The 63,587-nt window shown below is 43.7% G+C and overlaps 2 protein-coding genes across 3 annotated transcripts; both read right to left on the reverse strand.

Annotated features, from left to right (window-relative positions):
- Positions 1–28,428: 28,428 nt before the first annotated feature.
- ZNF202 (zinc finger protein 202) lies at positions 28,429–44,253 on the reverse strand. Of its 2 annotated transcripts, XM_034666007.1 has the most exons (8): positions 44,141–44,253; positions 42,711–42,827; positions 34,194–34,698; positions 33,290–33,500; positions 32,823–32,911; positions 31,813–31,942; positions 31,163–31,282; positions 28,429–30,624 (listed from the first exon to the last, which is right to left on the reverse strand). In XM_034666007.1, exons 3-8 carry the CDS (start codon positions 34,593–34,595, stop codon positions 29,633–29,635), a joined length of 1,944 nt encoding a protein of 647 aa, XP_034521898.1. In that variant the 5' UTR covers positions 34,596–34,698; positions 42,711–42,827; positions 44,141–44,253; the 3' UTR covers positions 28,429–29,632. The 2 variants fall into 2 exon arrangements, with proteins under 2 accessions (XP_034521898.1, XP_034521899.1); XM_034666008.1 differs by lacking the exon at positions 42,711–42,827 and having other exon boundaries at positions 44,141–44,247.
- A 6,937-nt stretch (positions 44,254–51,190) lies between these two features.
- LOC109488528 (olfactory receptor 6X1) lies at positions 51,191–52,159 on the reverse strand. The gene has a single exon (XM_019793394.1). It carries the CDS (start codon positions 52,127–52,129, stop codon positions 51,191–51,193), a length of 939 nt encoding a protein of 312 aa, XP_019648953.1. The 5' UTR covers positions 52,130–52,159.
- Positions 52,160–63,587: the final 11,428 nt, after the last annotated feature.

Genomic DNA, 63,587 nt, shown 5'->3' on the forward strand with positions numbered 1-63,587 from the left:
CTGGGAATTGATAGGGCGGGCAGTTCCTGTGCCTACACTGTGGAAGGTTCTTTACAGGGGCCCGAATTAAAACACTTCTAGGTAACTAACGCATTTAATACAACTAAAATCATGGCAGAGCAATTTCCAACAACAGGAATACTAGCACACTGCGTCACTATCGCACTTAACTGTCCACAACCCTCCCGTATACCTTTATCCTCATGTGTTTGCCCTAATCTCTCTGATTTCATCCTAACTCAGAGATGGACACTTCACCCCCATTTTACAGATGAAGGAACCGAAGCTTAGAAGGTTTTAAATGACTCTCTCATTGCTAGTGCCTATTTGATTGGACTTAAAACCTGTGTGTGTGTGTGTAATTGTGGTAAAAAGCACATAACATAAAATTCACCATCTTTAACAATTTCAAGTGTTCAGTTCAATAGTTTCAAGTATATTCACATTGTTGTACAGTCATCTCCAAAACTTCTTCATCTTGCAAAACAGAAACTCTGTATCCACTAAACAAAAACTCCCNCAACTTAACAATTTTAAGTGTTCAGTTCAATAGTTTCAAGTATATTCACATCGTTGTACAGTCATCTCCAAAACTTCTTCATCTTGCAAAACAGAAACTCTGTATCCACTAAACAAAAACTCCCCATTTTCTCCTCCCACCTCCCCTGGACACCACCACTCTGCTTCCTGTTTCTATGAATTTGACTCCTTCAGGTAGTGGAATCGTTTGCTTTTTGTGACTGGCTTGTTTCACTTAGCCTAACGTCCTCCAGGTTCATCCATGGTATAGCCTGTGACGAGATTTCCTTCTAAGGGTGAATAATATCTCATCATATGCATAGAAACAGACGAACGTTCTGTTACTCCATCATTCAGCCATCGGCGGACGTTTGGGTTGTTTCTACCTCTCGGATATCGTGAATAATGCTGCTACGAACATGGGTGTTCAAATATCTCTTTAAGATTCTGCTTTCAATTATTTTGTATGTATTATACCCAGAAGTGGAATTGCTGGTAGTTCTATTTTTGATTTTTTGAGCAACCCCCACACTGTTTATTATAATAGTTGCACCATCGAACAGTCCCACCGAGAGTGCGTGAGGGTTTCAGTTCCTCTGCATCCTTACCAACACTTAGTATTTTCTGTATTTTTTAAAGATTTATTTATTTATTTATTTTAGAGAAACAGAAGGAGAGAGCAGGGGGAGGGGCAGAGGGAGAGGGAGAGGGAGAGAGAATCCCAAGCAGACTGCACTGAGCGGGAAGCCCAACGTGGTTCTCAGTCTCAACAACCCTGAGATCATGACCTGAGTCAAAACCAAGAGTTGGGGGGCGCCTGGGTGGCACAGCGGTTAAGCGTCTGCCTTCGGCTCAGGGCGTGATCCCGGCGTTATGGGATCGAGCCCCGCATCAGGCTCCTCCGCTATGAGCCTGCTTCTTCCTCTCCCACTCCCCCTGCTTGTGTTCCCTCTCTCACTGGCTGTCTCTATCTCTGTTGAATAAATAAATAAAATCTTTTAAAAAAAAAAACAAAAAAACAAAAAAACAAAAAAAAAAAACCAAGAGTTGGACGCTTAACCAACTGAGCCCCCCAGGTGCCCCTCTTTTCTGTATTTTTGATAGTAGCCATCCACATGGGAGTGAGATGATTGCAACCTTGTCTTTTAACTGCAAGTCCAGTGCAGCTCCTACCACAACAAGAAACTACATCACATCACACCAACCATAGCTGCCTAAGAAAACACAGGAGAAGCCATCACAGAAATCTGTGGTCATGCATCCAATGAACCCTCAGCTCCTGATCAAGATAGTTCGTATAGTAACCGAGAGCACCTGCGGTACAATGCTGCTATGGACTGAATTGTGTCCCACCCTCTTACCCCCCATTCTGCACTGAAGCCCTAATGTGGTGAGGGGTTTAGAGATGCAGCCTTTGGGAGGGAATAGGTTTAGACAAAGTCATAAAGGTGGGGCTCTCATGGTGAGATTACTGGCCTTATACAAGAGACACCAGAGCTTGCTGGCTTACATGCTCTCTCTCCTTTGCAATGATGGTCAAGTGAGCACACAGAGAGAAGTGTCCATCTGTAACCCAAGATGAGACCTCTCCCCAGAAATCAACCATGTTGGCATCTTGATCTTGGACTTCTAGGCTCCAGCACTGGGAGAAAATAAATGTCTGTGGTTTAAGCCGCCCGGTGTATGGTATTTTGTCATGGCTGCCGGAGCAGACCGAGATGAGTCCCTTACCTGTTGCCGTCCTCCTCAAACTCACCCAGAGTCCTCCTCTACCGGTCGATGGTGAATGGAGCCCGTTCTTTAGTCACAAAGCTGCTGAGTTCCAAAATCTTATTGAACAACAGAGGCTCAGGAAAAAATGTTGTCATCAATAATAAATTATCTTAGATGAATTAAAGCAGGATGGAGTAAACAAGTCCTAATGTATCTGTATACATTGTATACAAGTCTTTAGGATGGGGTTTGGAAATAAAGGTGTCTGAGAATTTTAGAGGTGAATGTGGGTGGTGTTGTCTAGACATAGAGAGCCTGAACATCTCAGACATCGCCACCCGATGACTCTCTGGTCCCTCTTTCCTACCCCTTTGCCAGAACGGATTCTGTGATAGCTTCCAAGATGGGAAGGATATTTTAGACTGGCTTCATCATACTATTAAAGTCCTTGAATTTCGCACTGGCGCACATTCCTGGCAGAAAAGAATTCTGCGTCTGTCCCACATGGAAAAAGGGAAAAGGGCACCGAACAGCCGGCTGCTCCCTGGTCACCGCTGGAAGCTTTCCTCATTTAGACGAGCAAAACAGGGAGGAAATATCTTGTTTCACTGGCTCGTATTGATTTCTTGGTCATGCCTGATACCTGCCTGTGGACAGACTTAATGGCTGCAGATAAATGAGGCTTGTTCCACTCGCAGAAGGGAGGCTGGAAAAAAATTGTCAGAAAATGTATGGTTTGTGTGGGTCTCAACAAAAAAAGCAAATGCGGCTTTCAGGCTGCAATTTACTGTGGCCCTGCCAGGCGAGGCACTGGGGAGAATTTAAATTATGGTTAGTGGACTTCTGATTTGTGGATGAAAGGCTTAGGATATGTCTAGCAAGGCGTAGAAACGAGATTTCACTACTGTCCTCACATGGAGAGGGCTGGAGGTGAAGGGACGCTTTGCAGAGCCACTCTGCCACCCTGGCCTTTTAGGTGAGCTCCCTCTGGGCCCCTGCTGGGCGCCCTTTAATACTGGGAAACTGGGCTTGGTGCAGATGTCAGGCAGGCATGGTTTGGACTGTATCCTGATCACGATTCTTCACTCTCTTCCTAATGCTAGGCCTTTAGTGCATAATAAATGTTTGTGCCACTTAATCTTCACTCGGTATGCACTACTGTGCATTTCTTTTTCTATATTCTGTCTGCCAATGAAACTGCAAGGCTTTTGCACGCAGGGACCGGGCTCATGCACTCTGTACCCCTGGGATTCTCCCCTGCGGTATCATATGCCTGAGTAGGGCTGCTTACGAATGCCTGAGACCACGGGAATGACAGAGCAGGTGAGCACGGAAGTGACGTTAGACCCCTCCTAGGAATGGGGAAGGGACCGAGGAGGAAGGCTGGAAGACTTGGCCGGAGGTGAAGGAGCAGGTGCTGAGTGGTATGTGGAGCCCAGCACCTGATTAACAGACAGCGTACATGATGGGAGCCACTGAGTAAATAAAGCCCTTTCATCAGGAGGGCCCAACACGAATAATGGGTAAGTGTTCCTTGGACAGACAGAACACAGCGATAGAGAAACTAAGAGGAAGCCAGACTCAGGGACTCAAGCAGACGAAAGGCAGAAGCAGAGCATTTTCTCATCAGGTGCTAGGAGCCTATCTACCAGGTGGGTATCAAAGAGAGAGCTCCAATCCTTGAGGCTCGAAGGATGAATTTATAAGAACGAGGCGGAGTCCTGGGTTCAGAAAGCCTAGCAGTAGAGTATCTGCTGGGTGTTTGAGCTCCGAAGGAAAGCCCTGAGTTTGCATCCTGTCATTGGCTATGTTACATGAGGGCATTTACTAAACTTCCTGGTGTCTCAGTCTCCTCTTCTGACATTTGGGGACAATAATGGCACACACCTCATAAGGCCACGGACATGAAATGGCATAATCCGTATGAAATGAAAAGGACAGTACCTGGCAGATGGTAGCATTAAATGCACATTGGGTGCTATTATTTTTTATTACAATTTTTGTCACTCTTATAAGACTGAACCATATGAAAGTGCTGAAAATGGACTGGTTTTGACTTAGAAAAATGGACTATTTCTTATAGTAAAGGTAATATAAGGTCACACAGACAGGTCATCAGAATAAGAGTGATGGTATTGTCTACCGTTTACTCCATGATGCTATTTCAATTAACAGCAGTACAAGGCACATGGGATTAGATCCATTTGGCAGGAGAGGTCTGGTCCCTGCCCAGCCGGAAGCTTCTCCCTACAGCAGGCCGGTAGACGAGACAACTGACAGGGAAGAGGATCGCATCAGGTAAGGCACTAACATATACTTAGTTACAGACAGAAAGAGGGAGAAATACATGTAATGGGACTGTTGGAGTTCCAGGTAAATTCCTGTTTGAAATGCGAGAGGTTAATTTTCATGGTAATAATAATTTTGATAATGTACTCACAGACTATATTTATTGAGGGTTTACTTTGTTCCAGACATTTCTATAAGTGTTTTACAGGTATCACTTCACAATCTCACAATAACCCTAGGAGAGAGTTAATCCTACTAGCCCTGCTTGACAGATGAGGAAACTGAGTCACAGAGTCATGAGGAAACTAGTAAGGGGCAGCTAAAGACTTGAGCCCTGGTGCGGAATGATACCTTTATTTGAAGGGCTCAACAGAAGGGATGATATTTCCAAGAATGTTTGAAGGAGAAGGAACAAAGAGATGAGGGGGGCAGACAGCCACGTGGCCTTTGATCTAAGAGAGCTGGGGGTTTTGCCTTCATTTTTAACGTACGGAAACTTTGGCAATATGGCGTCACCAACAGCCTACAGAAAGGCTGCAGGGATAGGAAAGGAATGAGAGGCTCTGCCAAGGCCTGGCCTGGGAAGCATGTCAGCTGCAGGGCTTTAGCTGCCACACGAGCACGGGGATCCTCGGAGTGACCTTGTGGTTCCCCTCCCCTCCCCTCCAGGAAATGTCTCCTCTGCAACAGGCCAGTGGGCCTTCTAGCTGGGAGGGATGGGGAGCTGGGAGTGTGGGGTCAGAAGGAAGGAAGATTAGAGAATGGGGACGGGGACAAGGCAGCAGAGAGCCCGGCAGGCCTGGTGGACTGGCGAGGCTGCGGCCGAGTCCATCGGCTCTAGCGCCTGGGCTTGCTGTGTGGTTTGAGGCCCGGGAGTCAGGGGGCAGGCGGGCTCACGAATCACCCAGGCTGTTGGAAACACTCAGAAGCTCTGGTAAGAGGGTGAGACCAATGGCTGAGATCTGGGTACCAGCTCTGGCTTTGTTACGAACCGGCTGTGTGTTGCATGACTTTGGGCAAATCAACCCCTTTCTGCAGGCCCATTTCCCTTTTTGTAAAATGCAAGGTTTTGTTCACTTATTTGTTTTAATAACTGCAAAATCTCCTGGAACCACACCCTTCTGTGATTCTCTGGCTTCCACAGAGCAGGCTCACCACACTCCAGGGCCAATGGTGTCAGGGGACCTCCGTGTCCTAGCCATTCCCATCTTCCTCCCCCTTACCCTCCATGCCTTCCTACCCGCTGACTACCAGTCACGGACACCCACTGCTGGGCCATACCATCCTACCCTCACATAGGCCCCAAGAGAGAGGCACGATTTTGATTTTGATTTTATGGATGAGGGAAACCGAGGCTCAGTACGTCACTTCCCCAAGAATACAGAGTTAGTAGTACACACTGGGAATTCAAACTGAGGCTTGCCTCTAAAATTTCACCTGTTCATTGTGTCACACTGCTCTGTACCGTATGTGGGTTTCTCCCGGACACCAGGCCAGTGCTGATTTTCCCTGGGGGTGGGGTGGAGGTGGGAGCAGTGTCCACGTGGAAGGCCGCATTCTGTTTGGGCCTGTGACCCACCCAGCCCTCCCCCTCCCCAAAAGGATGGGGACAGCACTCTCGAGTGGCTGCACTCTTTTTTAATTGCTGCCCCAAGTGGCTCATCAAGTGAAGCTTTTGCTGCTGAGAACTTACAAAGAGTCCCACCAGGTTACTCTTATTTTTTTGAAACACATAGCGTTTGCATGGCATCGCCTTTGCCATAGCACAAGAAGTCCATTGTGAGCTGTGCTCTCCTAGGCAGGTTTCTCTGCCTTGTGGCCTGCCTGCCCACTTCCCCTGGGAGGCTGGTCAGGAAGGCGAGATGGGCGTGGAGGCCCGAGCTGCCTCTGCAGAGCTGATAGGCCCCTGGAGCCGACCGGCTGCTGAAGCTGGGTGGGGTGGGTTGGGGGGGTGGAACCATAGCTCCGGGGATCAGAGTCTGCCATGGTGCTGGGGTGCAGTGCAGGGAGGTCCCTTCCAAGAGCTTACCTTCTCTCTCCCAGCCAGCCACCCTCCAAAATCCTTAAAGTATTCATTCATCATTCGTTCGTTCATTCAAAAAATATCTAACATGTTCCTATTGTGTCAGGCACTCCTCTAGGCACTAGAGATCTTGCCATGAGCAAAAATAGACACGGTTTCTGTTCTCTGAAAGCCAATGTTTTAGTGGAGGAGATAGAAATGAATCCATTAGACAAGTTAATACATATTATAATGTGAGGTAGTGACAGGTGTCTTAAAGAGAATCAATTGTGCTATGGGGCTGGTAGGGAGTAACAGAAATGGTGTTAGTTAGGTGGCGCGCCAGGAGAGGTCTCCCTGAGGGAATGACAACTGAACAGAGACATGGATGCAGTCAAGGAGGAAGCTGGGCAAATATCCGAGAAAAGTCATCTAGGAGAGGGAACAGAGAGTGCAAGGTCCTGAGGCAGGAATGAGGATGGTCTGTTTGAAGAACAGTAGGAACCCCCTGGAGTCCAAGGGGCAAGGTCAGAAACAATAAGGTACGAAGTTGGAAAAGCATCGAGGACCATGGGCAGGACTTTGGGTTTTATCTTAAATATAACGAGAAACTACTGGAACATTTCAGGAAGGGCAATACATGATGGGATGTGGGTTTAAAATAATCTCCATGGTTTGACAGATTGTAAGGAGGCAGGAGGGAAAGCAGGGAGACCAGTTAGGATGCTATTGTGACCATCTGGGCACGAAGTGACGGTGGCTTAGACAAAGTGTCAGTGGTCAAGGTCAAGCAATAGGATTCGGAATTTTACAAGATGGAACTAGCAACATTTGCTGCTAGACGGGCTGGTAGAAAGAGAGGTGAGAAAGAGAAGGCAAAGAAGACCCTAGGATTTGGGGGCTGAGTAACAGGCAAATGGAGTCTTCTGCTGAGATGGGGCACCCTGGGAAAACAGCAGGTTTGGGGACGGGGGTGCAATAAGGAACTCGGTTTGGGACATGTCAGGGTTGAGATCCCTGTTAGACATTCAAACGGAGATGTTAAGTAAGCTGTTCTTTATTAAAGTCGAATGTTAAGGGGGCGCCTGACTGGCTCAATTGAAAGAGCGTGCAACTGTTGATCTTGGGGTTGTGAGTTCAAGCCCCATGTTGGGTGAGATTACTGAAAAAAAAAACCCTTAAAAAATAGTTGGATGTTTACAGGAGAGACTGGGATGGGGACGTAAGTTTGGGGATCACCAGTATATTGGTGACTTCATCTGGGGGGCTGGGTTATACTGCTCAGAGGATAAGAGCGGGTAAGGATGGAAAGAGGTCCAAGGACAGAGCCATGGGCATACTGATGCTCAGAACTTGTATGAGATGGTGAAACAGGGGAGAAGACTGAAAAAAAAGTAGCTGGGAGAGGAAGGGGGGTGGAGGAGGGTCGTTTCTAAGAGGAAGTGCTCTCCTGTGTCAAATGCGGGGAGAACGGCGTAAGAGCTGAGACATGACCATGGGATTCGGCAGCCTTGTCAAAGGTGTTTCCGGAGGACGGTGAGGGGAAAAAGGCCAGATTGAAGAGGGTTTAAGACAGGACTTCTCGACAGTGATATTTTTAGTGGATTGTCAGAGAGGTTTTCTTTGTTTATAAAAATCTATCTGCAGCTTGACAACTAGTAGGCTGAATAAGGGCCACCCAAGGAGATTAAGTCCTAACCCCCAGAACGTGTAAATATTCCCTTCTTTGGAAAAAGAGTGGATACGATTTTCTGTGGTCATAGACATGATTAAATGCAGGGTCTTGTAATGAGATTATTCCAGGTGGGTCTTTGTAAGAGAGAGACCAAGGCAGATGACACACACAGGGTAGGTCTCGTGAAATGGGGGCAGACACTGGGGCGAAGCAGCCACAAGCCACACAGGCCAGGGGTCACCTATGGGTGGGAGAGGCCAGCTGCAGAGTGTCCCCCAGCGCCCCCAGAGGGAGTGCCACTGTGCTAACAGGGTGACTTTGGCCCAGTGACACTGGTTTTGGACTTTGGGTCTAGAGAACTAGGACAGAATAAATTGCTGTTGTTTCAAGCCACCAAGTCTGTGGTATTTGTCACAGCCGTCACAGTGGTCTGACGATGCAGTGAAGGCTCAACAAAGCCAGCTGTACCACAACAAAGACCCTCTGCTCCTAGACCACTGATACAGGGAATAGAACATGGAAAAGTGGGCGATGATGGTGGAAGTCCCAGGAAAAACTAGGAGGAACTCCAGGTGGGGAAGCAGGGGCACAGATGGAGTGGAGAGAGAGGGGGGCAGGGGTGAATGGTGGACTCTGGGCCGAGGTGCCTTGGCTAGACAAGCATCGGACTGTGGGCTGAGACAGACCCACCAATTCGATCCATATTGGATTTTTTTTGCCTTAATTGAACCTTGCTGAAAGCGAGTTTTTTTTTTTTTTCCTCCTCCTGGTCTAAATTCAAGTCTTGAAATGATCCCTTGGTTTGAATTAGGTGGTTTCCCCACGCTGCTTTCTTTCTGCCCGAAGTTGACTTTGGCCAGCAATTCCCAATTACCTGGCCAATTTGTTTGCACTTGGATTTGGCCCAATTTGACACGGCAAGCATGCCAGTCTGCCTGTCTGCCTCTCCAGCTCCCCCTGCCCGCAGCCACTCCAGTCTCTCCTGCTGTACTGATGTTTCAGAGTGGTGCAGGGAGGCAGGCTGGGGCACGCATGGGGCATGGCGCTTGGAGTCAGGACACTGGCACAGTGATTAAGAGAACAGGCTCTGTAGTCACACTGGCTGGATTCAGATACTGGCTCTTTCACTGACTTCTGGGTGGCCATGGGCAATTACTCCTCCTCTCTGGTGAAGGTTAACTATTCTCCAGTTGACCTTAGCTCTGTTGTTTGCTAGCCTTAAGTCAGTCTTGTTGCCACTCGGAGCTTTAGTTCCTTTACAAATAAAATAAAGGATTGGACTAGATGAGGTGATCTCTACACCTCCTTCAAATTCAGAATTCCATAGTTCTACTAGAAAGCAAGGAGACGGATAACATTTTGGTTCATTTGTTTGGTTCAAAGTGTGTCATCCTTTTCTTTGAAGTCTTTGATAACCTACTTCCCCATAAGACAGTATTCATCACTCCAACTGGGACTTGTAAGATGGGGAAATAATTAAGGAAGAGCTTAGACTTCATGACCAGACTGATCTAGGTTCTTCTGCCACTGGCCCATTTTGTGCATCTGGGTAGGTTACTTAGCTCTCTAAAGCTCAACTTCCCGATCTGTAAACTGGGGTAGTAATTAGGCTCAAAATTCCCGTGATGACTCTAATCGTTAGGGAGAAGCAAATCAAAGCCACAACAAGATATCACCTCACACCTGTCACAATGGCTAATCTCAAAAAGGCAAGAAATAACAAGTGTTGTTGAGAATATGGAGAAAAGGGAACCCTCATGCACTGTTGGTGAGAATGTAAGTTGATAGAACGACTGTGGGAAATAGTATGGAGGTTCCTCAAAAAATTAAATATTGGACTACCATATGATCCACTGTTGCATTTCTGAGTGTATGTCCACTTCAGTTGTGGGATAAAAATGAAATCAGTATCTTGAAGAAGTATCTTCACTCCCATGTTCATTGCAGCATTATTGACAATAGCTGAGACATGGGAACAATCTAGATGTCTGTCACTGGATGAATGACTAAAGAAAATGTGAGATATGTATCTATCATCTATCTATCTATCTATCTATCTATCTATCTATCATCTATCTATCTATATCTATCTATCATCTATGATATAAAATGTGATACACACACACACAATGGAATACTATTCAGCCATAAAAAGGAAGGAAATCTGCCATTAGCAACAACATGGATGAACTTTGAGGGCATCATACTATGTAAAATAAGTCAGACAGAGAAATACATGCCGTGTGATCTCACTTACATGTCTAATCTAAAAAGAAACCAGACTCATAGAAACAGTAGATTAGTGGTTGCCTAGGGCAGGGAGGAGGGGGGAGTTGGGAAATATGGGTGAAGGTGGTCAAAGTGTATAAACTCCCAGGGGCACCTGGGTGGCTCAATCAGTTAATCCTCTAACTCTTGATTTCAGCTCAGGTCGTGATCTCAGGGTCCTGAGATGGAGCCCCACATCAGGCTCTGTGCTCACTGGAAGTTTGCTTGAGATTCTCTTTCTCCCTCTCCCTCTGCCCATTCCCCTCACTTGCTCTCTCTAAAATAATCAACAAAATAAATCTTTTTTAAAAAAAGATGAGGGGTGCCTGGGTGGCTCAGTCAGTTAAGCATCTGCTTTGGCTCAGGTCATGATCCCAGGGTCCTGGGATTGAGTCCCATGTTAGACACCCTGCTCATTGGGAAGCCTGCTTCTCCCTGTCCCTCTGCCTGCCCCTCCTCCTGCTTGTGCTCCTTCTCTCTCTCTCTCTCAAATAAATAAATAAAATCTTTTTAAAAATTTTAAAAATTAGGGGCGCCTGGGTGGCACAGCGGTTAAGCATCTCCCTTCGGCTCAGGGAGTGATCCTGGCGTTATGGGATCGAGCCCCACATCTGGCTCCTCCGCTATGAGCCTGCTTCTTCCTCTCCCACTCCCCCTGCTTGTGTCCCCTCTCTCACTGACTGTCTCTATCTCTGTCGAATAAATAAATAAAATCTTTAAAAAAATTTAAAAATACGTGGGGTGCCTGAGTAGCTCAGTTGGTTGTGTCTGCCTTTGGCTCAGGTTGTGATCTCAGGGTTCTGGGATCAAGCCCCTTGTCAAGCTGCCTGCTCAGGGGGGAGTCTGCTTCTCCTTTTCCTTCTGCATTCCCCCCAAATCATGCTGTCTCTCTCTCTCTCTCAAATAACTAAAATTTAAAAAAAAAGAAAGTTGCCAAGAGAATAGATCTAAATATTCTCAACACACACACACACACACACACACACACAAGGTAACTGTGAGATGATGGATGAGTTTACTAACATATTGTGGTAATCATTTTGCAACATATACATGTATCAAATCATGACCTTGTACGCCTTAAATCGCACAATGTTGTACGTTAATTATATCTTAACAGAGCTGGGAGGAAAAGAATTATTGTGATGACTAAGTGAGACTGTACATTATCAACAAAATGTCTTGCATCTAACAAACATTCAATGATGTTAGCTGTTCCTCTATTTTTATTTACTAGTTTATTGAGAAATACCTTACATGTGGTGAAGTGCACAAATCTTACATAGCTCTGTAAATTTTTTTTTTTTGGCTCTGTACATGTTTACATCTGTGTATCCCTATGTGGCAATCCCTACCTCAAGACATGGAATACTTCTAGCACAACCGAAGGCTCACTTTTGTCCCCTTCCCATCAATAACCACTTGTTCCACCAAGTAACCCATATTCTAACCTTTATTATCACAGATTAGTTTTTCCTGTTCTGGGGGCTCCTGGGTGGCTCAGTCTGTTGAGTGACTGACTCTTGATCTCAGCTCAGGTCTTGATCTCAGGGTCATGAATTCAAGCCCCACATTGGGCTCTGTGCTGGGCATGGAGCCTACTTAAAAAAGAAAGAAAGAGAGAGGGGTGCCTGAGGGGCTCAGTCAGTTAAGTGTCTGACTCCTGATTTTGGCTCAGGTCATGATCTCAGGGTCTTGAGATGAAGCCCCATATAGGGCTCTGTGCTCAGTGGGGGTCTGCTTGAGATTCTCTGTCTCCTTCTCCCTCTGACCCTTCCTCTCTCTCTCTCTCTCAAATAAATACATCTCAAATAAGCTTTAAAAAATTTTTTTTCCTGTTCTTGAACTTCACATAAATATAATCATATAGCTCTTTAGGGTCTGGCTTCTTTCAGTTAACGTTATATTGAGTGATATCGATCCATGTTGCCATAAGTAGCATTATTTTGTTCTTCATTGCTGTATACTATTCCATTTATTGACTATAGTATGTATAGACCATGATTATATGCTATACTATTGATCAACATTGAGCTGTTTCCATTTCTTGCTATTACAAATAATCTGCGATGAATATACTTGTGCATGGCTCTGGTGTACATAAGCACTCGTTTCTGTTGGTATAGACCCAGAAGTGGAATTGCTGGGTCTTAAGGTTGGTCGATATACCAAGCGATTCTCTGAAAGCTGTGCCAGTTTCCATCCTCCACAGCAGTGTGTTGGATTTCCAGGGGCCCCACAGCCTCATCATCACTGGGTTTTCTGAGTCCTTTTCATTTTAGTCATTGTAAGAGGGGATAAATAGTATCTCACAGAGCTTGTAACTGTCATGTCCTGATGACTAATAATGTTGATCACTTTTGTGTGTGTTTTGTCCATTTGGAAATCCTTGCTTATGATGTGTCTTTTTAGGTCTTTCATCCCTTAAAAAAATGTTAGCTATTATTTTATATCATCACTATAGCACCTTTTTAAAAAAAAGATTTTATTTATTTATTCGACAGAGATAGAGACTGCCAGCAAGAGAGGGAACACAGGCAGGGGGAGTGGGAGAGGAAGAAGCAGGCTCATAGCGGAGGAGCCTGATGTGGGGCCCGATCCCATAACGCCGGGATCACGCCCTGAGCTGAAGGCAGACGCTTAACCGCTGTGCCATCCAGGTGCCCCACTATTGCACTTTTTAATAAAGATTTTATTTATTTATTTATATGTAGCTATTTATTTAGAGAGCACAAACTGGGGCAGAGGCAGAGGGAAGGGGAGAGAAAATCTCAAGCAGACTCTGCACTGAGCATGGATCAAACGTGGGTTTGATCCCATGAAGCCAAGATCATGACCTGAGACGAAATCAGGAGTCAGATGCTTAACCAACTGAGTCACCCATGTGCCCCACTATTGTACTTTTTAATGATCTGTATAGCTCTCTACTCTCCCAATATTTTATACTTTTTGATATCAAAATCTACATGTCATTCATTTATGAATTCTTGGCGCCCAGCATAAGCCTCCCACTATGCATTTGCTGAATAAATGAGCAAACAGCCAAGATTCAGTCAATCATGATAAAATGTCGCCATCTGGTGTCCATAGGAATGAATGAAAAATGGAGGAATGCAAAACTCCCTGTAGATAGTTCATTAGGCATTCTATTTGAACTTTCCCTTATATACGATTTTTTTAAAATTATTTTTTGCAGTGCCTCTGCATACGTGTTCTTTTTGATTTGCCATGTGTACTTTCATTTTTTCAAATCCGTTTAGAGTTTGGACTTGGGGAACTTTTTTCTTGGTGTGATTACATTTCGAAAAGCTGAGTGTGATACTTATAGATGCAACGATCAGTGTTTACCACGCTCTAGCCCTGCGGTAGGTGCCGGGACATACTCTGAAGTATATTCAGAGACCTGAGGAGCTTATAGGTAAGGAAGGGAGAAACATAAGAAATCAGAGTGAAGTACTGTATAAATACCTAAAATAGGTATTTGTCCATTCATTCATTCATTCATTCTTCAACAATATATTTATTGAGCACTTACCAGGTACCAGGCACTGTTTAGGTACAAACCACCAAAGGTGTGTGGTCCAAAACCTGACTGCTGTATGAAAACTTATGGTGGAAGTACATACTGTTTTTCAAGGATTCTGGATTTACATATGTTTGTCCTGCCAATGTAAATCCCTACAGACAGAGGCCATGTGAGACTCCAGTCTTTATGAAGATTACACATAGAACAAGATGGTCCCAGGTAAAAAATGCTTTTCCCTGAAGCGTACTGAGGTGCAGGGGAAGTGGCAAAATTCTATTCCGCTATTCCAAATGAGGAATTGTGGTCAGGGTTGGGCAGACAAAACCAAGAGAAAACTGAACAGATGATCACAGGGCACTGTTCAAAAAGGGAAACTAAGAGCACACTTCTTGGAAGATGCGAACCATGAGTCGAGTTTTCAAAATAAAAAGGAATTAGCGGGCGAGAGTAGGCAAAAGTGAGCCATGGATAGAGTGGGGCGGGTGTGGGGGGGTGCGCGGAAGGAGTTGCGGCCGTGAAGAGCCTGCCTGCAAAGCTAAGGTGTTTGTATTCCACCTGGAACGTGCTGAGGAGCTCCTGAGCAATCGGATAGGACAGAAGTAATAGGATGCAATTTGATATTTAGAACGTTTGCTGGCAATCATGCCGAGGATGAGTTAAGGAGGGGCAACGTGGGGAGCAGTGGAATATGTTAGAAGGCCGTTGTGATAACCTACATGGTGAACCACTGCAGTGGGGGAGAGGGAAGAGGGGAAATGAGAGGAAGGCATAGAGTTGGTGAAGGTAATTTAGAATTCGCATCACAGGGGGTTGGGGTAATTGGGGGGTGGACATGAAGGAGGGCACGTGATGTGATGAGCACTGAGTGTTATACACAACTAATGTATCATTGAACATTATATCAAAAACTAATGATGTCCTATATGTTGGCTAATTAAATTTACATAAAAAAATAGAATAAGCATCACTAATGGGATACAGAGAGGGAAAGGAGAGAGTCTGGGACAAACCACAGGTTTCTGTCTTAAGTAGATGGTAGCCAGTCACTTTTGAGAAGAATGATAGATTTGGGGGTACTGACTTTACTCACAACTCCCTCCCCATTCTTCACCCCACCTTCTTTTTGTTTCTGGGGAGGACTAACCATTTTTGGTGTAATAAGGAAAAAGGTCCACGGGCATCGTGATGTAATTTTGTACTGAATTCCTTAGGCACCCTGGTCACTTTTACTTCCCTGTTTACTTTGCTAAAGTCAGAATGCCAGAAGGCGAATGAATGTATTGCCTCTCAGCTTGACAGCATATGAAAGCTTGAGGACCACAGATCTAGGTGGTCCCAGGCAGCCCAGGCTTTGTACAGATATCTCTTTAAAATTTCAGGCAGCAGTAGAGCGCTCTTAAAAATTTGAGTTCCCAAACACATTCCTATTTCCTTCCACCTAACAGTTTTGCAGATCTGGAGTCTCTGTGGAGGAACCAAGCCTCCAGCATTGGGTGTCGACCTCTAGTGGTCATTCTTTGCAAGTGCAACCGCAGGTCTGCGGAGAAGCAGAGAGACTTGGATTTGGATTCCGTTGCTAGCCTCAAGGCAGCTCAGAGTTCAGGGTTTGGTGGGGCAGCGCCAGGCACAGCACGCACTACCCCCAGGCTCCATCTTCTGTCTAGAGGGAGTCTACATAGTGGTGAAGAGGAAGAATTGTGAGCCGAATTGGAGCCTGGATTTAAATGTTGGTTCTACTAATCTCTAACTGTGTGACCTCAATGCAAGTTATTTAACTTCTTTGTGCCTCAACTTCCTTATTTGTGAAATTATATAATCAGCTATTCTTTCTTCTTAGGTGTATGATTCGAATCCCCCAAAAGATTTATTGAAGTCCTGTTCCCTGGTACATTTGGAAATGGGACCTTTGCATTTCCCATTTGGAAATGGGGCCTTTGCAGATGTGGTCAAGTTGAGATGAGATCCTACTGGAATAGGATGGGCCCTAAATCCAATTACTGATGTCCTGATAAGGAGAGAAAGTTTGGAGACATGCAGACACACACAGAGAAGCTGAAGGCAGAAATTGGAGTGATGCAGCTATAAGCCAAAAAACGCCAAGGATTGCCAGCAACCACCAAAATCTAGGAAGAAACAAGGAAGGACTCTTCCCTTCAGAGGGAGCCTGGCTCTGCTGATACCTTGATTTTGGACTTCTAGCCCCTAGAACTTTGGGAGAATAAATTTCTGTTGTTTTAAGCCACTCAGTTTATGTTAATTGTTAGGGCATCCCTAGAAAACTAATACAATAGGGTTCTTATAAAGAGTAAATTAGTGAACATAGTAAAGCACTGAGGAAATTGACTGGAACATAATAAGTGCTACAGAAGTGTTTGCTCTCATTAGTCCAGAGTCACATAAGTGGTAAATAATGGATCTAGATTTAAATTCAGACTACACCATGCAATAAAAAAAGGGGGGGGGATAAACACAGATGTACACGTTTGAAATTAAAATGAAATGTATAGTACGAATGTATCTTTTTAAAATGACTTGTCAGCTTTATAGGTTAACTGACAAGTTACTGATCCCTCCCCCACAAAAAGTTACGGATCCCAATCACAGCGGATAAGCAAGTTTCCAACCTATTGTTTTTCTTTGGAAAGAACCACCAGCAGCAGCACAGGGCTAGGAAAGATTTAGGATTTTCTGAAATTGGAAAAATAGAGAGATAAGAGTAGGAGACTGGGATTTGGGTAGGGCAGGGGTACAAGCCTATGAACTTAGGTTGTCTGACTCTGGAACACAGGGAAGAGGAAGCTGCCAGTCAAGGTAGAGGTCCTCACTACCTCTCCAAAGAATTCCGTAGTGGGTAGCCAGATATGCAGGAATTCAGCGGGAACTGGGAAGGGAAATTAAGAAACTGGAAAAACACAGCGTGGTGTGAAATGAAGGGATTACTCAGAGAAAACCCACAAACTGGCCAGAAACTTTCAAATCATGCAAGAGAAGAATTTCCAAAAGCCATTCTTTGAGAGAGGAGATGGTTTGCATGACAGGTGGATTTTCCCCTAGGACATAGGAAGCTTCTTAAGGGAAGATTTCTCTCTCAGTGTATATGATGGACTTGGATTGATTGGTACTCCACAGAAGCTAAAACCATAGTCTTTATTACTCTTTTTCTCCCCTTCCCTTTAGTTGCTTAAGTCTGGCATTATTTGCATCTGGACATAGCCATAGAAATAGTTGGAAAACTGCTGGAAAGAGCAATGGGGATTTAGAAGACAATACGGATCTAAGAACAGTTTTTGTCGGGAGACATGGCTGTATGATGGAGTTGGCAGTACTCCCAATGTCACATTGGTTCTGAAACGTCCTTGAATTTTCTAAACTTTGTGGGTGTGGGGCTGGTGCCGGGACAATCCTTTAGTCCTTTAACTGGGGATTCCTGAGAGTGTTGGATGAATGAGAGACATAGTTTGGAGCCACTTTGGGTCCTAAACAGCAGACAGCTTCTGACCGGTGGATGGAGAAGGTGACTGGGCAGGGAGTAGAATGGAAAGACTCAACACATAGTTGGGAAACTTGGTTTTCCTTGTGGAAAAAGACGAAACTAAGGTTATTTGAGGGGGACTTAATTTATCTGTGGTAAAAGAACTTTACTTAAAAATGGAAAGAGTTCATATTATTAAATTTGTAGGATGGCTTTGGTGAGGGAACCAAAGCAAGCTGAGGACAAAGGAGAAGCTGACACCCCACCCCCCCACCCCATGGGATCTCTGTGACATTCCTCAGGCACTCCCGGCTGCCCTAAAGGAAAAACAAATAGTTAACTTACAGAGATCACAATCCTGCAAGACAGGAGTGTCCCTGAGTTTACAAAAGTCAAAGCAATTTACAAGAACAAAGCATTTCTAACAATGGTATAGCTTCCAGAAGGGAATGTAAATACAATTAAACGTCCTTACAGCCTGCAGCCCATTACGGATACCTGAAGTGGGCAGATTGTAATGTTCCTCCAGGAAGCCCCCAACTATCTTCGTGTTAATGTCTTGCTAGAGGGAAACACAACCTTACCTTGACAATGGCAGGGCCTCCGGTATCCTGTGAGTCTTCTTTAACATATGAAAGTTCTTTCTCAAAATCTCCCTTTATCCTTACCTCCCCCAACCCCATAGTATGTAATCAGCCACCCCTTATAACCCCAGGGCAGCAGCTCTTTCTGCCCACGGGTCCTGTCCCCGTGATTTAATAAACCACCATTTTGCACCAAAGATATCTCAAGAATTCTTTCTTCGTTGTGGACTCCGGACCCCACCCCCCTGAACCTCACCTGTATTCCAAAACCCCATCGGCTTCAAATTTCAAGATACTTAAAGGTGATACTACTGGTTATTATAGGGCTATCATTTGGTTCTCATTATATAACTTTCTGGCAGTCTTGGGTGGATACATTAAATGAATCTGAGTCAAGATACATATAGATATCTCTATCTATCTATATAGAGAAAGTGATATTTTTTTTCCCTCAGTGTATTTTGTACCATGGGGAAAATAGATTTGAAGTAACATCTTCACCCTCAGCGGCTTCTGGAATTCTAAATGACAGAGATAATCACAATGGTCTTGAGGAGCCCAAGTGCTTTTCTCGTTGATCCTAGGAATGGTAGAAAAAATCAGAGTGAGGTCATTGTGAAAACATGGCCAGGGCTTTGCTGATACACAGACATTGTCTCACGCGGAGCAGCCTGGCTGGCCACAGGTCCAATCATGAAGCAATTTGGGTTAATAATGACAACTAATGGGAATACTGGCTTCTATTAATATCCCTAGTTTACATATGAGAAACCTTAGAGATGTTAAGTAACTTACATGCTCAGGTCATAGAGCTAATAAACGATGGAGGTGGGACTCAAATCTAGGTCCTTATCTAGGTCCATTTATCCAGAGTCCATGCTCTTAACCACTACCCTGTTCTGCCTCTGTCTTGACGGAATCATCTCTTCCAGCTAAGTTAACCTCCATGCCCACCTTTCTGTGATACCTATCTACTTAGCACACATCGTATATCAGGTTAGAGGCCAGTCTTTCCCACCAGTTCATGAGTTCCTTGGAAGCAAAGCTCTTAGTAATGAGTCGCTGTACCTTACACAATGGCTGGCACAGAGCAAACGCCCAATAAATGTCTAAAGAATGGGTGGATATTATTATTCTATTCTCCAGACTCTTCTATCTAGCGGCTTATGCAACACCTCCACTAGCCTGTCTAGTAGACATCTCAAACTTACCATGTCTAACCATACTCCTCGTATTCCTGGCAAGATGTGGTTTACCCACCAGTCTTCCCATCTTAGTCAATGGTCTACTTTCTCCCATGCACTCATGTACTTAGACTGTTCTTTAACTTGTCTTTTTCTCAAGACTCACATCCACCGTAAATCCTGTAAATTCTACTTTAAGTTTATAATTTGAAGCCTGCCACTTCTCAACAGTTTTGCTGCTACTGTTCTTGTCCAAACGACACCCATCTTTCCTGTGGATAACTGTATCAGCCTGCCCAGTGGTTCCCCTTCTTCGATCTTTGTTCCCCTACAATCCACTCTCACTTCAGTGTGTTTCTATAATTGTAGTGAGATCATAGAATGGTTTTTTGAATGATAACCTCTAGTAGATCCCCACTGTATTCAGAATAAAAGCTCAAGTTGTTCCAGTGGCTTATAAGGAGCTCCATGATTTGCCTCCTTATAACCCCCTAATCATACCTCCTCGCTCTCTATGCTCCAGGCTCACAGGTCTTTGTCAAACATCTCCTCGGTGAGCCTTCCTTGCTTTCTCCCTGCCCTATCCCTGGAGTGCACGCTACACGTTCCCCAATTCTTCTTCTTGGCATTTGTTACCTTCTAGTATGCTATATAACAATAATTTAGGGCGCCTGGGTGACTCAGTCGTTAAGTGTCTGTCTTTGGCTCAGGTCATGATCCCAGGGTCCTGGGATCGAGTCCCACATCGGGCTCCCTGCTCAGCGGGGAGTCTGCTTCTCTCTCTACCCTTCCCCTCTGCTCGTGATCTCACTCTCTCTCTCCCAAATAAATAAGTAAAATCTTAAAAAATAAATAAATAAATAAACAGGGGCACCTGGGTGGCTCAGTCTTTAAGCATCTGCCTTCGGCTCAGGGCGTGATCCCAGCGTTCTGGGATCAAGCCCCACATCAGGCTCCTATGCTGGGAGCCTGCTTCTTCCTCTCCCACTCCCCTTGCTCGTGTTCCCTCTCTTGCTGGCTGTCTCTCTGTCAAATGGATAAATAAAATCTTTAAAAAAAAAAACAATAATTTATTTTGTTCACTGTTTGTCTCTCCTCACCACAATATAAGCTCCATGAAGATAGGGATCTTTGTCCCTTGTTTACTGAACATTTCCCAAATATCTACAACAGAATCTGTTAAATGATAAGAATTTTTTTCTTTTTTTGGAAAGAGTGAAAGCACAAGCACATGACCAGGAGGGACAGGTAGGAAGGGGGAGGGACAGAGGGAGAGGGAAAGAGAGAATCTTAATCAAGCTCCATGCTCAATGCAGAGCCCAATACATGGCTTGATCTCATGACCCACAACCTGAGCCAAAATCAAGAGTTGGACACTTAACCAATTAAGCCACCCAGACACCCCCATGATAAGTGTTTATTACATGCTCTGGGTATATGAAAGGAAAGGTAAAAGAAACTCATCCCATAGTTCAGGAAGTGTGTGTTCTGAGCTATTGGATGAGGTGTGCTCCACACACGTTTCCAGCTCTATGATCCCATGACTGTGTGGCCTTCTAACCGACATGCCTCCTACTCAACTACAGACCGATGTTCACTAAGAAAATTCATCATAACGATTATTTATATAGAGCAATAATTATTTACATAGGGTAGCTTTTTGTTGGTCAGTTTAATAACGAAACTTACTACAACTAGCACTTAGATGCAATTACTCTCTCTGTTCATGTCACGGTCTTCTCCATCGGAAGCATGACCATTTCCTACTCTCTCTGAGCCCATTTCTCTACTTGTACACCCCCCATTCTCAGATGATGAACTGCGGTCACAGCACTGACCGCAGGAGAAGACAGAAACCCTCACTTGTCCCCTTGATTTCCCTTTCTCCCTGCATACGAGCGGATTGTATTTTGTATTCACCTGAAGATTTTGTGTTCACCTGAACATTTTGTATTCACCTGAACATTTTGTGCTTTGGGTCTCAGAATGAGCTATTTTTTAATGTCAGTCTGTTCACCATACTTTTGATCCTATCCTCTTAAAGATTTGCTTCCTCCCTTCTCCCCCCTTTTTGTATTTTTAATATTTCCTTCCTTTAATATTTCCTTTAATATTTTAATTTTCCTTCCCCTCAGCGTATTCAACTTGACGATATGTATCAGTGCACCTAGCTGGGCATCTGGCCAGCAGCAGGTGGTTGATGCCTGTTTGTGTCCTCGACTGCTGCCCGTCTTTCTCACACCCAGAAAAACCGCCATCTTTTCTAGACACTGAATCTCCCCAAACTGCTGCACTGTTTCTTCCTGTCTCCAGCTTTTTCCACCAACGTCCTGCAGTCTGTCTCCTTCTCCACTTCTACTTTCTTATCTAGTTTTCACCCCACATCTTACGTTGATCCAATCAGGAAATCAAATGTTCTGCTTTAGTCTTCATCTAGCTTGGGTCCTCTATGACATTTGATGGCATAGACTACGTCCTCCTTTTACAATGTTCTTCTCTTTTGGATTTTTTTCAACACTTCTCTCTTCTGATTCTCCTCTTCAACTATTCTTCCCCACTTTTCTTTGGTAGGTAGTTTTCTGCCTCCACTCATTGTTCCTCAAGTGTTGGAAAAGCCCAGGTTTCTGTCCTTAGCAAGTTTTTCTTTTCAATGTATGCATCTGCTTTCTTTTTCATCCGGGAGCATGCCCTGAATTTATCCCTCTTTGCAGATCACTCCCCAGTCTGTATCTCCTTTCCAGACTTTTTCCTCTCACAACAGGTCTGTTTCTACTTTCTGGAGAGCCTAGAGTTGCCTCACACTCAATACAGCAAAACCTGAACTGAGTATGTTCTCTAGTGCGTTCCTTTTCCTGTGTTTCTGTTGTGAGTAATGATGTCACCTGTCACCTAGCTGCCCACAGCCGTCCGTGCAGGTTGTGTTTTATTCATCTTTGCACCCTCTACCTCATTCCCCCTCCCCCAGTTTGTTCTGGATTTTTCTATAAAAGTTACATAGAGCATTTCGATCACCCTGTTGATGATTGACAAAAAGTGTCTAATCCCATTCCCCATTATCAGCTTGCAAGGAAAGTGATAGACAAAAACACTTTATATATTTTTGTGTAAAGAGGAGGGCTAGTCTTAGAAGACTTATATAAAAATAGGCATTTTCCAAATCGGCATAGATGTCAAGTCCTTCAAAAACTAAATTGTGATTCTTGCTTGGAAAATGGTAGAGTACATTATTGACTCATTTTTTTCTCCTTTATATCCAAACCTTTGCCGTATAACTTACCAGCTTCCCACTAAAGACATAGTGAGAGCTTCCACCCTTTGACTTTGGGCTCTGCCACGTGGCGTGCTTTCACCAACGAATGTGAGTCGACTTGAGACATTAGGCATGGCATGCACTTGGGGGTTGGGTTTCCTTTCTCACACCTTTGCAATCACTATAGGAGTCCTATATCAAGGCTGGCAGCACTGGGCCCAGGAGAGGACTGAAAGACGTGGAGCCCCTGCTGCCCCCGCTGCCCCACAGATCACTGGGGAGAAGCAAGGCCACACCCCCAAACCCAGACAAGATCGGCTTCTGGAAGTCGAGGCTATCTGCAGATGCATAAGCCCAATTCATGCTTATTGTTGAAAGCCACCAAAGTTTTGTTATTGTGTGGCAGTATTTGCCTGACACAAATACCAACATCTTCTTTTACTGGCTTTCTTCTTCCTTCTTTTGACATTGTGCATCCCTTCTCCTCCGCTCTATTCTAGACAGCAGGCTCATGCAAAGAAAATGACTGGCTTTGGAGTCACAGTCCTGATTTTGAACGGCAGCTTTGCTCCTTTCAGACTTGGTTTTTTAAATCTGTGAAATAAGAATAAAAATACCTGTACCACGTTTTCATGATTAAGTTAAGCATCCAGCATACGATGATCAGATTATATTCAACAAATGAGTGGTAACCAACAGGAAGGGATTACAAACTGAGAGAGCAGGTGACTCTTTGTTCATTCTGTTCCCCATCCCCTGCTCCTCCTATCCCGTTGCTTTCCCCTCAAACCCGTTCTTCTTCTTAGGCTCAGAACGGGTCTCTTATAGTGTGTTCTTTCTGCCTCCAGTACTGTGATAAAGATGGTCATTCTTATTCCCTTCCTGGCTATACCCATTCTCCAGGGACAAGCTTCTTATGTTCAGCTTTCCGCTCGTCTTTAAGGTATGTCTCTGTGTTTGTGTGTATATAATGTTGGCCTGGTCTTTCATGGGGGACATTTAATCCATTATATTTAATGTAGTATTTATATATTTGGCCTTTTAGCTACTTGCTCTACCTTTTTATATTCTCTTGTTGCCTTCATTTGCATTAATCTTTTATAAGTTCATTATTTTCCCTCTATTAACTTGTCAGTTAAAGATTCCTTTACTATTCTTTTCGTGATTACCCCAGAGATCACAACATAGGTCCTTTATTACTGTCAAAAAAAACAACAACAGTACTTCACCGCTTTCCCAATAACGCTAGAACCTAGAACATTTTGACTACATCTACTCTCTCCATCTTATGGATTATTGACAAGTATTTGATACTCATAAGACCCTATTTTCATATCAATCAGTATAGATTTATATTTACTACATGTTTATCTTCTGTAGCTTATTATTTACTGTATTTCTATATTTCCATCTCTTAATATCGCCAGAGGTTTTAGTCATCTTTTCATAGAACCAGCTTTTTTACTTTGCTAATGTACTTTTTTGGTCATTACTTTCTGTAGTTATCTCCTTTCTACATTCTTTCATTCTTTTACATAAAAAATTCTCATGGGGCGCCTGGGTGGCTCAGTTGGTTAAGCGTCTGTGTTCGGCTCAGGTCGTGATCTCAGGGTCCCGGGATCCAAGCCCCACGTCGTTGGGGGCTCTCTGCTCAGCGGGGAGCCAGCTTCTATCTCTCCCTCTGCCTGCTGCTCTGCCTGCTTGTGCTCTCTCTGTGTCAAATAAATACATAAAATCTTAAAAAAAATTCTGAAGTTGAGGGGCATCTGGCTGGCTCAGTGGTGGAGTGTGTGACCCTTGATCTCAGGTTTCTGAGTTCAAGCCCCACAATGGGCGTGGAGCTTAATTTAAATAAATACATTTTTAAAAAATTTAAAAATTCTTGGGGCTCCTTGGTGGCACAGTCATTGGGCATCTGCCTTCAGCTCAGGGCGTGATCCCAGCATTCTGGGATCGAGCCCCACATCAGGCTCCTCCGCTGGGAGCCTGCTTCTTCCTCTACCACTCCCCCTGCCTGTGTTCCATCTCTTGCTGGCTGTCTCTATCTCTGTCAAATGAATAAATAAAATCTTTAAAAAAAAAAAAACCTCTCGTATTAAAATAATTCCCTTAGCTTCTTTAGGTCTGTATTCTTTTTTTTTTTTTTTTGAAGATTTTATTTATTTATTTGACAGAGACAGAGACAGCCAGCGAGAGAGGGGCACAAGCAGGGGGAGTGGGAGAGGAAGAAGCAGGCTCACAGCGGAGGAGCCTGATGTGGGGCTCGATCCCACAACGCCAGGATCACGCCCTGAGCCGAAGGCAGACGCTTAACCGCTGTGCCACCCAGGCGCCCCAGGTCTGTATTCTCTTGGTATATTCTTTTCATTCTTTTAATTTTAATTATTCACTGTTCTTATATTTTTTAGTATCTCTGGTATATAGCCTATTGCTTTAATTGACTTTTGAGCCCACCTTAATAATCTCTTTTATTTAACCAATATTTTTTCTGTTTTCTTCACATATTTGGGCTTTCTGCAAATTCTAGTTCTATTTGTCCCACCTATATAGGCTTATTTTTTGCCTTTCTTTGGGCAATATGAGTTACTTCCCTACTTTTGTTTTTAAATTATTTCTAATTTTCCCTCCACTATTTAGAATATTACTCCATTTTTTATGAGTATCCTTGATACTGCACAGTGCATACATAATTTAATAATTTAATGTAATAATTTAATAGTGCACACTTAATATTTATCCAAAGTTAACCAACATCTTATAGCTTTTGTCCTGAACAGTTCATGAATGCTAACACACTCAAATTCTGAGCACCCTACCCCAATTTACATGCTCTTTCTGTTCTCTAGTAGTTCATCCAAAACAGAGTTTCGTTGTAGAAAAGGGCCTTTTAGAATATCTCTTCAGAGTTAAAGAAGAAAGCAGAGATCTTTTTCCTTTGTTTCTGGATCAGTTTTTTGCTTTTGTATTGATGTTTCCTGGCTCATGGTTAACTCATCACTGTTTGGGTGCTTTCTTCCAACTGCTCCCCAGCTCTTAGCCTTGCACTGCTTCTTGGTAGAGCTTTTCAGAGATTCGGTGAATGAACCGAAGGTCCAAGCAGTTGCTGTAGCCCTCTTTCTGAGATCATCCCTTGATAAGTAGGCCCTTGGACTCTTCTAAGGGATCGTAAGATGTACAACTAATGGAGGAATCACAGATAAAAGAGCCCAGAGCAGTAGTCTTACAGGAAATCCTGGGAATTTACAGTTTCAATTATCTTCCTGTACAAATGGCCTTTTGAAGCCTTGTCATATTCTGCCCGGATCATTACTAAGATTTATACTCTATTTAAATAAAGATTGTTATTTTTCATACGCCTTTGTGGAGGATTGGGTCTTTCTGCTCCAGCTACCTATTACTTCTGCTTCTGGAAGTCTTTACATAAGCTCTGTTCTTTAGCTCCCAGTTTCCACTGAAGAGCCCCTGTCCTTACGGATTACCAAATAATCTAGTTTGTGCTCTTTTTTAAAAAAATCAAATTGCATTCCCTCTTCTTCCTTTTTACCTGAAACTTCCATGAGCATACACAGAAAGAACAGGAACTGTTCATTATAGGATATCCTTACTTTTGCTGCCCTGACAAGAATTCTTTGTTTCTTCTTGTTATTAAGGATAATTTACAATGACTGATATCTAAAGAGAGATCAAAACTTGTCCTTGCCTGCTTCTCAGGGCTTCCCCAAGGAGGAATCAAGTTATTCCACCTACAAGGAGTTGTGCTCTAGTTTAAGAATATTGAATTCTGCCAAAACAGATTAGTGAGTACATGGAGAGGGCTCCCATTTTTCGGCTTTTAGTCTGTTCCTCTCCCACAAATCAGATTAATGGGTCAGTTGGCCAATGTCACTAGAAATTTAAGGAGACAGAAAAAAAAATTATATATTTCTCTCAGGGAAAGTTACTGTGCCTGGAAGAAATACTTTGGTCAGCTGAGGGAGATGTTGCAGGTAAAACTAAAAAATATCTGTGTGGAAGACTACCAAATTATTCGTGTGCATGGCATATAATAATTCAGTATTTCTCCGTACAGCTTTTGTTCTCCAAAACCACCACAGGGTCAAATTAACTCTCATCTGGGTTGCTGTCCTTCCTGGGAGCTTGGTGAATCAAAAAGGCTTAGAAAGGTGTACACACTAGCTTATTTTCCTCATGCTAGGGGGGCAATCCGGAGGTCGCTGCTCTCCACGTGAGGCTTGGAGCGAATGGTCTCTGCCAACTTCGCAGGACTCAGTGGGCTGTTTTCTTGTTCACCATCTTGCTGCTCAGTGAAAAGAATTCATGTTCTATTAGATCCTTCAGTTGAGTTGGGCTCTGGAGAAAGAGGCATTTTGTAGTTTGCTTTGGTTCCAGCACTTTAATGTTAATCTACTGAATGAACTCTCCACGGGGTTCGTCAGACTTCACTAGATTCTGCTCTGGACTTTGAGGCCTAAGTTCCGGATAATAAAAATATATTTTGCCTTGATCTCTTTCCATTTATTTCTCTTTGGTAAGTGGGATAGAGAAGAGGCTGAATATTCCTTGGTCAGTCCTAAACTAATGGCCAAAACCTAAAATGTTATTTTAATTTCATAACTTTATTAGCATGTAACTTCATCATTTCCAACAATCTACCGATGTTCTTGAGTTGCTGATTCGAGTACTTCATAGCTTCCTCCAAATCTTATCTTTAAAATCCTGCCTCTTTATTCTCCAGAAACTTGAATTTGGTGTGGTATTCAAGAACACCAGTGTTCGACTATTTACAAAATTCTACGGGGAAGCCCTTAAGGGTAATCTGCAGCCCAGCACCTGCCCCTGTTCAGCTGTATGGTCTCTTGGTCACTGAGGTTCTTGCCTAGGCCCTTCAGCTGCAAACTGCAGTTCTGCTCGTGCTCAGGTTTAGGGGAGAGCATGCCCCTCCATGAACCTCAGAAAATCAAGTATTTTCTAAGCAAGCAGAGATTTAGGGTCAGCATAGGAAACTTTGCTGGGGGATCGGCAATAACAGAACTATTTGATGTTCCAACGAACTGGACCAGTCTCTCACTTTTCCTCATGTAGAATTCTCTGGACGGTTTCTCGCTTACTGCAGCAACACAGGTAAATCAGTGAGTAAAGTCACTGTTCTGTTAGAACAAATTTGTTCTGTTACCTCCAGAATTTTATCAGCTCCCATAATTTGTATGAGATAGGAAAGATGATCCCTTGAGGCTGTATTTCACCCAGCACAAATTTGCTTAGAACTTAGATCAGAAACGTCTGCCCATTAGGAGTGTCTTCTGCAAACCAACGGCACAGATCTTACCTCAGTATGCCATCTGTTCCACTCTTGGCTCTGCTAACCACGCTCAGCTTCATGGAAAACTACTTTGTACTCCGATGTCTTTGTATGTATGACGTTCAGAACTATCTGGAACCTGAAGCCTTGGGAAGTGAATAAAATGGAAAGTTCCAGAAACCAGGGAACATGGCTGCCGGTGTTACTTTTATTTATTCCATATGTGTGTATTTCCAGAACAATGGCTGACTGGTATTAAAGCCAAACTGGTCAATTGGAGTATCCTTACTGACCAAAATGAGAATTGCCTTGTTGAGCTGTTAGGGCTGTGGCCTTATCATCCCACCCATTTTCTCTGTACACACTGGCACGTAATGGATTGAGAAACAGCTGAAGAAACCAGGCACAGAAGACAATCTCCCTTCTCATGCTTTAATCCCATACCCTATGCTCCATTTATGGAGGATGCTCACCTGGTCCTTACCACTACCACACGCAGAGCAGGTGAGATTCGTAATTATTCAGCCTCATCTCCAAGGAACCTTTATCAGGCAACAGAGATCCTACTATCAGGCAGTGAGCTACTACTATTTAGTTCTTAATTACATAAAAAATGAGATCACATAAGAAAAAGCAAACAACACAAATACATGAAAGCCATTTACTCCTGGTAAATTCTTCAGGGTCCCAGGTGCTGGGGTTCATAATTTTCCCTGATATCAGACAACCAAGGCGGGGATGACAGGGGCTGGGTGTCAGTATAGTCTTGATGGCCTTAGCCAGCAGCAACATCTTAAAAAAATTTTTTTCCCCATAATTTGGTCTCAGGTCTTCTTGTGTTCTTCATATAAATGAAGTAACCCAGTCAATCATGGTTCTGTAATTATTATAGTACCTATGTCAGCTGACACTGTTCCAAAATCCCTTCACAACCCCACGCAAGGCAGGCAGGATGGGCGGGCTTGTATGCATGTGGGAATGTAAATTATTTCACTGTGACTTCATTATGCTTTACTGACTCCCCCAACACCTAACTGTGGCATCTCACTTGTTGCAGAAGTGCTGGGGGCAAAACCAAGAGGCTGGCAGAACACTAGGAAGGGTGGGCATGAGAATTCTCACAGCAAAACACCCCACAAGGAAAGAGGCTTCTGACTAGGTCCTCCTTTCTAGCAGGGTCTGGCACCTGGTATTTTGGCAACGGGTTAGGGAGCAGCCTGACAAGGTCCATGTGAAACAGCCTCGAGGTTTTCCCCCACCAGACACCTCTCCCATCTCTCCCCAGGATCAAAGGAAAGTGCATGGTGAAGAAGTGAACCGGCGAGAGATTGGTACAGTTAACCTGTGAGTGGGTGGCAGAGCCGTGAGGATGTAAATCTCCTGCCTTGAGTTCAGGGCTGTGTGCTTTAAGACTGGAGCCCAGTAAGGACAGAATCCTAGAGGCCGGTGCCCTACCAAACCTAAAGGGCTGTCCCGGGCAACTTTATACGAGAGGCTGTGAAGCAGTCTTTAGGATATGCGACAGCCTATTTTGGGGAAAATATAATAACCACAACCTTGTAAGTCTTCTAAATCTCCTACCCACACCCATGAGGCAGGGGAAGGAACACTCCACTCAAGGAGAAGCCTCCACCCAGGTTGTACTTTGGGCAGAAAAAATCTCCTCAAGGTGTAGGAGATGGTTGAGAGGTTCTCCCTGGGGGATTTTATTTAGCTGTGGGAAGAGGTGACGTAGATCCGGGCAAGTCAGGGAGACTCCCCAGGAAAGGTCTTCCCGAGCTGACAAGAGGGCGTCTCGTCGCCCATCCCTGGGTGAGGGCTGGATGCAGACCTCCTCACACGGGCACCTAGCTAGGAGGTCTTTTCTGAGTGGGTCCTCTGATGCCTGATTAAGTGATAGCCCCTGCTGAAGCTTTTTCCACAGGTAGGGCACGTGAATGGTTTCTCGCCAGTGTGGGTTCTTTGATGCCTGACGAGGTGGTCCCTCCGGCTGAAGCTTTTCCCACATTCGTTGCACCGGCAGGGCCTCACGGAGGCGTGTCCTCGCAGGTGCTTGGCAAACGCGGCGCTGTGGTTGAAGCACCGCCCACACTCGCTACAGAGATACAGCTCCTCGGCCGCGTGTGTCTTCCGGTGCGCCAGATACCGCCTGTGGTCACTGAAGTCCTCTCCACACTCTCCACACAGGTAGGGTTTGCCTCCGAGGTGGATTCTTTGGTGTGTTGTCAGCACAGATTTCTGGCTGAAGCTTTTGCCACAAATAGTACAGAAGAAGGGTTTTTCTCCTGTGTGTGTCCTCTGATGCCGGACAAGGTCTGAGGTCCAGCGGAAGTGTTTGCCACAATCGTCACATCTATAGGGTTTCTCAACAGGTGGAGTTCTCTCAGCCTGGACCAGAGGGGAGGTCTCATCCAAATTCTTCCGGTTTAGGGGAAATTTATAAGCAGCGCCCATTTTGTGAACCTTCTGGTGCCTGGCAAGATGCGAGCTCCGCGTGTAACTTTTCCCACACTCCATACATTTGTAGGGTTTCTCTCCTGTGTGGGTTCTCAGGTGTCGAACAAGGTGGGAGTTACAAGTGAAACTTTTCCCACACACAGGACAGTCATGGTGTCTCCCTAACAGGGGGTGGATAGGCATGGATTCCTGCAGGTTCGATAAACCATTAACTTGAGAAATATTTGTACCAAATCTTTCGTTAAGTCTGTTTGGATCATCCTCAAAGACTATTTCCCAGTCTGGAGTCTGGTGGATTTCTGGATCTCCCAAAATAGACCTGTGCAGTTCCTCTAAGCATAGGTCTTCCTGCTCAAGATACTCTTCCTCCTCTTCACTCCTATCTCCTGTAGAGAGGGTGAGAGCAGAACAGGGGCAATTATGGAGGGGATGATGCCTTCACACAACAGTGGGATTTTTAAACAGTCTCGGGAAGGCAAGATCACACAGACAGAAGCCCATGTTTCATAACTGCAGAGGCTGGGAAAGAAGGAAATAACCAGTCAACTGATTTCTGTCATGTGCCAGGCACTTTCTTATACGTTATCTCATGCTGTCAACAAGCCTTGGTGTGGACAAAGATTATTATCCTCATTTCACAAATGTGGACACCGAGGACCAAGAGTTTAAGTGACCTGCTTAGTATGGGACTACAGCTGCATTCCAACGTTTCCGGTTTTTTTTTTTTCTTTCACCATCTTGCATTACAAATCCCTCACACGAAGGATGGGAGGGGGGAGAGGAGGATGAGGACAGAAGATTTTGGCATTCAGAGGGAGACAGGGGTAATGGCCAACAGGTTAGAAGAACCAATGAGAGGGGCACCCCAGAGGGAGAGGGGGAGTGCCAGCTCTGCGGGGGAAGATGCCTTTTGTCGTTCCTCACCTGTGTAGGTAAAACTCAGGATTTCTGGCTCTTGAGGCTCTTGAGGCTCTGGGATATCTGGGACCAAAGGCTCTTCCTCTCTAACGTGGGAGATCTCATCTAGTCTGGGGATTGGAAATGCTGCTCAAGAGAGGGAAAGCGGGACATTACGATTGGTTCAGCAATTCCCCGTGTTAAGAGCAGATCTTTGCTGTTGGGTAGACTCTAGAACAAATGGACAGCCCAGTCAGTGGATCCAATCTGGTCTTTTTAGCTTGAGCACCTCTCACCAAATCCTGCCTATTTCACACCCTTCATCTGCAAAGCAATAATCTAGGACCACTAACGCTCCCTCCTCTCCCGTACTCAAGAAAGCAGATCATCTTCGACTGCTACTGCTTGTTTCAAAACACACACTACCTCAGATATACTAAAGCTGTATATTATGCTTTTATTTTCTTATGAGGAGTTTCCAACCATTTTCTAAGCGTTTTCTCTTCCCTTTAACTTGCAAGGATATCATCTTGCTTAGCTAATCCTTCAATCTCACTGGTGGGGTAGGTGTAAGAGAAGCGTGGTGCATACAGTCTAAGGTCTAAGACCCCCACAATTTCCAACAGGAGAAAGACCTCTGTGCTCGGAACACCCTAGAAACACTTGAAATTCCTTACACAGAGAGACCACAATTCCACAGTCTTCTTCCAAGACATATTCTCCATAGAACTCTTTCTGTGCTGGATCCAGGTCGCTCCACTGGTCCTGGGAGAAGCATACAGCCACGTCCTTGAAAGTTACCAACCCCTACAACGACACAGGCTTCAGTTAAAACGGGATGCTTCCTGCAGCCGCCTATTTTGTTCCTGGAAAGGTTACGCCAGGAAACAAAAGGATCGCGCACGGGACTCTGGGCTCCCTTTGGGAAATCTGTGGCACCCCAACTTCCTACTTCCTCCTCTGGGCCCCCCAGTCCCACCGTGTTCTCTCAGGGCCGGCCTCTGCTCTTCTTGAGTATATTGGTCAACGTACAAGAAAGGTCTTAAAAGTCCTCATTAACTCCTTCCCTGAAGCCTTAACGCCACCTACATTTCTGTAAAAATTCACCTTTTCTGGAAGGTCTCCCTAACTGACCTTCTCCAGGCACCCTTGTCACCTACACGGTCGGCACAGCACACACAAGCCCTTTTGCTGCAGCTAGACTACAATCTGAAACCATGGATGCATTCTATTCCTTTTCTCTCCAGCCTCGCAGCTTAGTTTCAGGGCCCTGACTGTGATACGGGCTTCCTATGTGTCACGGCCTCAGTGCAGTCCCTGCAAGAGGACACCACACAATTTCAGAAATCATTTCTGCAGCAGTGAGTCTTACAAATGACTATCAAGTTTACTCCTAAAAAACCAAAAACAAGCCCTCATTCAGCAACTTCCAGGTTGTACTGGAGTGTTACAAAAGAATCCCATTTTGTTAGTCCCTCTCTCTGCGCAGTGGCAAACAGAGGCAGCTGAGACTATGACAATTCATCCCATTTGATGCAACTCTGCCCCCCTGCAGACACCACTCGAACTGCGGACTTAAGCTGGCAAAAGGAGAGTGGAAATTTGTGTCCTGTCCGACCTGTTCAGTATACAGCTAATGCCTGGTGGTTCTTCATTCTCTGAGGCACAGAGGGAAACTAGAGCATACCTGTGAAAGAGCAGTAAGAAGGGCCACCATCTCTGGGTTCCCAGCGTTCCTCTCTGCAGGAAGGTCTGCGTCCTGGGACACTGGAACCTCTACGAAGAAAAGGCGGCGGGGGTCAGCAATATGCAGTGTGCTCATGTAGGTGGCAAACAGCTGAGCAGCTCTCATGCTCTTTGGCAGGAATCAGGACACTGGCTGAAAGGCAGCTCAAGTCATCCCACTGCCACCATCTGGAACACGACTGAAATGCCAAGAGGACAACCGAGGATTGGCTGGCTATTTAAACACGGCTGGCTTTCTGGGGGGGGGGGGGGACTCTAGCTAGTACTGTCTCCTCCTCTCAACACCCTGGATTCTGTGATTTATTCCCACTCTGCTCCACACCTAGCTTCCTTAGTGGAGGGGAGATATCCCCCTTCCCACACTCTGCCCGCCACACACAATGCCCCCCTTCTGCTGAGGCTTCCCACCGCTCTCCTGCAGGGGCTGGAACTCCAGTTCACGGCATAGGCTCTGCTCTTCTGGTGGCCCCAGATCTGGGCTCCGTGTGGTCTCCTCACGGGACGCCTCGGGGGTCGAGGTCTGCACAGGGTTCTGCAGCTCACTAGGGGACTCGGGCTCTGCTCCTGGATGCACCGTCTCCTCTGACAGGACTTCCTGGCCATGAACATGGACAGTCACCTGGGAATAATTCCAATTTCCAGTCAGCATGGAGTCAAGAGGAAAGTCTCGGTTGACATCAGGGCTTGTTTTAGGAGAAGCTGCCAACAGCAACACTCCCAGAGGGTCCCAGACGAGGAGGGGAATCTCCGGTTCCACCGGGGCACGCAAGAGTTGTTGAAGGTTATCCTCACCAGGGACGTCTGGATACTGCACAGCTTCCTCACTCCCCTCAACCCTGCCCCTGTCTCCCAGAGCTCTGAGATACCCATCCTTCCCATCTGCACCTCTCCCACCTGTAGCTCTCCTTGTTGTTTGCTTCCCTATCTTACTGTCCCCAGACGGGCATCTGTGACTGAGAGTCTAAAAGAACCTTTGAGGAAGCCACAAAATTGGCCTCCCCAGGAACTGGAGGTCCGACAGCCAAAGAAAGGAAAACTGAAGCCATAGGACCCTCGAGCGCTGAGGTCCCTAAGATGGTCCCCAGGCAGGTGTTTCGAAACGAAAGTCACACTCACTCACACACACAAACTCACACACACACGCAAACACACACACACCTCTGCCCCTTATGGATCTAGGTGCAACCCAAGAGCAGAGCCAATCAGTTTTAAAGGATAAATGACAGGGGCCCTGTATGTCCTACCCCCAAATCCATCCTTCCAGCAAATAGTCCCCCTCCACATCACACAGATCAGGACTCCCCCTCCTCACCCACCGCCTTGGTCTCCTGGGTTGTTTCTGCAAACCCTCCACCAGCGTCACCGCCTCCTCGCCACTCTCTGGCCGTTGGCCCCGCACCCAGCTCTGCAGTTCTCCAGGCAGGACAGTGAGGAATTGTTCCAACACAAGCAGCTCCAGGATCTGCTCCTTTGTCCGCCGTTCTGGCCTCAGCCACTGATGACAAAGTTCTCGCAGTCGAATGAGAGCTTCTCGAGGGCTCGCTGCTTCCTGGTAGCGAAAGCGCCGGAAGTTCTGGTGTGAGGTCTCAAGCACAGGGTCATCTCTCTGTAAGACAGACTCTGGCCTACAGGTGAAATCATCCTCCAATTTCACCATCAGAATTCCCTCTTCTTCCCAAAGATCCTGGTCCTCTGGTTCCAAGGCTGTAGCCATTGTTTGGCTCTCGGGAGGAGAGGGTCTCACACCATCTAGAGCTCACACCGACATTACCCTCTAGTCTCAGCCCAGGCACCTCAAGGAGTTTCTCCCAAGGGACCTGCGGCAGAGAAGTAGAGACAAACAACAGTATAAGCATGAGATTATACACAGAGAAAACAGTTCTGAGTTCACTCATAACCCCGCACACATATCTTCCTCACACTATTAAATCCCTACAACCATCAGCTATAAATAGATTTCGTTGAAACAGGATGATGTATGCCTCAAGTATGTTCTCTTACCCCCGTCCTCGGCCAGGTTCACACCCCATAGAGAAACAGAAGAAAAAACTGCATCTCTACTTCATGAACCCTGAGAACCTGTGAGGAAAATGGTGAGGACAAAGGACGCTGCTCATCGCCTGCTGGAACACATGGTACTGACCACCATCTGCGTCACACACACGTTTACATACACACCGGGATGTGTGTTTTGAGAAGAGGTGCAGCCGCCAGGCTGAAACACATGGGGAAGCCTTTATGAAGGCTCATTTCAAACCGAAGCACACTTGATATGAATTCCTCTGTAAAATGGAGACTCTCAGGGATTTGAGGGGCAGACCGTGTGAGGAAAGCCCCTTATACAGTGGTGGGCGCACAGGCACCCCCGATAGCAATCTTCCACTTGTTAAGACATCTTCATGGGAAGACCTCCAGACCCTCAAACCCAAGTGTTCAAAACTGAACTCATTATGCTGACTCCCAAATCCACCCCTCTTCCTGAGATTTTGTCTTGGCGAGATCATCACTAGCTAAGTAAACACTCAACTTTGTAATCTTTAGACTCAATTCTGAATCTTCCCCATTCCTTACAGCCCATTAAACCAATTCTACCTCATATGCCTCTCAATCTGTTTCCTCCTTTTCTTTGCCAGACAGCTTTAGTTTGGGCCCTCAGCTCTCGCCTGGACTACTGACATAACTTCCTAACTGGGATCTCTGCAGTACTTGACCATGAGTAAAGGGCAGCATAATTATGGTGGAGCTTTTACAAAATGAGTATCGCTCAACACTCTTCTGGATACTCGGATTTAGTCAACGTAGGCAACTGTATCTTCAGAAATGCTACGTGTGGTCTTGATGCGTCTGGTGGTGGAGAAATACCTAGTGTGTGTAAGGTTTTAAGGAATGAGAGTCTGATGTCAGACTGCCGGGGGTTAAATTTGGGCTAAAGTTCCTATGCTCCCTATGCCTGTTCCCCCATCTATGGCATGGAGGGAAGGACGGTATCTATCTAACAGCACGACTATGAGAATTAAACATAGCACTACTATCTCTAAAGTGCTTAGAAGAGCAATGGCAACCCAATGTTAATTATCTTTCTAAATTATAGTCCCAACTGCACCACTCAACATTTAAAAATACTTCTGTTAGTAAGATCAGCTATAGCATCCTTGGTATGGCCCATGAAGCTCTTCAGTCAGCCCTCAATTGATTCTTCAAGCCTCATAGCCTCCTCTTTGCTGTGTTATTACCAAGCCATCATGGGTGGACTGCTGACCTCCCAACCAAAAGGGAGTGTCTTTTCAGGCCACCATGCCCGTGGGAAGGCTGTTCCTTCTAAATGCAATGCTCCCACCCCCCACTTCCAATGCTGCATGCTGTGTTCTGTTTCTTAACATGTCCCCTCTTCATTCCTATGACTTACTCCGTAGCTCCTTCTCAGTTCTTGTCTGCATTACTCCAACTGCCTCCAATCGTGAGCCACCTGCCTCCAAGCTTGTTACCTTCAAGTTACCAAGGGCACCATCACAACAGTGACCGGCATTCTTGGCAAATGTGATCATGCCCCTTCCACTATTTAAGACCCTCAACCATTCCTCCCTGTCTTTTAAGAGAAAAACAAACTCCTAAGTATTATAGATTAGGCAGACTTTCATCTTGTTATTCCTTTCGCCCTCTTCTTCAATCCTTTCCCACACACACACACACACACACACACACACACACACACACACACAGTATGCATGTGAAGCACACACAAGCCCCATGCTTTTTGGCTTTAGAACGTGTTGTTCCTTCTGAGTCTTTACCCTTCATTAGGTGAAACTTTACTTCTAAGACAGCTCAGACTTCGTGTCTTCTGAGATGTTTTCTTTGATCCCATTCCCCCCGCCCTTAAACTAGAAATCACTTGCTTCTGCAGCAAGCTGGGCATGCCGCTGTCACCATGTCTGTGGCATCGATACTGGGATACCACGGATACAGCCATGGCTCATGCTTCCCGTGAAACTCCTTGAAGTTTCCGACACTATAATAAAGTGCACAGTAAGTGAAAAGCCTCCACTTTGAAGTTTTCTTCCTACTTTTTATCAGGAAGAATCCACCTTTCCCTCCACCGTTTCTACTCTTTTTAATTCACTGATCTTGTTCATTCTTCCTTCTAAATGTCTTTCAGATTCATCCATCTCATCTCCGCTGCCATTCCCCTGGTTGAGCCATTATGAACCACTGAAAGGTATTACTAGGACCTTCTAAAAACATGACCATCTCCTACACCACACTGGCATGTAACAGACACTTGTAGGTTGAATGAACGACTTCGTTCAAGCCTCACCCCTAGTCTTCCTGGTCCCGCCCCCTGCAGGCCCCTCTCCACATGCAACTGGAGGGATTCTTCATTTTGCAGTCTTTTGGGGCTTCATTACCTCAGTCTCAGATCCACCTTCAAGGTTAACGATCCGCTCTGAAGAGCTGGGTCTAATGTGATGCTGCCCATCGAATGAATTTAATTTCCATGACCCTATTATTTATTTTTCTTGTCTGTATCTCAAATGGCTTTTCATTCACTCATGCTCTTATTTCTCTGCCAGTAGCCTCAAACACCCACTACACACTTTCATAGTCTGCTTTAGAGAGTTCCCTCATTTCTAGATCTTGGTGTGGTTATTATCCTACCTATTGGATCTGCTGACTCTACCCCATGGTGGTCTGTTTTCTATGCAGTTTGTAGTTTCTAAAATTTTACGCCTATCTTCAGTGAGACTGTTTTCTTTGGGAGCTCTGAGAGAAGACGGAATCGATAAAGTCTTTTGGCTTAATGGAGGGATCTCAATCATCTTAAAAGTCTGAGAACCTATGCCTAGGGAAGCGGACTAGAAGCTCTCCGTGTTTCCATGTAGCGCTGGCTACTAGAGACTGTCTACTATGGAGTCTAGAAAGTCTGCGTTGACAGCAGCACTCCTGTTCTCAGAGGGCTTTGCTCTCCAAAGACAAAGGAACGTACGAAAGGGCCACATAAAACCTGCCATTTCTAAACCCTTCAGAAATCATGAATTGAGGTTCCCATTGCTTGTTTTGGATTTACTTTGGCAGCTTAGAAAGAGATGAAGGCAAAAAGATCAGCAATGGTGGGATGAAGGGCAGAAGAGGAGTCCCTGGCAGGGCAAGGGATGGGAAGGAATGGCAGGCAGGCGGTGCCGTGGAAAGGACACTGGGTTAGGTATCCAAAGGTGAGCGCCCCAGCCCCACATCCTCATGCCTGGAGCAGCTCTAAGGGTTCCATGAGATAACCTACACAAGCGCTCTTGTAAAGGGGAAGCCCTCTGCAGATAGCTACTCTCCTAACTCACAGGATTAGCCGAGCTCTGTGAGCTTATGAACTAAAATGTGCTGTGCAAATGTCAAGTGTTAGAAACAGAAAACGGACGTTGTTTCCTTCTATGGTTCTTGGGATATGCTATACTCTAAGTCTGCCCTGCAATTTGTTGCCCTTGCTATTCTAATACCTTCCCTCCATGTCTGTCCTTAGAAGGGTTCCACAATGACAGATAAAAACTGATGAGGACTATAGAGAGAGACTGAAGCCAGGCCAGGAAGAGCAAAAAGACTTGGTTCCAGAAGGCTCTGAAACAATGCCTGCAGAAAAGCTTCACAAGCCTAGGCCTGGGCGCGCTCCATGACCTAGTCTCTTGAGTGTGTTTCTAGGGTGTATGGAGCAGGACTGGGGAGATGTGGAAAAGGCAAGAGCTTTCTCCGGTCTTTGGTCCAGCTACCTCTAGCCCTTATCTGAATGTGTCACATGCCAGTGAAGGCCATAACTGCATTCTATTGACAAGAACAGAAAACTGCAGGCAATAAAAGGACATCTGGTTCCCTACCTTAAAATCTTACTACTTGGGGAGAGCTTTCTGGACACTAAATGACAAGGTCTGTGGTCATATAGTATCTACCCAACAGAGAGACAGTGATCTATTTACTGGCAAATAATCTTCAGTAGTGATCAGAGAGGTTCAAATGATTATATTTATATTATATTTAGCAGATACCTATTTCCCTTCCTGCCTCCAATTTTATTTTTTACCCTAATGCTGGAAATCTGGATACATCCATTCTCTGGGGCTAACCAGACCTTCCAACTGCTCCTTTCATTGTTCTAGAATAGAAATCAACTAATAAAAATTGTTAACTGCCCTGTTTTAATGTTGTATTCTACTTTTTTTTGAGAGAGAGGGAGGGAGAGAGAGAAAGGATGGGAAGGGGTAGAGGGGGAGGGAAAGAGAAACCCCAAAGCAGGCTCCACACTCAGCACGGAGCCCAATGTGGGGCTTGATCTCACGACCCTGTGACCATGACCTGAGACGAAATCAAGAGTTGGACACTTAACCGACTGAGCCACCCAGGTGCCCAGCTGTATTCTTCTTTAAAACTAAAGATTATTCAGTATGATCCTTGTACTGGAAAGATTATCTTTTACGGTTAATTGTTCTGTATACAAGTGCTTACCCATGCTCTCCACATAATGGTTCAGGGCTTTGGAGCCTTGGGTTTGGATCCCTCTCCCCATTTACTGGCCACGTGACACTCCCCAAGTCTTGGTCTCATTTTCAAAACGTGGCTGTACTGCCTACCTCCCGGGGCTGTTTAAGGAGTAAATGAAGTAATGTACAGAATCACTGCAGCATAGAGCCCGGTACAGAGGAGATGCTCAATTTATTTTATTCTCTTTCCTTCAAATTGCTTTAAATCCTTTTGGGAAGAAGGGCAAGATTTAAATGCTAAACAAGCAAACAGTCCTTTATTTCATCGTCAATCCAAAAAAATTTTAAATGCACAGGAAAAATCTTGGTCTGTTTACTGTTATATCAAAAGAAAAGTGTTAAACTGAAAGAAGAGTCCTTGCTTTTGAGAGACTTATCAGCTAAGATTCAGAGCCTTGGAACACAGATTGGGATGGAACCTTCGAGCCATGTTCTCTGGCCCAAAAGGATCAGTGGAGCTTCTACTTACCGACGTGCACTCCTGACTCCTCCCTCTGACTGGGAGGAGGCAATCTGGGGCAAGTCCAGTTAGTACACCTACTAAGTCCCTTGAAAACTTAACCCAGAAGGCCAGGGAAATGAAAGGGAAGGCATTCGCTGACGTTTGGCCTTCTGACACATCACGGTTAGTATGCTTCAGACCACGTTTAAAAACTATTTCTTTAAAATATTTTTGCCATTTGCACCTTTCTTTCATTAGATTCAGCATCAAGTATCTGAGTAGCGAGGGGAGAAGTGGCTCAAGGCTTATCACAAAGGTTTCAAAGAAACAGGGGAAGTTGGAGTGAAGGGGAAGACACGAGGAAATAAACCGAGGCTAAGTAAGTAGTGGCGGCGGGTGGTCCAGGGAAATAAGGGGAAGCTAAGACACGAATATCTCTTGCCCTGAAATTCTGGAGCCTCTGTGCTTAGGATCAAGGTATTAAGTGGATATAAAAATGTCATTGGGAGTAAATATAAACACAAATAATGTGAAATAAACTATAAAAACCATAACAATTCACTTTATTTTTAATGAAACTGTTTTTCCTAGGTGTGCACCGCAGGCCCAGGAGGCAGTGCTGTACCGCTGGCAGTCCTGCCTTTGGAGGCAGGTGATCTGTGTTCTGCCTCCTCTAGCCGCGTCATCTGGGGAATGGGGATGACTTTCCACCTAAAGGCAGAGAGCTGGGTCATCTTTTGAGAAACCATCTTGCTTTCTTTTTTATTTATTTGTATGTATGTATGTATGTATGTATGTGACAGAGAGACAGCCAGCGAGAGAGGGAACACAGCAATCTGGGGCAAGTGGGAGTGGGGGAGTGGGAGAGGAAGAAGCAGGCTCCCAGCAGAGGAGCTCCATGTGGGACTCGATCCCAGAACGCTGGGATCACGCCCTGAGCCGAAGGCAGACGCTTCACGACTGCGCTACCCAGGTGCCCCCCATCTTGCTTTCTGATGGCGACAGAGGGGCTGTGAGAGGAACAGGGATATAGGGCTTATTTATTGAATACCTGGGCCATGATGTATTAGCCTGAGATAGTGAAAGGGATTTATTCGAGAGTTTAGATGGGCTAGAGGCCAAAAATAGATTTTAAGAGTCCAGAATTGAGTATCTGGCCATCCTGATGATACTGGTTAACGTTCAACATGAAGCTAGGCTTTTCAACCTTAAGGGTTACCCAGAGGTGGTCAATGGCTTAAAGAAAGCAGGTCAATCTATAGGCCTCAGTTTAAAACAGAACATCACAAATTAATGGGAAGTGGGAAAAGGGCACTCACCAAACTTGACACCCGCCCTGATGAGAGTGACAGCTTTCATGTGGCAGCCAGAGTTAAACTAGCTGTACCCAATTCATTACTACATAAACATGGCCAGTGCCAATCACATGGACAGTCACAGCAACCACTATTTAGTGAAAAACAGCAGGTAAATATATTTTATAACACAACCTGACCTGAGCAGTCAAACACGGGTAATTCAGAACAGTCGATTTGAGAGTCATGTATTATGGTTTTAGTTTTATAACTGATATTGTCAAAATACTCTTTGCTTTATATCTAGATGACTTCTGGCGTTGCCCGAGGCTCCCACGTTTATGATGAGATGATAAAAGATGGGACCCATGCCTGCCGGACCAGAGGAATCAGAGGAGCAGCAGGGTTCCACTGCAGATTAAATCATGGTGCAAAGAGTAGAAGGCGTCCCAGGATGGCAAGGACCTCTTCATTCATTTTATATTCCAAGTGCCTAACACTTTGTCAAATGCTTGGTAGAAAAGGTGCTCAGTAAAACGTGTTGAATTTTATTGAGCTATTTCTCTTACTCTAACTTGGATATGGATGCGCAAACATTCAGAATCAGTGGGTGCCAGGGCTTGGGTAATAAATCACTCACAGGGACAGTTATAGGAATCTGGCATTGGCATTTATCCCAATTGCCTGGGGGAATCAGGTGGCATGCCATACATTGCTTTACAATGTGGCACAGAACTAGTGGAGAAAAACTTCTTCGAAGGGAAAAGAGAGCAGGGGATATGGTTATTCCTTCTACAAATATCTGCTGAGCATCAACTGTGTGTTCCGCACAATCCAAGGGGCCAGGCGGAGCAAGAGGAAAAAAGCACGGGCTCTAACCTCAAAGAATTTAATAAGTAGTTAAGAAACAGCAGGGACGCTGGCATACTAACAATTCGTAGCAAAAACCTAAATACAGATATAAGCTATCTGGTCAACATGGAAGCTCCTATCCAGACAATTAAGAAAATCAAGGGGAAAACTCATCTTCCATTTGGCATAAGATCACTAGCATCTGGAGGTTCTGGTTTAAGTTCGCTTTCCTAATTTTAAAAACGAAAGAACTCAGACCTAAGTGGTTAAATCATCCACACAAGATCATATTACTAGTTTCTGACACAGAAGTACACACACAAGTCTTTTGATCCCCCAAACCACTGCACTGTTTATGTGAAGGAGATTGGCCAAAGGCAGTGGTTCTTCGTGTGAGAAACCCAAACCAGCCGCACAAGCACCTAAAAACTTGTCAGCAATGTGCAGATTTTCAAGCCCGGGCCCAGACCTATTATCAGACACTCTGGGGGTGGCCCCAGCAATCTGTTCGACAAGCCCTCCCTTCAGGTGTTTGAGATGCACGGTAAGTTTGAGAGCCGATACCAAGTAAACCTCAGGTAAACTTGAGGTTCAAGCAGAAAGCATCCAACTTTTCCAGTGCTGGCCAAATGTAAAGGAAGGTTTGCAAAAGTCAAAAGAGTCTAGGGCTGTTTTATGCCTGTGCCAAATTAACTGGAAAAAAATGTAAACCTGTAACTTACCTCATCTGTATAGTTTGTAATGCCCAAGAGTCCCTCACATCGAAGTAAACCTTGCTGTGCCCTTGAAATGACTGTCTACTGCAATATAGTATTTAAAAGAGCGCAAAAGGGGTACAGCTGGAGGAGAAAGGGGGAAAGATTATGAATCCCAGGTATTTGGTCCTAATAGGAAAAATCCCCTTCCTCCCTCCAACCCTGCCCACCCTCTTATACTAGAATCTATCAGCAGAAAGGTACCCAAGACAAAATGGCCACAAACCCTAACTGCTTCGTTGTCCCATACTTCCCATCAACATGCCTCCCAATGGCTTCCTCACAACCTTTCTGAAGTGGCTTTCTAGATCAAGGCCCAGGGGGGTGACCTAGAAGAGAAGCTGGGAGGAAGGAAGGGGGACTCCACTAGCTTTCTGTGGCTCCTGAGTCAGGCTGCCCTGGGTGTCACCTGCAGTGTGTGGACAGTGAAAAAGCAACAGTTCTCACCCTAACCTCCTAGTGAGAGCCTGGATATGACAGTGCTCTCCAGGACCAAGGCTGTCAAAGAACAGCTAGGCCTAGGAGCCTGCCTTTGGGGTGGTCAGCACAGGGACCAAGGCAGACAGGGAAATCAAAGCGCCTGGGAGACAAGAATCTCCAATGCCCAGAAAAATAAAAATTGGGCTGACACATGAGAGAACGCAGAATATCCATGGCATGCAAACTAACAAACTTTTGGTCAAACCAGACAAGCAGCAGGGGCCTATATACTCCGGCTGTGGGTAATCGTGGTGTTCAGAAGTGCCAAAACTGGCTGTAAGAGGTTGGGGGGAGGGAAGTTGCAAGTGGAGACAGAAGCTACTAGCTTGAGGGGAAGCGTGGGGTCGGTCACAGTGGCAGCTGAAAAGCCACAGGCCAGACGGTGTCCAAGGGTGATAAGATCACGGGTGAGTGTATCTGTGTGTGTTGGGGGGGGTTGGTGGTGGAAAGAGATGGGGCTTGTCTGGGCCGGGAGTCTGCGGGGGATGGGGTGGAGGGGGGTGGCTCTTGAACAAGCTGAAAGACCGGGTGAGAAAAAGCTAGGGGAAATAAAGGGGCCTAGACCACTCCTCCCTCGGTGCCGGGGGCGGGGGGCAGTTGGCGCGGAAGCAATGGGAGGTACGAACTGCGTTTCTGCAGGCCTCAGGAGGGGGCGGAGGGCGGTGGCTGCACCGAAAGAAGCCCGGAGCGCCATCCGCGTCCCCAGAGGCTCGAGCTCCGGCCACCAGGCGCCCCGGGGACCACAACGCCCCGGCCCCCTTACTATACTGCCGCCGCCCCTTCTTCCAGGACAGAACGATTTCCCCCGGCTCTGGGGGGGGCGGGGTCTCAGACCTCTCCCCCTCTTCCCCGCCCTGCCCTGCCCGGCTCCACGCGATCCGGCCCGGCCCGGCCCGGCCCAGCCCCTCAGCACTCACGGCTCCGACAGCTCCGGCGGCTCCTCCCCTGCCCCGGCTTCTCCCCCACCCACTCCCGGCCGTAGCAGCGCCGCCGGATCCGAGCCGCGCGGGGCCTGGCGGGTCGGAACACGTGGGGCCTTTGCGCCCGGAACCGGAAGCTGGGCTTCGCCCCGCCTCCTCGCGGCGCCGGAGCCCTTCTAGGCGCCGGGAGGTTTGGTCTCTCTCCGCGCTGTGCGCGGGTGGAGGCTCGGAGCGCCCTTGTGGACCCAGCGCTGAAAGCTTGGGACCCGACCGCTTCCGCCCGCAGGCCCCTCCTGCACCCCCGGGCCTTCAGTTTAAGCGCAGACCCATTTCACCGTTTTTGATCTCTGCTTTGATTTTGGAGTCTGTACCTCTACTTGTTTTTCTTGATTGTCCGCGAAGCAGGGTAGCAAAGAGAGCAGTTTGGGGTTTGGCTCTTGCATTCATGAGCAGTTGTGGGGCCTCGGGCAAACCCCTCTACCCCTCCAAAGTTCAGTGTTCATCTTCTAAAATGGGTGTAATAATACCCTTGCTCTGAGAGCTAAGGGCTATATTGCCTGCGAATTCTTTGGAACGGAGTAGTCCGTATCCTGTTCTCTTCTGTTTTCCTTGGAGCATGTCTTTGTGTTTCATTAAGACTGACCTCCCTGATCTCATTCGTTCATTTGTATCTGGGTCAGTGATCTCTGCTATTTTCCTTTTTACTCTCCCTGTCCTTTGAACCCCCGAAGTTACCACTCTCCACGTGCCATGGGAGGGCCTTCTCTCCCCCCAACTATGACTTACACATTTCATTTTCATGGGACACGTTACTGGGATCAGTCTATTGTGTTTGAAGCCAAGGTACTCATTACTTTTGGTGGAGGGACAGGAATGTATGGTTTGTGAAGGCCTACTGTGTGCCAGATGTTCTCGTTATAGATTCGGTTAATATTTTAAAATATTAAGTTCATAAATGATACATAAATGTTATTCTAAACATCTCAAATATTGCAGATAAAGTTAATGACCTTTTACTGATGCTGGCTTCCTCATCTCTCTCACCAAACGTTTATTCTTATGTATTTACCTTCCAGACCCTTTTCTATACTTTTACATATAATATATATATATATGTATTCATAGAAATCATATAATATTATTTTGTGTGCATGTGCATATATGTGTGGGTTCATGTTAGATTCCTCAGTTTGCTATTTTCTCCTAGTATTGTACCTTGGAGACCTGTTCATAGTACATACAGAGCTCCCTTATTCTACTTTTTGCATAACATTCTATAGTGTGACTAGCCATTTGCTATGGATAATATGTGTTGTTTATAATTGTTACTATCACAAACAATGCTATACTAAACATCTTCACGCATACATGCAAATGTTACTCTGGGACAGAGAAAAAATGTTACTGGGTCCTAGGTTGTATACATTCAATCGATACTACCAAATTATCTCCCCAGAGATTGCACCAATTTATGACCTAACAGCCATATATGAGAATATTTTCCCACCACATTCATGCCACTACTTTATGTTGCTAACCTTGTAAAGTGAGGGGTGCCTGGGTGGGTCAGTTGGTTAAGCGTCCAGCTCTTGGTTTTGGCCTAGGTCATGATCTCAGGGTCGTGGGATTGAGCCCTGAGCAGGGACACTGCTGAAGATTCTCTCTCTCCCTCTCCCTGTGCCCCCTGCTCCCCACCTCCCCCTGCCCCACTCACTCTCTCTCTCTCACTGTCTCTCAAAAAAACTTGTAAAATGGGTAAAACGTGATGTCTCATTATTTTACATTTCCTTTCCAGGATTAAGAATGAAAATGCTTATACGCAAGTAATGAACCATGGAACTTTACATCAAAAACTAGGGGTGTACTTTATGGTGACTAACATAATATAATAAAAAAATTAATAAAAAAAGAATGAAAATGAACATTCTTTGTATGTTTATTGGTAGCTTGTCATTTTCCTATGAGTTTGCCCATTTCTCAATTGGATTTTTTTCTTATTCATTGTTAAATGCTACATATTCTTTTTTTTTTTTTTTAAAGATTTTATTTATTTATTTGACAGAGACAGAGACAGCCAGCGAGAGAGGGAACACAAGCAGGGGGAGTGGGAGAGGAAGAAGCAGGCTCATAGCGGAGGAGCCTGATGTGGGGCTCGATCCCACAACGCTGGGATCACGCCCTGAGCCGAAGGCAGACGCTTAACCGCTGTGCCACCCAGGCGCCCCTAAATGCTACATATTCTTGATCGTAATCATTTAATATCTATGTTGCAAATACTTTCTTTGACTTTATAGCTTACATTCTAACTTTGTTTATGGTCTTAAAGGTTCAAATTGGATAAATTTGATACACTTTTTCTCTCAGTGGCTTTGAATTTCATGTCTTATTTCAGAATATTTTTTCCACATCAAAATCAGGGTTTCCTCCTATATTTTCTTTTACTACTTTGTTGCTCTCCTTTTTATGGTTAGATTTTGAATTTACTTTTGTGATTGGTATAAATTGCGGATTCTAATCTAATACTGCCTATGGTAATTCATTTATACTTTTAAAACACAGAGGTGGGATATTGGCATAACAGAACTACAGAGATTATAATCCATATGTGATGTGATTGGTTTTCTGTCAGTCCAGTTTATTTATTGAGTAACTGCTATCGCGGGACACTGTGGTAGTATATGGAATACAGTGGAGAACAACATGTCCTCATGGAGCTAACTTTCTCATGGTGTGTGTGTTTCGGAGGAAAGAAACATGTTTGAATAAATTACTTATGATTGTAGGTCCTAATCCTGGTGATGGTGCTGGTAGAGAGGTGGTTAGGGGAAATATTCTTGAGGAGTAAACTTTGAGCAGAGTTCTGAAGGATGAGTGGGCAGGATGAGATTGGGGGTGGGAGTGGGAAGTGGGGTAAGAAAGAATATTTTAAGTAATGGGTAATAGCATGTATGCAAGGGTCCTGCGGTGGAAAGGAGCTTAGGGTATTGGAGAAACTGAAAGGATAGGTGTCTAGAGCTAGAGAGCAATAGAGAATATATAAGATGGACCTGGTATTGTGAACAGGGATCAGATCTGACAGACCAAAGGTCTTATAGACTAAATTAAGCATTATCTGCTACAGCTAATGGGAAGCCATTGAAGGATTTTAATTAAGTTACATGATTAGGTATACATTTTTATAAGATCCTTCTGGCCACGGAGAAGAATGAAGGGGTTCAAGAGTGAATGTGGAAAGGTGATTTATAAAGTTATTATTGTAGGTCAAATGCTTGGACTAAAGCCGTAGTGTGGAGACGGGGGCATTAGGCTGTTATTTTTTTTAACAGTATTTAATGAAGAGCAAAAAACTAATTATTAGGAAAATTCTGCAATTGGAAGAGAGAGACTATTTTCCAAAAATCAAAGAAATGGCAGGAGATATTAGTGGAGCGGTCTCATCTGAAAGAGTGTGCCATTCTACTCTTTTAATTGTTCAGTCTGAGACTAGCTGAATACCAGGTACAGAAAGTGATGGTTCTGGAAGAGTTATGTGTAAACGGCATTTTTATAATTGGACTCATTTAAACTTGCAAGGAGAATACATAATTCAAAGTGGTGGTGAGCCACTTGGTCAGGCACTAGATGCTTAGGTAAATATGTAACCATGTCCAATTCTTTGTGTATTCCAGCTTTTCTTGTATTGGAGTTTAAAAATTTTAGCTCCAAGTTGGTTGGTCATTTACGAATATCGTGGAATTATAAGAGCCCGATAAAAACTGAGATGACTTTGGATACACCTTAAGGAAAATGGCAGGAAAGCTTTAGTCTAAGGCGCATTGAGAAAAGTGGTCTGTAGCTGGGTAAGCTTGGGAAAGGCATATTCTCTATCTTCCTCTTGGGAGTTTCTAATGCATGTGAAGATTATTAGCACTGAAAAAGTAAAGCTGAATTTATTACTTGACAGGTAAGGGAGAGCTGTATTACTCAAAAGTGACTTTGGTCCTTCTGAGTTACAAGGGAAGGGCTAGATCCTAGATAAGGAAAGGAAGCTTTGCTCAAACAAGGCAGGAACAGGAGGCCACCATCGATTGGTTGAGGAGAGGATTGTAAAGTCTCCTTTTGAAATGGTCATTGCTCTGGTTTACATCAGTAATAGTGGGCACAGTTCTTCATAAAACCACGATGATATAACAGGGAGTTTTATATACATAAGCTTGGGAGTTAGAAATTTTTTCAACATAGCGTTAAAGGTTCTGAGAAGTTGAGTCATGAAGGAACTTGTTTAACTTTGTCTAACTCTGTATGTCCCCCAGTTTGAATACTTGAAACCTGCTTTTAATAACTAATGTATTCTTGGAACACATCATGGAAACAACTGCTTTACCTAAGTGTGTACATTTTTCAGGAACAAATTAACTCGAGCTCATTGTCAAGGATTTGGCTCAGCTGTATGCAAGAGCTCAACCTTGTCATTAGAGTTACCAGTAGTAGAAAAATAATTAATATCCAGGGATCTGAGTAAGAGATTGTTTATGATATTGTTTGCATGAGTTCTTGTGTAATTTCTTATTCTCTTGGAGAAAGCTGGGGCATATACATTTGGGGAAGATATTTGGGTTCTAGAGCCCTAGGAAACACGGGGCAATGTAAAGTCAAGCTTTCCCATGTTGTCTCTCTCTGTGGCCAGGGCTCCTTTTCCTCAAAATAGCTCTCTGGCTTCTGCAGGCACCGGAGATAGACAACATGTTTCTTGGTGACTTTGGAGGGACCATGTTGGTGAAGATCTAAGGCAGGGCTGCCTAGAAGTCTTGTAACCCGTTTCATTCTTGATGTTCAGGTGTTGGTGCTTCTTTGTTTGATAGGCTTCTTCAACTCTGGTATTTCCAACTCTTAGAACTCAATTTCTGGCAGACTACTAAGAAAATGTTTTTTTCAACAGAATCAGTACCAGCACATTGCTTGGGACATGATACCCATACATCAATAAAATATGAAAAATGCGTGAATGATGAATAAATGGTGTTTATTTTGATTTTCATAAATTGGAGTCAGGTGGTACCCTCACATTTGTTCTCTCCATTATAAGATCTGTCAACATCGGGGCGCCTGGGTGGCACAGCGGTTAAGCGTCTGCCTTCAGCTCAGGGCGTGATCCCGGCGTTACAGGATCGAGCCCCACATCAGGCTTCCTCTGCTATGAGCGTGCTTCTTCCTCTCCCACTCCCCGCTTGTGTTCCCTCTCTCGATGGCTGTCTCTATCTCTGTCGAATAAATAAATAAAATCTTTAAAAAAAAAAAAAAGATCTGTCAACGTGTTTTATGTTACCTTCTGTCTGTCATCAAACAGGTAACTCTTAAGGCAAGAGGCTAGACCCAGGGAAACTAATATCTGTGAAACTTGAAAGCAGATTTAAAAAATGTCTTTAAGTAATAATATAACCAGGTGTCTCAATTCCCTTAGATAGAGGTTACCTGGAGCCATGCCCAAGCCAATGAAAGTCTGAAGTTCTTCCTAAAATTTCTGCATATTCTGTGGCCATTGCTATGAATTTTTCTATGGGCTGTCTCTAATTCAAGCCACATCAGTACAGACAAGAAACTCAGTTCTTCCTTGAATTACACACACAACATACACATATGTGACGCATGCAACATACACATGCTGTTCACACACATGTTTGGTAGTGTAGGAGACTTTACTGAAGGTTCAAGGGGAAGACAGTTGAACAGCATAGAAATGTGGCCTCAAATTGAGGATAGGCATCTCCATTTTTAAAATGCTCTGTAGGCTCCCCAACTTTGGAGAATTTCCACTGGCTCCTTTCCATAGACTTTTCTGCTCTTCTTTTTGGCTCATTTCTCCTTTCTTTACTTTCTTTACCATTTTCCTCTCTGAGGAGCACTTAGATATTACCCAGATTTTCTCATTCAGGGCAATTTAAACCATTCTTTTGATGATAGGTTTCTTGATAATATTCATCCTTAGGGTCTCTCTCTGCACCTTCAAATGACCAATTTCATCTGCCTGGCCCCAAGACAGCTCCTCTCTAAGATAAAATCAGATCGGACAGTTGAGATAATAACATTTTCACCTCATTACACGTTGTTTTTCTCTTGCAATTTTCAATGCAATATTAAAAGGAATGTGCAATAATCCCTTTTTAAAAAAAATCACAGTTTAATGGGCTTTTAATGATAGACTTTCTGTGCCGTGGGAAGAGGGGCATGTATAATACTCATTATTACAAACTATGACTCACCTGCATCATCATTCTGTAGAAAACTTTTTCTGGCAAATGTCTTGCCTGAGAACATGGCTAAATGAATGGGTTTGTCTTTGCCTTGAAGGACCTTACAGGATAACCTTACATTCAAGCCCTGTCCTTAATGTAACCTTGGGGCTGAGTTTTCCAGCAAGAAAGCCTTCATAGTTTCATTGGCTCTCAGACTTCTTTTGGTTTCCTAGGCACCTGGCCTACCTAGAGTGAAGCGTAGGAACTGGCCTAATCCAATTGGAAATTTTCACATGATGTCCTCAAGTTTTGGTATTATCTGGGAATAAATACATTTAGGTGTATGTAGACATTTCTATTCTATTAAAATGGAAGTCCCCTTATTAACACATTATCAAACAAAAACTTGGTTTATTTAAAACATTTTTGGAAGACCCATTAGAATTGATTAGGAGCCTACAAGGGACTTCTACAGTGAAGAAACTAAGTACTGAGAAAATGCGTGGGATGGTTTATGCCTTTGACAAGGAAATGAGGCAAGAAGAGTTATAAACAAAGAGGGAGACAGGATTCCTTACATTTTTTTTTAAAGTTAATGACAGTTGCCCTTGACTTTTGTGGTTTCTACTTGATGCATCTGAAGGTATTCTGGGATTTCCTTGTTGGAGAATGAGTTCATTTCTTTTGAAGGACTCCTGGTTCATTTATACATAACAAATTCTTACAGGAGACTTTAATCATCATAGTTTGCTTTTACATCTTTATCTTCTCCACGGTCCTCTTTCACATGTAATTTTCATATCTGCCTTGCGTTCATTTCGATGTGTTGCATGTTTTACTGTGGATGATGAGTCTTTGGACAAGCCATTGCCTTCCTTAGGGCTGCTTTCACCTCCTTGTTTCTAATTGTATAAATAAAGGGATTCAGAAGGGGTGTGAGGATAGTATTTAGCACTGACACCACCTTATTAATCTTAAAGGAAGAGTGTGTTGTGGGTCTCAGGTACATGAACAAAACAGCACCATAGAGCAGGGAGACTACTGTCAGGTGAGAGGCACAAGTAGAGAAAGTCTTCTGTCGGCCAGTGGCTGAAGGGATCTGTAGGATGGTGGACAGAATATAGATATAAGAAATCATCGTGAAGAAGAGTGACCCTGGGATCACCAGAACTGTCGCCAAAAGACCCAGGAGCTCCAGAATGCTTGTGTCTGAGCAGGCTGCTTTCAGAATGGGACCAACATCACAGTAGAAATGATTGATGACATTATTGCCACAGAAGGACAACTGGATGAGCAGTAGCATCTGACAAAAGACAATGGTAAAGCCTACCACCCAAGCACTGAGGGCAAGTTGCAGGCAGAGGTTGGTGGTCATAATGGTGGGGTAGCGAAGGGGCTTGCAGATGGCCAGGTAACGGTCAAAAGACATGACGGTGAGGATAAAGAACTCAGTGGTGCCCAGGAAAAAGTGAAAGAAGGCTTGTAGTAGGCAGCAGGGGATGCAGATAGCTGTTCTTGCCACCACAAAAGTTTCCAACAGTTTGGGGATGACTGTGGTGGTGTACCAGATCTCCAGGAAAGACAAGTTACAGAGGAAGAAGTACATTGGTATTTGTAGCCTAGGCTCCACCCAGACAATGGCAATTATGAGCCCATTGCCTGCAAGGGTTAATATGTAGATGAAAAAGATGACTATAAAAAGAGGGATCTGTAGTCCTTGGATATCAGGAAAGCCTAGGAGGATGAACTCTGTGATTGTCGTGCCATTTCTCATGTCCCTTGATACTCTAGAAAGACAAGCAAGAAAGTAGTTTCATCAGATTTCATGCTCAAACACAGGGTGGACACAAAAAAGGAGGATTCTGATTCTATTTAAGATCCTTCAGGACACTCCCCCTCCTTCGCATACAAATATATATCCTCAGCACGCCTTTCTTACTCAGGATTGGGCTTGTCCTTTTGCCAGCTAAACCATCTTTTAATGGACTTTGAAAGTGCCAAGTACACTTGATGAGTGGAAAAATACTTTTCCATCCATATACAGCTATGAGAATAATCCCTGCAACATGGTTTAACTGTCAATAATCCATATGATTTTTTAAAAGTGTATATAAGGGTATATCTGCATAAACTGCGCTGTGGGCTCATAAGAAATAATCCACACCCCCCTATTATATTCCAAAAGAAATTCTTGATTTATATTACAAATATGTTTAAGAAAGCTGATTTTACAATCCCCCCCATCTCTGTGTGTGTACTTATACGACTAAAAATCATTGCTGTTATATATTAGCGGTGAAATACAACTTCGATAATAGAGCAGATGTTTTTCTCAAGAATCCGCTTCCAAATTCTAATTCAGACTCTTAACAAAGGAGACTAAAAAACATTCAAGTGAAATGAATAAAATTGCTAAGCAAGTAGGAAAATGTACTAAGCTGTAATTCAAAATGCCAGGACCAGCTGAATTAAGGCCTAATATGCAGAAGTACCTAATCACCGTATACTGGATAAAGATCCATAGACATGAAACTAAAAAAGTAAAAAGGCTAGCAAATGCTTGAGATAACAAACTGGATCCTGGAAAGCACATCCCTACCAAAACCTTCCTTTATGACTAAGTATCTTTCCATACCAAGCAAAGCATTCCTATTTGCATATGCAAATCCATAGGTTGAGAACTTTCTTTCTGTTCTCTTAAAATTCACTGGAAAACAGTAACACTACTTCCTCTCTTATTGAAGATATTCTTCCACATGGTTCTTCTTTGCAGTGGGTAAGGTCAATTGCTATGAAATGAATTGCCCCATTTTCAAAGTGTGGGAAACTTCGCATGAAAGAAGCGGCTCATCGTTCATTGATATGCGGTTTGGTTCTATCCTCATAAGAGAGAACAAGAATTCTCTGAGAGCCTAGAGGAGAAAAATATTTCCATTTCCTCCCACCTCTTTTCTAGACCAGGAAAAGATTATTTTTTTGCCTATTAAGTCAAAAGCTTCAGTTATTTCCCATGAGACTATAAGAGAAGAGAAGTATTTGAATTTCTGCTGATGGTCAGTACTGCCAGCCATGAATCCCTCAGAATGGGGCAGAAACAGATTTATCTTCATTCCCTACTCAGAAGGGAGTGGCAGTCTGTCCTGCTTAATACAAAATTTCTAAGGGCTAACCATTCCACAATTGGGAGAATTAAACCTATATATTCCATAAACATTTGCTGAGAGCTTCCTATGTTCCAAGTCCTCCTAGAGGACTAAGGAGCTTATCATTTAAATAGGGAGAGAGACGGTGTATAATAATTACAACATAACCCAGTGAGTAGATAGTGTAGAGTTGTACACAGATTGTTTTGGGAACACCCAGAGAGACCCATTACCCAGCCTGGGGAAGGGTTGAGAAGGTTTTCCAGAGAAGGAGATGCTTAAGCTGAGTCTAGAGGCATTCAATACGAAAAGAGAGTGGGGTGGGGAGGGAAAATGCATTCCAGACAAGGCCTGCAGTTTGTGAACTAGGACTAAAGCAGAGAATTCAGCTGGAGCTGGAGCTGGAGCTGGAGCTGGGAGTTGGGCTGGTCCAGACACTTCTGATCAACTAACAGGTGGGGCAGGCCTCCTGTAAGTCATGATGGGTTCATGAGACTCTTGGAGGAGAGAATTTTGAGTCAGGGAGTTTGCGAATTTGTGCAAATGTGTATGTGTGGAAAATACGGTGTCACCTTCCTCGCCAACACACATACACATGTATCTATGCTTCATGGAGGAAGAGCCTGCAGGTGGTAACTGAATGGGCTCCGTTGAGATTCTGGTCACACACAGCGCTGCTATGTATCCAGTGACAAAGCAAGGCATATACAAGGAGATAGAGACTCTGTGTACTTTTGTAAGAGACCGTGACTTGGTTTTGGCACCACAAGGATCCAGGAGTCCCAGCAATGGTGTCGACTGTCTGGACTGCCAACTAGATTGGGTTGTGAGCACATGTGAAGTTTTGTGAGATTTCGAGAAAGGTCAGATGGCGTGAGTTAGCAGGTAAAAGCAATATTCAGAGAAAGACAGGAAAGTAACCTTAGGAAGCTAAGGGGATAAAGTTAAAATACTGGATTAAACATTGCAGTCGACATGCTTACCAGATTTAACTATATAGTCTAGACTCTTTTTCTTTTCCTTCGGAGAAGTCACGACATACAGAGTCATATGGCGCTCCTCCTCATCTCCCCATAGCAATCAGGAATTGTCCTGTTCGTTTTACCTCCTTACTTTCTAATCTGTTCCTTCTGTCTCTTCGAGGCTATTTTTGTTCATGTCATTATCTTTCATTAGGGTCAGGACAGCCTCCTAACTGTACTCCCTGTCTCCTGATCTGTCATACTCTTTCCTATCCATGCTCCAAACTGTAGCAAGAGTGGTCCTTCTCAAACACAATTCTGACCATGTCACTCCTCGGAACCTTGAGGGTGGTAGCATCCAGACTCTTTGGTGTGACATTCAAGGGGTTGACGATCCAGTCTTACCTCACCTGATCTTCCAGCCTGATCTGCCATTTTCCTTCCCCATTCCATGCCTTGTGCTTATTGAGTTACCCAAGTTTAGAGTTTGACTAATTCTCTGTAAATAAGATTTCCCTGGAACCACACTAATTTGTTTACCTATTGCCTGTGGATGCTTTGGTGCTACGATGGCAGAGTTGAGGACATATGGCAGAGACTCTAGGACCCCCAAAGCCTAAAATACTCATGATCAGGCTGGCCCTTTACAGCAACAGTTTGCTGGCCCCTGCTCTGGCTGCCTGAAGGTGCCATCCTCTCGTCACTTAATCACTGTGCATGCTGTTACCTTGGCCTAGAAGCCTCCCCCACCCCCGCCAATCTCTCCAGCATTTGGCTAAGTCCTATCTGACTTCTAGACCCCAGCCGAGGAACCATGTCATGGGAAGCCTTCCCTGACTTCCCATCTCCAGTCTAGCTCTGGTGCTACTCCTACCTACCCCCCCACCGTGACCCCCTGGGCATTTCCATTTCTGAATGCTTACAAAATTGTATTTATAGTTTGTTTGGCTTCCTCCACAAACTCTAAGGCCTTGAAGGCAACAGTAATATCTGTAGGGCCTAAGCATGGGCTTGGCATAAAATAAGCCCTCAAAAGAGATTTTCTGAAGGATTATATAAATGGATAGTTTGTTGACACTGTGTCCCCAGTTACCTATGAGTTTATGTATACTGATACATGTATATGTTTATAAATTGCTACTGTTATATTTCAAAGGCTGGAGACATAACAGGGACTGTTTGCTAAATAATTTGTCTCCGAGTCCGCTGCTGCTTCCAGCCTTTATGTAAATTTTGCTGCGTGCAGACCTTTCTGCTCCATCTTTCCCTAATCAGGCTTCGTGTTTCTTACTGTGTTCTGGTTATTCTCCCTGATCTCCAGACTGCCCAGAGGACAGAGAGCTTTTTTTTTTTTTTTAAGATTTTATTTATTTATTCAACAGAAATAGAGACAGCCAGCGAGAGACGGAACACAAGCAGGGGGAGTGGGAGAGGAAGAAGCAGGCTCATAGCAGAGGAGCCTGATGTGGGGCTCGATCCTGTAATGCCGGGATCGCACCCTGAGCCGAAGGCAGACGCTTAACCGCTGTGCCACCCAGGCGCCCCAACAGAGAGCTTTCTTAACCCACTTGATGCTCAATGGTTTGAGGTAGAGTGGAATCATTTTTTTTTTTCTGAGCTATGTTGTGGCAATCAAGCATCCTTCATTTTTCTTAAACTTTCATTGTCTCAAAAGAAAAAGAAAAGTAGAAGGGTACTAACATATATCTTTTCTGAGTCTGGGCTAAGGGCAACATGTCCCAAGCCTCATCTTTTGTTTGTTTACTTCTTCCTTTTTTTTTTTTTTTAAACTGTTGCTGACACTTTCAATTTTTCAAGACTTTGATCATGTTGTGCATTTGAAGATGCCAATAGTGTTCAACCAGGTACAGAGGCTCCTGGATTATACTCTATAAGTTGCACAAAGGGAAGTGCATCAAGAATCACTATTTGGGGGACTGTGCAAAACTGGAGTGCAAAGAAAAGCAGCCAGTTTGAAATTCATCCCAAGGATTGATGGTCGTGGGTAAAATGCAGTGAATTAAGACTGCTTGCTGGTCCAAGTCCAGTCAGGGTTAAGACGTTTCTATATGAGACCGAGATGCATTAATTGGAATTTGTTTCAAGGCTTCAGGGCATCAAGGCTAGCCGTAGCTATTCATTCTACAGAAGAGCAACACTTTACCCAGAATGGTACTCTTTGTTTCTCTGTAGCAAAGCAATACTCACAGCACTGATGATTCCCAGGGAAACACTTCTGGTCCTGAGGTGCTTCCTTATCCACGAGAGAACTGAAAGGAAAGGAAAGATATTCTTATAAATGCACAGAATTGAAACAGAAAATTTCCTTCTTTTTTGTACCAGGAAAATGAATCTCTCTAAAATTTAAGATGAGTGCTGTTATGCATTGCTGAATTCCATTCATAAAGCTTTCAAGAAATAGCAAGATTGCTTCAGCGTTTAAGAGAATTTTGTTGAAAGTGATTAATAGATCAGTTCGCACTAGGTCAAGATTTCTTCTCTCAACTCAGCAGTTTGTTAGTGGGGCACTTGCCTAGCTTCCTCTGGGACATCAGTCTCCATAGATGTGCTCCAGAGACTCCCAGGAGAAAACAAAGTCTCGCTAAAAGTTTATCCATAAGTCAAGGTGGGACACTGGCAGTTTTCTAAATTCTAATTGGGACCAATCATACCTCCACTCCGGAGATAATTAATCAAAATCAGAGACTCCATGGTTTTCTGGGTTTTAGATCTTGGATTTCTCAGTTTCTGCAAGAAGAAAAATCAGTGGTTTCTTAAGTAAATGGGATCCTTGATTGAACTAAGTTGAATCAAGGGTAGGAAATTTATGACAAGGAATAATGTGACAAGTGGCCAGGTATGCACAAGTGCCCGAGTGAATGGCGTAGAATTGTACGACTTTTTGGGTAAATTATCTTATGGTGATAAGTGAAAAGATGGGGTTTTGAACTCTTGAGGGTCAACAGAGAGTTGATGGATATAGCAAGCATAACTAGTTGGGGAACCCTCTGCAAAATGAGAAAATAGAGTTGGAATTGTAATTAAAAAAAAAACTTTCATGAGGTATAGTTCGCATAGAATAAAATGCACAGTTCAGTGGGTTTTGACAGATGTGTATATCCATGGAATCACCACTTCAATTAAGATTTCGAATGTTCTCAGTGCTCCAAAAAGTTTCTTTGTGCCCACTTTCAGTTAGTCTCCCTCAACACCTTCCCTCCCACCCCTACAACCACTGCTCTGATTTCTTTGGCTACAGATGAGGCTTGACTTCTGTATGATTTTATATGAGTGAATTCATACAATCTGTATATTTTTTTGTGTCTAAATGCTTTTCACTTAGCAAATGATTTTTGAGATTCACCTCTATTGTCAAATATAAAATGTTCATTCCTTCTGATTGCTGAGTAGTATTTGATACGGTTCAGGGCAGGCTATCCCCAGACATAGCACATTGGTATATCGATTATTTAAAATTAAAATTACTTAAGAAGTGGCCAGTGTAAGAAGGGCACTCTGAACTTCCCTTGTCTCCCTGAAAGCAGGAAACAAATCTCCCATGTGAGGTGTATCCTCCCTGAACCAGGAGGAAGAGAGACATCCTTATCACTAGAGATGGAGAATTTAGGGCCAAGAAAGCTATAAAAACAATCATTGTTACTTTACCAATTGACCTCCCCAAGCCCAAACTTCTCTGTCTTGTCAGTTCCTCACAAATTTATTGTTTCTTTATCTAAAAGATATAAAAGCTGCCTTGTTTGGTCACTTCTTTGCATCTTGTATTTTTATGAGCTCCTGTACATACGAGATTTAAATTTGTTTTTTTTCTCTTCTTAATCTGTCTTAAGTCAATTTAATTATTAGACTAGCCAAAGAAACTAGAAAGGAAGAGAGGGAAAGTTTTCCTTCCCTGCACATTCCCATATTCCATGAACATACCACACCTTATTTATCCATTCAGTGGTTGATGAACTTTTGAATGGTTTCAGTTTCAATTATATGAATAAAGCCATGGCAAACAGGAATCTTTTTGTGAGCATANGTATTTCATGAACATACCACACCTTATTTATTCATTCAGTGGTTGATGAACTTTTGAATGGTTTCAGTTTCAATTATATGAATAAAGCCATGGCAAACAGGAATCTTTTTGTGAGCATATGTTTTTATTTATTTTAGATAAATAAATGTTAGATGAATTTCCTGAGTATGAGGTAAGTGTATGTTTAATTTTTTAAGAAAGAGCCGAATTGTTCTCCAGTGAGATCTCACCATTTTGTTGTCCCATCAACCAACATACGAGAGTTCCAGGTGCTCCATGTTTTATCAATATTTGTTATTGTCAATTAAAAAAAGACATTATTTTATGGGTAGGGCTTTCTCATTGTTAATTTAATTTTCATTTCTGTGATGACTAGTGATATTGAGCAAATTTTCATATGTTTATTGACTTCATATATTTATTTTTTGTGAAGAATTAATTTAAATATTTTATTCACTAAAAATTAGATTAATTTTCCTTTTATTATTGTCACATAAGTTCTTTATTCTAGATACAAGTCCTTTGTGAGATAAAAAAAATGAGATTTTTTCCCAGTTTGTGGCTTACTAATAATTTTTTTAAAAGATTTTCTTTATTTATTTGACAGAGAGAGCACAAGCAGGGGAGCAAGAGAGGGAGAAGCAGGCTCCCTGCTGAGCAGGGAACCCAATGAGGGCCTTGGTCCTAGGACCCTGGAATCATCACCTGAGCTGAAGGCAGATGCTTAATGGACTGAGCCAGCCTAATAATTTTTTTTTAAAGTAGGCTCCATGCCCAGTGTGGAACCCAACATGGGGCTTGAACTTATGACCCTGAGATCAAGACCTGAGCTGAGATCAAGAGTTGGATGCTTAACCGACTAAACTACTGGGCATCCCAATACTTTTTTAATAATATATTTTGATACATGAAAGTTTTAAATTTTTGAAATCTAATTAATTTTTTCCTTCTTATGTTTCATTTATTTATTTATTTTTTTGTATCCTGCCTAAGAAATCTTTGCATATCCCAAGATTGTAAAGATTTTCTGTTTTCTTTTAGATGTTGAAGTGTATGATCCATTTTTAGCTCATTTTTTAAAAAGATTTTATTTGAGTGAGAGAGAGAGCAAGAGAGCATAAGCAGAGGGAGCGGCAGAGGGAGGGGGAGAAGCAGACTCCCTGCTGAGCAGGGAGCCTGAAGTGTGGTTCTATCCCAGGACCTGGGATCATGACCTGAGTGGAAGGCAGATGCTTAATTGACTGAGCCACCCAGATGCCCCATTTTGAGTTAATTTTTAACATTACTTGTAGTGCAGGTCTCACAGCAAAAATTTTTCTGTTTTTGCTTTTGTGAAAATTATTTACATACCTTTCATTTTGAAGAATATATTTACTGCATAAAGAATTCTAGACAGTTTATTCCAGTCCAGCCCCAAGCCCAAGCAGTTTAAAGATATTGTTCCATTGTCCTCTGACTTGCATGGTTCTCATGAGACATAAACAATGTATTATGTATATTTCCATATTTATATAACATGTGTTTTAATGTGTGGGTGTGTGTGGTGAGTATTTTAATTTTTTTTAAAAAGATTTTATTTATTTATTTGACAGAGACGGACAGCCAGCGAGAGAGAACACAAGCAGGGGGAGTGGGAGAGGAAGAAGCAGGCTCCCAGAGGAGGAGCCTGATGTGGGGCTCCATCCCGGAATGCCGGGATTACGCCCTGAGCCGGAGGCAGATGCTTAACGACTGCACCACCCAGGCGTCCCTTAATTTCTGGTTGTCCAAACAATTTCTATCACTGATTTTTGGAAATTTAATTATGATACGTGTAGATGTAATTTCGTTTTGTGTGTTTTGCTTGGTGTTTCTCAAGCTTTGTGAACAGGTAAATTTATATTTTCCATCCAATTTTGAAAAATTTTTGTCATTATGTCTTTGAATTTTTTTCTTCAAATATTTTTTTCTGCTCTCAACCTTTTTTTATCCTCCAGTTATACATGCATTAGATTGTTGGGTGGTCTCCAAAAGCCACTGAAGCTCTATTTATTTTGTTTTTAGTTTTTATTACTATGTTTAGTTTTTATTCCTATGACATGTAGTTTGGATAGTTTTTATACTTAGTCTTCAAATTCTTTTCTTGTGAAGTCTAAACAGCTATTAAACACATTAGGAAAATTTTCACTTCAGCTCTATATGCTTTTCAGTTACATTTATGTATTTTTTAATCTTCCATTTTTTTCCGCATTATGTTCACATTAAAAAAAGAATCTTACAAAATATTTACCATAGCTATTTCAAATTCTCTGCCTGATAATTCTATCATCTCTGTTATTTCTGGGTGGGTTCCTATTGACTGATACTCCTTTTCATTTTGGATCACATTTCCTTTTTTTTTTTTTTTTTTTTTTTTTATTTTNTCTAGTAAGTTTTGGTTGGATGTTGGACATTATGATTCTTGTTGAATTCTGTGTCTTGTTTTCTTTCTTTAAAGTGTATTGTAGTTGGTACTGACAAACTGTCAATTTATTTGTAAATTTACCTGATTATTTCAAGATTTTCTTTTGAAGCTTTGTTGGGTCACAGTGGAGTAAGCTTCATTTTAGAGCTAATTTCTCTCTACTGCTAAAACATATGGTTTCTAAGGCACTGGGTGTTCAATGAGGTCCTTCCATTCTGATTGCTTGGGTCTCAAACATCTAACTCTCTGCAAGCTCTGTTGTTCAGTATTCACCTCCCCAGTAGCTGTTCTTTCTCTCATAGTTGTTCTTTGCCTGGGCTTGTGGAGTCTCAACCTGTGCATGCGTGTACAGCTTATTATTTTCAGCTATAAACTAGAACACACTCCTTTGCAGATTTCTGAAGATTTTTCTTTTTCATATTCTGCCCCTCAGTTGCTTTAGTCTCTTTGAACTCTGAACTCTGTTCCTCTACCTGCTGTGCCTTGCTTGGGTTTGCCCTTCAGTGTTGTCTAACAGACACCTCCAGGTGGAGAGCCCTGACTATTTTAACGTTCAACTAATTTGTTTCCCTTCTTTCATGGATCTCCATCCTTGAGTTCTTGTCCAGTGCCTGAAAATAGCTGTGTCATGGTTTTTTTCCCTAGTTTTTCTTATGTGTTTGTGGTTGGAAGTTTGGTCTAGTAGGATTATTTTGTCATTGTTGCTTATTGGATTCTTCCAAAATAATGGAATGGAAATTTGAAAGTGCAGTGGTACCCAACAGATGATTTATTCATAATTGAAGAGACATGAGATAGTTCAAAAGCAAGGAAGGCAGTATGAGGAGGGGAACAGATGCTGATCTTACAGAAGGAAGGTTTTTCTCTAGCAGAAGTGAAAAGAAGAATCACATATCCTATATATGTGCTGTTATTATTGTTAGTATTGGTTTTATTGTTAGTATTATTGATACTCTTTTCTTGTCATCTCTCAGAGCATCCTTCATCCAATATTCTACTTTCTTTGGCTACAGTACCTCCCTTCCCCTCACCAAATTAACTCTTGACTTCTCCCTTAAGAAGGCACAATTCTCTTTTAAAGCAAAACAAAACAAAATTTTGACTGCCTAGCTGTCTTGGACTTATTTTACTGCAAAATTTCTTAAATAATATGTAACTTCACCTCTGTTTGTTTGCCCATCTTTAGTTTTCTGAGGTTTAGTTTCCATTTCATAATTTACTGAATTTATATACCCAAGATCATTCTTAAATTTTTAAATTATCTTTCAAATCTGAAAGGATTTTCTTAGTGCATTTTTCCCCCCAAAACAATCTGTAGTAGTCAGTACCACTGACTACCTCTTTTTTTGGAATGCTCTTCTCTCCTGCCTTTTATGACTACACATTCTTGTCTTCTCTGTCTCCTTCTTCCCCCTTCCCCTTGTCTTTTAGTCCTGAAGGGAAGGTCTCAGTTTTTCATAACTTATTCTTTCTTTTATATAAAGCTGGTCAGTCCCAATAATGACTAAAATACATTCAGTTAGACATCTTGTTTAAATGAGAATTCTTTAGGTCCACGTGTGGAATAATATAATAAAACCCTACTGAACTCATCTATATATTTTGACTTCACCAACTTTTTGTCATATAGTATTCAGCAAACTTCTCATCTGTCTTATAATATTTGGATATTTAAATCAAATTGTTAGATCATATATCTTGATGTGATTCAGGTCTGGGAGCTATAATGGGAAACAGTTCAAAGTCCATTCAAAATTGGAATATTTGTAAGTATATTTGGAAGTTGAGATGGTCCCTGAATGAAGTGAATTACAGAGAAGCAATCTGTAAACTCTGAGGAGGAAAAAAAATCACCGTATGTGAGAAATCTGGTAGGTCGGGTTGGCTTATCAGGACAAGGAGACTGCGATGTTCCCAATACAGGACAAGCCATGCTTGTCCACTCTCCTGATCCAGTGATCTTTCCCCTGTCCCAGGGTGCTTGCTTGCTCTGGGAATGAGAAGACCAGGGTTAAATGAAGAACTTTGTTACAATGGAAACAAATGGCTGTAAGAATTGTTTCTGGGAATATTCACCTGGCTGACTCACTTGGATGTCATGACCTGAAAGAACAGGACTGTTCTTTTCTAGCTTGCTAGATTTTTCTAGCAAGCACCAGAATATGTGGTGTAAGAATAAATAAAACACAAAAAACAAGAGGCTTAATTCTCCCTGTTGANAAGCACCAGAATATGTGGTGTAAGAATAAATAAAACACAAAAAACAAGAGGCTTAATTCTCCCTGTTGAAAACAAGGGAAGGGACTTCTCTCTTCTCCCATTTATGGGGTATTTACTTTAGAAAACATTGAATTATAACTTCTTTCTTTGTCTCTTTGAAATGTGTATAAATTTTTTAGAAGCTAAATAAGCCTCTTCTCAGCTTTATGACTCAGAAATGTCTTTCTCAAGGACCTGAGAACTATCCCTTTGAAATGTAAACAATAGGGGTAATAATGCTCTATCTCACAGTTTCTGTGGGAGGGCAGGAGTCTAACTTCCTTGGGTACCTTACTCCAAGTTACAAAACTATCTCCTGTCAAAAAGATGTAAGAAGTTTGTTCTTCCTCTGGATAAAGCTAATTAGCTAACACCGATGGTCA

Source organism: Ailuropoda melanoleuca, chromosome 8 (genome assembly GCF_002007445.2).
Source record: "Ailuropoda melanoleuca isolate Jingjing chromosome 8, ASM200744v2, whole genome shotgun sequence".
NCBI classification, from domain to species: Eukaryota; Metazoa; Chordata; class Mammalia; order Carnivora; family Ursidae; genus Ailuropoda; species Ailuropoda melanoleuca.

Coding starts and splice junctions, on each gene's coding strand:
- ZNF202 (XM_034666007.1), bottom strand. CDS start 34,595: ATGGCTACAGCCTTGGAACCAGAGGACCAGGATCTTTGGGAAGAAGAG. Junction 33,501..34,193: donor CCAGGAGACCAAGGCGGTGG/GTGAGGAGGGGG, acceptor AATTATTCCCAG/GTGACTGTCCATGTTCATGG. Junction 30,625..31,162: donor CCTGAGTTTTACCTACACAG/GTGAGGAACGAC, acceptor CCCTCTCTACAG/GAGATAGGAGTGAAGAGGAG.
- LOC109488528 (XM_019793394.1), bottom strand. CDS start 52,129: ATGAGAAATGGCACGACAATCACAGAGTTCATCCTCCTAGGCTTTCCT.